The sequence below is a fragment of the Pelobates fuscus genome, chromosome 5 (genome assembly GCF_036172605.1).
Source record: "Pelobates fuscus isolate aPelFus1 chromosome 5, aPelFus1.pri, whole genome shotgun sequence".
Taxonomy (NCBI): Eukaryota; Metazoa; Chordata; class Amphibia; order Anura; family Pelobatidae; genus Pelobates; species Pelobates fuscus.
In genome coordinates, this window is record NC_086321.1 from 353,386,545 (window position 1) to 353,458,633 (window position 72,089).

Below are 72,089 nucleotides of genomic sequence, written 5' to 3' on the forward strand. Positions count from 1 at the left end.
TATTAAGTGTTCTTGCAAAGCAAGACCACTTAATGTTATCTCACATATATATTATTATTATTAAGTGTTCTTGCATAGCAAGACCACTTAATGTTATCTCACATATATATTATTATTATTATTCTTATTATTCTTATTATAGCCAAATTTGCCACCCTAACTCCTCCCACAGTTTTTACACTACATAGACAAAAATATACCAAAACGTGCAGATTGTTCCCGATCGGATTGCTATTACTTTGTGGAACGTTTCGCCGAATGGTTCACGGAATATCGTCGTTCTTGTGGCGAAATTTGTCCCATAGGAATGAATGGCAAAGCTAGAGTGGGAGCTGGCAAAAGCTGAAAAATCAGGTCATGATTTCTAAACTGCCACCACTCCCTCATTTTCTAGCCCACCTACACAAATCTTATATCAAAACGTTCAGCTATCCCTGCTGCCACTAGAAATGTCCACGGCTAAGCCATAGTCCTGATAGTTTTCACAATATGACCATTTGTTTGCAACTCACGCCTTCCATTGACATTCATTGAAACTCCACTCTGCAAAGCTCACATTTGAAGGGCAGTCTCTAAACTGCGACTGTGCCTTTATTGTTAAAATCTCAGAGACATACTATACATCAAAATGTAGGTCTGGGTCTTGTGATTCTCACAATATAAAGCTCTTCACTGTAGGATTTATAGTTTTAAAAATATGACCGTTTGAAGATGGCAACCGCAAAAATACTCTGACCTGTGCCAGGCTGCAGCAGCAAGTGATGTCATAGACAAAGCCTTTTACACCTGCTAATGTTTTTATAACTGTATGTTTTAATGTAAATGTAAAGCACTTTGGGCAACAACATTGCAATTAAATGTGCTATATAAATAAATAATAACAGTTACTCCGCCCACTCCAGTTGTAGACTACTGGTGGAGGCAAGAACACTTCACAATTTCCCCAGAAATTGTAGCTTTTCTAGTTATTATTATTAAGTGTTCTTGCATAACAAGACCACTTACTGTTATCTCACATATATATTATTATTATTATTCTTATTATTCTTATTATAGCCAAATTTGCCACCCTAACTCCTCCCACAGTTTTGACACTACATAGACAAAAATATACCAAAACTTGCAGATTGTTCCCGATCGGATTGCTATTACTTTGTGGAACGTTTCGCCGAATGGTTCACGGAATATCGTCGTTCTTGTGGCGAAATTTGTCCCATAGGAATGAATGGCAAAGCTAGAGTGGGAGCTGGCAAAAGCTGAAAAATCAGGACATGATTTCTAAACTGCCACCACTCCCTCATTTTCAGGCCCACCTACACAAATCTTATATCAAAACGTTCAGCTATCCCTGCTGCCACTAGAAATGTCCACGGCTAAGCCATATTCCTTATAGTTTTCACAATATGACCATTTGTTTGCAACTCACGCCTTCCATTGACATTCATTGAAACTCCACTCTGCAAAGCTCACATTTGAAGGGCAATTTCTAAACTGCGACTGTGCCTTCATTGTTAATATCTCAGAGACATACTATTGTCAGGATCGGGACAGGGATCCAACACGCAGAGTACAAAGAGTGGAAAGGTACGTATACCGGGCCTTAGAATGGCCGGACTAACGTACCGAGAGTAATAAAGAATAGTCAGAGACAAGCCGAGGTCGAGGGAACGAGAAGACAGATAAGCGAGAGACAAGCCGGGTCAAGGGATAACAGAGAAGCAGGGAAGTACAACGAGCCGAGTCAAAACCAATAGAGCAAACTAGAATACCAGAGCACTGAGTGACTAGACAAGCTAGAACCACGACAGGGCAATGAGCTGAAGTGAGAAGTAAGCTTAAATACCCTGGCTCTGGATGGTAATCACGCCTCTGACAAGTACCGATTGGATATCGGACACTTGAGTGACAGGTCGCTCGTGATAGCGTCATGACGTCACGTATTGAGCGTCCTGCTAGAAAAGGACGTGGATTCCTCGCGGCCGGTGTTTAAGTGACTGGATGAACCGCGAGGAACGGAGGAAACAGCTCGCCTGGACGGATAAACCACCAAGTCTCTACCTCCCTTAGAGGTAGAGGCCTCAGGTACCCTGACAGTACCCCCCCTCTCAGATACGCCCACCGGGCGGAATGAACCGGGGCGAGATGGGAAGCGGAGGTGAAATGCTCTGCGAAGGCGAGAAGCATGAACGTCCTCCTGAGGTACCCAACTCCTCTCCTCAGGACCATATCCCCTCCAGTTGACCAGATATTGCAATTTTCCCCTTGAAATTCTGGAGTCAATGATGGAGCTGACCTCGTACTCCTCCCGACCCTCCACCTGAACAGGACGAGGTGAGGGGACCTTAGAGGAGAATTTGTTGCAAATAAGAGGTTTCAACAAGGAGACATGAAAGGAGTTAGGAATGCGTAAGGCAGGTGGCAGAGCAAGGCGATACGCAACCGGATTGATACGAGTGAGAACCCTGTAAGGGCCTATGTAGCGAGGAGCAAATTTCATAGATGGAACTTTTAGGCGAATATTCTTAGTACTCAACCATACCCTATCCCCAGGAACAAAAACAGGAGCCGCTCTTCTATGCTTGTCAGCGTGTTTCTTGAACAGCGAGGAACTATGTAATAGAATTTGCCGAGTCTGATCCCATAATTTCTTCAGGTTGGCGACATGATCATCAACCGACGGTATCCCCTGAGAAGAGGAAACCGAAGGAAAAATCGAAGGATGAAAGCCATAGTTCATGAAGAAAGGGCTAGAGCGAGTTGAATCGCAAACAAGGTTATTGTGTGCGAACTCTGCCCAAGGAATCAGACCGACCCAATCGTCCTGGTGTTCGGAAACAAAGCAACGCAGATACTGTTCGATCTTTTGATTAGTACGTTCAGCAGCTCCGTTAGACTGAGGGTGATAGGCAGAGGAGAAGTTCAATTTGATACCCATTTGAGAACAAAAGGATCTCCAGAAACGTGAGACAAATTGAGAACCTCTATCAGAAACAATCTCCGAAGGAATCCCATGTAGGCGAAAAACCTCTCTCGCAAAAATCTCCGCCAATTCAGGAGAAGTCGGAAGTTTAGGTAATGGCACGAAATGGGCCATCTTAGTAAATCTATCCACCACCGTGAGAATAACAGTCTGTCTCTTGGAAGCAGGCAAATCAACGATAAAGTCTATGGACAAACAGGACCAAGGTTTCTCAGGAATGTCCAAGGGGTGTAACAGGCCACATGGAGATGCATGAGGTAGTTTAGTCTTGGCACAAGTCTCACAAGCTGCGACGAACTCCTCAATATCTTTTCGAAGTGAAGGCCACCAGAAATCCTTGGATATCAGAGAGTATGTCTTGCGAATACCAGGATGACCAGCTATTTTACTTTCGTGAAAGCATTGTAAGAGCTCCAGTTGAAGTTCAGGAGGAACAAAGTTTCTTCCCTCAGGAGTGTTTCCGGGAGCTAGATGTTGTGACTTCAAGATCTGGTCAAGTAGCGGAGAATGAATTTTGAGACTGGTATTAGCAATAATATTGCATTTGGGTACAATGGAGGACAACAGTGGTTCAACTGAGGCAGAGGGTTCATATTGGCGAGATAGCGCATCGGCTTTAGAATTCTTTGACCCAGGTCTGTAAGTCAGAACGTAATTGAAATGGGTAAGAAACAACGACCAACGAGCCTGCCTGGAGGACAGACGCTTGGCCTCTCCGATATAAGACAAGTTTTTGTGGTCTGTCAGAATGGTAACAGGATGTAAAGTACCTTCCAATAAATGTCTCCACTCTTTCAAAGCCTTGATAACCGCTAGTAATTCTCTGTCACCAATGTCATACCTGCTCTCAGTACCGGTCAATTTTTTAGAGAAAAATCCACATGGATGTAATGGTTTATCAATACCCAACCTTTGAGATAGGACAGCACCTAAACCAGTCTCTGATGCGTCTACCTCAAGTAAAAAAGGCAGAGAAGTGTCGGGGTGAACTAAAATTGGAGCGGAAGCGAAAAGCTCCTTGAGAGTTTTGAACGCCAGGAGAGCTTCAGTAGTCCAATTCTTAGTATCAGCCCCCTGTTTGGTCATGTTAGTGATAGGTGCGATAATGGAAGAATAGCCCTTAATAAAGCGCCTATAATAATTAGAAAAACCAATAAATCTCTGTACGGCTTTAAGACCTTTGGGTAAAGGCCACTCTAGGATGGATTGGAGCTTATCCGGATCCATCTTAAATCCCTCCCCAGAGATCACATAGCCGAGAAAGGTTACCTGGGTTTGATCAAAGCTACATTTCTCCAACTTGCAGTACAAGCCATGCTGGAGGAGCTTGTGCAAAACCCTCCTGACTTGCTTGTGATGAATCTCAATGTCACTAGAATGAATGAGTATATCATCTAGGTATACAATGACGCAATCTTGCTGAAATTCCCTAAGAACCTCATTTATCAGATCCTGGAATACAGCTGGTGCATTGCATAACCCAAAAGGCATAACAGTATATTCATAGTGACCATATCGAGTATTGAATGCCGTCATCCACTCATGTCCCTGCTGGATTCTCACCAAGTTATATGCCCCTCTGAGGTCTAACTTGGTGAAAATTGTAGAGCCCTTCAAACGATCGAAGAGTTCGGTAATCAAGGGGATCGGGTAGGCATTTTTAATGGTTATCTTATTTAGGCCTCGATAATCAATACAAGGTCTCAAAGAACCATCCTTCTTTTTAACAAAAAAAAATCCAGCCCCGGCAGGGGAGGAGGACCTTCTAATGAATCCCTTGTCTAAATTTTCGTGAATATACTCCTCTAGAACTGAGTTCTCTTTCGTAGATAACGGGTATACATGACCTCTGGGCGGCATGGTACCAGGGAGTAGGTTAATTTTGCAATCAAAGGACCTGTGTGGGGGTAAGGTATCGGCTTTCTTTTTGTCAAATACAGCCTTTAAATCTAGATACTGAGACGGAATTTGTGTCTCTGTAGGATTGTCAGAGTTAGCCGATGTATTGGTTAAGCCGAGAGGTGAGACTTTCCGCAAGCATTTCTCTTGACAATTCTCTCCCCACGAAACTATCTCCCCTGACTCCCAATTAATAATAGGGTTATGTCTCCTCAACCAGGAGTACCCCAGAACTATGGGAATAGACGGAGAAGAAATGAGCAGTAAGGATATGTCTTCTCTATGTAGGATGCCAACAGTTAAGTTAATCGGTATGGTCTCATGGAAAATAACAGGCTCAAGTAACGGTCTACCATCGATGGCCTCAACGGCCAGTGGTGTCTCTTTTAACTGGGATGGAATAGCATGCTTGGCAGCAAAACCCTGATCTATAAAGCTCTCAGCAGCTCCAGAATCGATTAGTGCCATAGTCTTAACTACTCCCTTCTCCCACTTTAAAGAAACGGGTAACAGAAGCCTGAGCTCTTTGTAGTTGTGAATAGAGGACAAAGTAGAAACACCCAAGGCCTGTCCTCTAGAGGAACTTAGGTGCGAGCGTTTCCCGAACGATTGGAACAATTTAGGCGTAAATGACCCCTGACTCCACAATACATACATAAACCCTCCCTTCTCCTGTACTGTCTCTCCCTCTCTGTGAGATGAGTACTGCCTATCTGCATAGGTTCAGGAATACGTGAGTCCTCGAACTCAGAAATTTGAAAGGTAGGCGCTAGTTTAAAGGAGGGTCTACGGGTCCTATCTCGAGTGTTCTGCCTCTCTCTTAAGCGTTCATCAATACGAGATATAAAAGAAATTAAATCCTCCAAATTTTCAGGGAGTTCTCTAGTAGCAACCTCGTCAAGAATTACATCTGATAACCCATTCAGAAACACATCTATATAAGCCTGTTCGTTCCACTTAATTTCTGCCGCCAAGGACCTGAACTCTAGTGAATAATCCACAAGTGTTCGATTGTCCTGTCTAAGGCGCAACAGTAATCTAGCTGCATTGACCTTTCTACCAGGAGGGTCAAAAGTTCTTCTAAACGCAGCTACAAAGGCATTAAAATTATAGACTAGTGGATTATCATTCTCCCATAAAGGATTGGCCCATCTCAAAGCTTTTTCAATGAGTAGAGTAATAATAAATCCAACCTTCGCTCTATCTGTAGGATAAGAGCGGGGTTGTAATTCGAAATGGATGCTAATCTGGTTTAGAAAGCCACGACACTTCTCCGGTGACCCGCCATAACGTACTGGTGGGGTAATACGGGAAGAAGCACCTACAGTGGCTACCTCTAGACCTGAGACTGCAGGAGAAATAGAAGGAGTACGTGTCTCCTCAGGTGGATTACTAGCACGAGACAAAAGTGCCTGTAGTGCCAAAGCCATCTGATCCATCCTATGCTCCATGGCGTCAAACCTGGGATCCGAAGAACCAAGCTGACTGTTTGTACCTGCAGGATCCATTGGCCCTGTCGTAATGTCAGGATCGGGACAGGGATCCAACACGCAGAGTACAAAGAGTGGAAAGGTACGTATACCGGGCCTTAGAATGGCCGGACTAACGTACCGAGAGTAATAAAGAATAGTCAGAGACAAGCCGAGGTCGAGGGAACGAGAAGACAGATAAGCGAGAGACAAGCCGGGTCAAGGGATAACAGAGAAGCAGGGAAGTACAACGAGCCGAGTCAAAACCAATAGAGCAAACTAGAATACCAGAGCACTGAGTGACTAGACAAGCTAGAACCACGACAGGGCAATGAGCTGAAGTGAGAAGTAAGCTTAAATACCCTGGCTCTGGATGGTAATCACGCCTCTGACAAGTACCGATTGGATATCGGACACTTGAGTGACAGGTCGCTCGTGATAGCGTCATGACGTCACGTATTGAGCGTCCTGCTAGAAAAGGACGTGGATTCCTCGCGGCCGGTGTTTAAGTGACTGGATGAACCGCGAGGAACGGAGGAAACAGCTCGCCTGGACGGATAAACCACCAAGTCTCTACCTCCCTTAGAGGTAGAGGCCTCAGGTACCCTGACAACTATACATCAAAATGTAGGTCTGGGTCTTGTGATTCTCACAATATAAAGCTCTTCACTGTAGGAATTATAGTTTTTAAAATACGACCGTTTGAAGATGGCAACCGCCAAAATACTCTGACCTGTGCAAGGCTGCAGCAGCAAGTGATGTCATAGACAAAGCCTTTTACACCTGCTAATTTTTTTATAACTGTATGTTTTAATGTAACTGTGAAGCACTTTGGGCAACAACATTGCAATTAAATGTGCTATATAAATAAATACTAACAGTTACTCCGCCCACTCTAGTTGTAGACTACTGATGGAGGCAAGAACACTTCACACAATTTCCCCAGAAATTGTAGCTTTTCTAGTTCTTATTATTCTTATTATAGCCAAATTTGCCACCCTAACTCCTCCCACAGTTTTTACACTACATAGACAAAAATATACCAAAACGTGCAGATTGTTCCCGATCGGATTGCTATTACTTTGTGGAACGTTTCGCCGAATGGTTCACGGAATATCGTCGTTCTTCTGGCGAAATTTGTCCCGTAGGAATGAATGGCAAAGCTAGAGTGGGAGCTGTCAAAAGCTGAAAAATCAGGACATGATTTCTAAACTGCCACCACTCCCTCATTTTCAGGCCCACCTACACAAATCTTATATCAAAACGTTCAGCTATCCCTGCTGCCACTAGAAATGTCCACGGCTAAGCCATAGTCCTGATAGTTTTCACAATATGACCATTTGTTTGCAACTCATGCCTTCCATTGACATTCATTGAAACTCTACTCTGCAACGCTCACATTTGAAGGGCATTTTCTAAACTGCGACTGTGCCTTCATTGTTAATATCTCAGAGACATACTATACATCAACATGTAGGTCTGGGTCTTGTGATTCTCACAATATAAAGCTCTTCACTGTAGGATTTATAGTTTTAGAAATATGACCGTTTGAAGATGGCAACCGCAAAAATACTCTGACCTGTGCCAGGCTGCAGCAGCAAGTGATGTCATAGACAAAGCATTTTACACCTGCTCATTTTTTTATAACTGTATGTTTTAATGTAACTGTGAAGCACTTTGGGCAACAACATTGATATTAAATGTGCTATATAAATAAATAATAACAGTTACTCCGCCCACTCCAGTTGTAGACTACTGGTGGAGGCAAGAACACTTCACAATTTCCCCAGAAATTGTAGCTTTTCTAGTTATTCTTATTATAGCCAAATTTACCACCCTAACTCCTCCCACAGTTTTTACACTACATAGACCAAAATTTACCAAAACGTGCAGATTGTTCCCGATCGCGTTGCTATTACTTTGTGGAACGTTTCGCCGAATGGTTCACGGAATATCGTTGTTCTTGTGGCGAAATTTGTCCCATAGGAATGAATGGCAAAGCTAGAGTGGGAGCTGGCAAAAGCTGAAAAATCAGGACATGATTTCTAAACTGCCACCACTCCCTCATTTTCAGGCCCACCTACACAAATCTTATATCAAAACGTTCAGCTATCCCTGCTGCCACTAAAAATGCCCACAGCTAAGCCATATTCATTATAGTTTTCAAGATATGACCATTTGTTTGCAACTCACGCCGTCCATTGACATTCATTGAAACTCCACTCTGCAAAGATCACATTTGAAGGGCAATTTCTAAACTGCGACTGTGCCTTCATTATTAATATCTCAGAGACATACTATGCATCAAAATGTAGGTCTGGGTCTTGTGATTCTCACACTATAAAGCTCTTCGATGTAGAATTTATAGTTTTTAAAATACAACCGTTTGAAGATGGCAACCGCAAAAAAACTCTGGCCTGTGCAAGGCTGCAGCAGCAAGTGATGTCATAGACAGGGCCTGCTAATGTTTTTATAAATGTATGTTTTAATGTAACTGTGAAGCACTTTGGGCAACAACATTGCAATTAAATGTGCTATATAAATAAATAATAACAGTTACTCCGCCCACTCCAGTTGTAGACTACTGGTGGAGGCAAGAACACTTCACAATTTCCCCAGAAATTGTAGCTTTTCTAGTTATTATTATTCTTATTATAGCCAAATTTGCCACCCTAACTCCTCCCACAGTTTTTACACTACATAGCTGAAAATTTACCAAAACGTGCAGATTGCTCCCGATCGGATTGCTATTACTTTGTAGAACATTTCGCCGAATGGTTCACGGAATATCGTCGTTCTTGTGGCAAAATTTGTCCCATAGGAATGAATGGCAAAGCTAGAGTGGGAGCTGGCAAAAGCTGAAAAATCAGGACATGATTTCTAAACTGCCACCACTCCCTCATTTTCAGGCCCACCTACACAAATCTTATATCAAAACGTTCAGCTATCCCTGCTGCCACTAAAAATGTCCACAGCTAAGTCGTATTCCTTATAGTTTTCACAATAGGACCATTTGTTTGCAACTCACGCAGTCCATTGACATTCATTGAAACTCCACTCTGCAAAGCTCACATTTGAAGGGCAATTTCTAAACTGCGACTGTGCCTTCATTGTTAATATCTCAGAGACATACTATACATCAAAATGTAGGTCTGGGTCTTGTGATTCTCACAATATAAAGCTCTTCACTGTAGGATTTATAGTTTTTAAAATACGACCGTTTGAAGATGGCAACCGCCAAAATACTCTGACCTGTGCAAGGCTGCAGCAGCAAGTGATGTCATAGACAAAGCCTTTTGTACACCTGCTAGAGTTTTTATAAATGTATGGTTTAATGTAACTGTGCAACAAAGATGCAATTAAATGTGCTATATAAATGATAACAGTTACTGCGCCCACTCCAGTTGTAGACTACTGGTGGAGGCAAGAACACTTCACACAATTTCCCCAGAAATTGTAGCTTTTCTAGTTATTATTATTATTCTTATTATAGCCAAATTTGCCACCCTAACTCCTCCCACAGTTTTTACACTACATAGACAAAAATATACCAAAACGTGCAGATTGTTCCCGATCGGATTGCTATTACTTTGTGGAACGTTTCGCCGAATGGTTCTCGGAATATCGTCGTTCTTGTGGCAAAATTTTTCCCATAGGAATGAATGGCAAAGCTAGAGTGGGAGCTGGCAAAAGCTGAAAAATCAGGACATGATTTCTAAACTGCCACCACTCCCTCATTTTCAGGCCCACCTACACAAATCTTATATCAAAACGTTCAGCTATCCCTGCTGCCACTAGAAATGTCCACGGCTAAGCCATAGTCCTGATAGTTTTCACAATATGACCATTTGTTTGCAACTCATGCCTTCCATTGACATTCATTGAAACTCTACTCTGCAACGCTCACATTTGAAGGGCATTTTCTAAACTGCGACTGTGCCTTCATTGTTAATATCTCAGAGACATACTATACATCAACATGTAGGTCTGGGTCTTGTGATTCTCACAATATAAAGCTCTTCACTGTAGGATTTATAGTTTTAGAAATATGACCGTTTGAAGATGGCAACCGCAAAAATACTCTGACCTGTGCCAGGCTGCAGCAGCAAGTGATGTCATAGACAAAGCATTTTACACCTGCTCATTTTTTTATAACTGTATGTTTTAATGTAACTGTGAAGCACTTTGGGCAACAACATTGATATTAAATGTGCTATATAAATAAATAATAACAGTTACTCCGCCCACTCCAGTTGTAGACTACTGGTGGAGGCAAGAACACTTCACAATTTCCCCAGAAATTGTAGCTTTTCTAGTTATTCTTATTATAGCCAAATTTACCACCCTAACTCCTCCCACAGTTTTTACACTACATAGACCAAAATTTACCAAAACGTGCAGATTGTTCCCGATCGCGTTGCTATTACTTTGTGGAACGTTTCGCCGAATGGTTCACGGAATATCGTTGTTCTTGTGGCGAAATTTGTCCCATAGGAATGAATGGCAAAGCTAGAGTGGGAGCTGGCAAAAGCTGAAAAATCAGGACATGATTTCTAAACTGCCACCACTCCCTCATTTTCAGGCCCACCTACACAAATCTTATATCAAAACGTTCAGCTATCCCTGCTGCCACTAAAAATGCCCACAGCTAAGCCATATTCATTATAGTTTTCAAGATATGACCATTTGTTTGCAACTCACGCCGTCCATTGACATTCATTGAAACTCCACTCTGCAAAGATCACATTTGAAGGGCAATTTCTAAACTGCGACTGTGCCTTCATTATTAATATCTCAGAGACATACTATGCATCAAAATGTAGGTCTGGGTCTTGTGATTCTCACACTATAAAGCTCTTCGATGTAGAATTTATAGTTTTTAAAATACAACCGTTTGAAGATGGCAACCGCGAAAAAACTCTGGCCTGTGCAAGGCTGCAGCAGCAAGTGATGTCATAGACAGGGCCTGCTAATGTTTTTATAAATGTATGTTTTAATGTAACTGTGAAGCACTTTGGGCAACAACATTGCAATTAAATGTGCTATATAAATAAATAATAACAGTTACTCCGCCCACTCCAGTTGTAGACTACTGGTGGAGGCAAGAACACTTCACAATTTCCCCAGAAATTGTAGCTTTTCTAGTTATTATTATTCTTATTATAGCCAAATTTGCCACCCTAACTCCTCCCACAGTTTTTACACTACATAGCTGAAAATTTACCAAAACGTGCAGATTGCTCCCGATCGGATTGCTATTACTTTGTAGAACATTTCGCCGAATGGTTCACGGAATATCGTCGTTCTTGTGGCAAAATTTGTCCCATAGGAATGAATGGCAAAGCTAGAGTGGGAGCTGGCAAAAGCTGAAAAATCAGGACATGATTTCTAAACTGCCACCACTCCCTCATTTTCAGGCCCACCTACACAAATCTTATATCAAAACGTTCAGCTATCCCTGCTGCCACTAAAAATGTCCACAGCTAAGTCGTATTCCTTATAGTTTTCACAATAGGACCATTTGTTTGCAACTCACGCAGTCCATTGACATTCATTGAAACTCCACTCTGCAAAGCTCACATTTGAAGGGCAATTTCTAAACTGCGACTGTGCCTTCATTGTTAATATCTCAGAGACATACTATACATCAAAATGTAGGTCTGGGTCTTGTGATTCTCACAATATAAAGCTCTTCACTGTAGGATTTATAGTTTTTAAAATACGACCGTTTGAAGATGGCAACCGCCAAAATACTCTGACCTGTGCAAGGCTGCAGCAGCAAGTGATGTCATAGACAAAGCCTTTTGTACACCTGCTAGAGTTTTTATAAATGTATGGTTTAATGTAACTGTGCAACAAAGATGCAATTAAATGTGCTATATAAATGATAACAGTTACTGCGCCCACTCCAGTTGTAGACTACTGGTGGAGGCAAGAACACTTCACACAATTTCCCCAGAAATTGTAGCTTTTCTAGTTATTATTATTATTCTTATTATAGCCAAATTTGCCACCCTAACTCCTCCCACAGTTTTTACACTACATAGACAAAAATATACCAAAACGTGCAGATTGTTCCCGATCGGATTGCTATTACTTTGTGGAACGTTTCGCCGAATGGTTCACGGAATATCGTCGTTCTTCTGGCGAAATTTGTCCCGTAGGAATGAATGGCAAAGCTAGAGTGGGAGCTGTCAAAAGCTGAAAAATCAGGACATGATTTCTAAACTGCCACCACTCCCTCATTTTCAGGCCCACCTACACAAATCTTATATCAAAACGTTCAGCTATCCCTGCTGCCACTAGAAATGTCCACGGCTAAGCCATAGTCCTGATAGTTTTCACAATATGACCATTTGTTTGCAACTCATGCCTTCCATTGACATTCATTGAAACTCTACTCTGCAACGCTCACATTTGAAGGGCATTTTCTAAACTGCGACTGTGCCTTCATTGTTAATATCTCAGAGACATACTATACATCAACATGTAGGTCTGGGTCTTGTGATTCTCACAATATAAAGCTCTTCACTGTAGGATTTATAGTTTTAGAAATATGACCGTTTGAAGATGGCAACCGCAAAAATACTCTGACCTGTGCCAGGCTGCAGCAGCAAGTGATGTCATAGACAAAGCATTTTACACCTGCTCATTTTTTTATAACTGTATGTTTTAATGTAACTGTGAAGCACTTTGGGCAACAACATTGATATTAAATGTGCTATATAAATAAATAATAACAGTTACTCCGCCCACTCCAGTTGTAGACTACTGGTGGAGGCAAGAACACTTCACAATTTCCCCAGAAATTGTAGCTTTTCTAGTTATTCTTATTATAGCCAAATTTACCACCCTAACTCCTCCCACAGTTTTTACACTACATAGACCAAAATTTACCAAAACGTGCAGATTGTTCCCGATCGCGTTGCTATTACTTTGTGGAACGTTTCGCCGAATGGTTCACGGAATATCGTTGTTCTTGTGGCGAAATTTGTCCCATAGGAATGAATGGCAAAGCTAGAGTGGGAGCTGGCAAAAGCTGAAAAATCAGGACATGATTTCTAAACTGCCACCACTCCCTCATTTTCAGGCCCACCTACACAAATCTTATATCAAAACGTTCAGCTATCCCTGCTGCCACTAAAAATGCCCACAGCTAAGCCATATTCATTATAGTTTTCAAGATATGACCATTTGTTTGCAACTCACGCCGTCCATTGACATTCATTGAAACTCCACTCTGCAAAGATCACATTTGAAGGGCAATTTCTAAACTGCGACTGTGCCTTCATTATTAATATCTCAGAGACATACTATGCATCAAAATGTAGGTCTGGGTCTTGTGATTCTCACACTATAAAGCTCTTCGATGTAGAATTTATAGTTTTTAAAATACAACCGTTTGAAGATGGCAACCGCGAAAAAACTCTGGCCTGTGCAAGGCTGCAGCAGCAAGTGATGTCATAGACAGGGCCTGCTAATGTTTTTATAAATGTATGTTTTAATGTAACTGTGAAGCACTTTGGGCAACAACATTGCAATTAAATGTGCTATATAAATAAATAATAACAGTTACTCCGCCCACTCCAGTTGTAGACTACTGGTGGAGGCAAGAACACTTCACAATTTCCCCAGAAATTGTAGCTTTTCTAGTTATTATTATTCTTATTATAGCCAAATTTGCCACCCTAACTCCTCCCACAGTTTTTACACTACATAGCTGAAAATTTACCAAAACGTGCAGATTGCTCCCGATCGGATTGCTATTACTTTGTAGAACATTTCGCCGAATGGTTCACGGAATATCGTCGTTCTTGTGGCAAAATTTGTCCCATAGGAATGAATGGCAAAGCTAGAGTGGGAGCTGGCAAAAGCTGAAAAATCAGGACATGATTTCTAAACTGCCACCACTCCCTCATTTTCAGGCCCACCTACACAAATCTTATATCAAAACGTTCACCTATCCCTGCTGCCACTAAAAATGTCCACAGCTAAGTCGTATTCCTTATAGTTTTCACAATAGGACCATTTGTTTGCAACTCACGCAGTCCATTGACATTCATTGAAACTCCACTCTGCAAAGCTCACATTTGAAGGGCAATTTCTAAACTGCGACTGTGCCTTCATTGTTAATATCTCAGAGACATACTATACATCAAAATGTAGGTCTGGGTCTTGTGATTCTCACAATATAAAGCTCTTCACTGTAGGATTTATAGTTTTTAAAATACGACCGTTTGAAGATGGCAACCGCAAAAATACTCTGACCAGTGCCAGGCTGCAGCAGCAAGTGATGTCATAGACAAAGCCTTTTACACCTGCTAATGTTTTTATAAATGTATGTTTTAATGTAACTGTGAAGCACTTTGGGCAACAACATTGCAATTAAATGTGCTATATAAATAAATAATAACAGTTACTCCGCCCACTCCAGTTGTAGACTACTGGTGGAGGCAAGAACACTTCACAATTTCCCCAGAAATTGTAGCTTTTCTAGTTAAGTGTTCTTGCATAGCAAGACCACTTAATGTTATCTCACATATATATTATTATTATTAAGTGTTCTTGCATAGCAAGACCACTTAATGTTATCTCACATATATATTATTATTATTATTCTTATTATTCTTATTATAGCCAAATTTGCCACCCTAACTCCTCCCACAGTTTTTACACTACATAGCTGAAAATTTACCAAAACGTGCAGATTGCTCCCGATCGGATTGCTATTACTTTGTAGAACATTTCGCCGAATGGTTCACGGAATATCGTCGTTCTTGTGGCAAAATTTGTCCCATAGGAATGAATGGCAAAGCTAGAGTGGGAGCTGGCAAAAGCTGAAAAATCAGGACATGATTTCTAAACTGCCACCACTCCCTCATTTTCAGGCCCATCTACACAAATCTTATATCAAAACGTTCAGCTATCCCTGCTGCCACTAGAAATGTCCACGGCTAAGCCATAGTCCTGATAGTTTTCACAATATGACCATTTGTTTGCAACTCACGCCTTCCATTGACATTCATTGAAACTCCACTCTGCAAAGCTCACATTTGAAGGGCAATTTCGAAACTGCGACTGTGCCTTCATTGTTAATATCTCAGAGACATACTATACATCAAAATGTAGGCCTGGGTCTTGTGATTCTCACAATATAAAGCTCTTCACTGTAGGATTTATAGTTTTTAAAATACGACCGTTTGAAGATGGCAACCGCCAAAATACTCTGACCTGTGCAAGGCTGCAGCAGCAAGTGATGTCATAGACAAAGCCTTTTACACCTGCTAATTTTTTATAACTGTATGTTTTAATGTAACTGTGAAGCACTTTGGGCAACAACATTGCAATTAAATGTGCTATATAAATAAATACTAACAGTTACTCCGCCCACTCTAGTTGTAGACTACTGATGGAGGCAAGAACACTTCACACAATTTCCCCAGAAATTGTAGCTTTTCTAGTTATTATTATTCTTATTATAGCCAAATTTGCCACCCTAACTCCTCCCACAGTTTTTACACTACATAGACAAAAATATACCAAAACGTGCAGATTGTTCCCGATCGGATTGCTATTACTTTGTGGAACGTTTCGCCGAATGGTTCACGGAATATCGTCGTTCTTGTGGCGAAATTTGTCCCATAGGAATGAATGGCAAAGCTAGAGTGGGAGCTGGCAAAAGCTGAAAACTCAGGACATGATTTCTAAACTGCCACCACTCCCTCATTTTCAGGCCCACCTACACAAATCTTATATCAAAACGTTCAGCTATCCCTGCTGCCACTAGAAATGTCCACGGCTAAGCCATAGTCCTGATAGTTTTCACAATATGACCATTTGTTTGCAACTCACACCTTCCATTGACATTCATTGAAACTCTACTCTGCAAAGCTCACATTTGAAGGGCATTTTCTAAACTGCGACTGTGCCTTCATTGTTAATATCTCAGAGACATACTATACATCAAAATGTAGGTCTGGGTCTTGTGATTCTCACAATATAAAGCTCTTCACTGTAGGGTTTATAGTTTTTAAAATACAACCGTTTGACGATGGCAACCGCCAAAAAACTCTGACCTGTGCAAGGCTGCAGCAGCAAGTGATGTCATAGACAAAGCCTTTTGTACACCTGCTAGAGTTTTTATAAATGTATGGTTTAATGTAACTGTGCAACAAAGTTGCAATTAAATGTGCTATATAAATGATAACAGTTACTGCGCCCACTCCAGTTGTAGACTACTGGTGGAGGCAAGAACACTTCACACAATTTCCCCAGAAATTGTAGCTTTTCTAGTTATTATTATTATTCTTATTATAGCCAAATTTGCCACCCTAACTCCTCCCACAGTTTTTACACTACATAGACGAAAATTTACCAAAACGTGCAGATTGTTCCCGATCGGATTGCTATTACTTTGTGGAACGTTTCACCGAATGGTTCACGGAATATCGTCGTTCTTGTGGCGAAATTTGTCCCATAGGAATGAATGGCAAAGCTAGAGTGGGAGCTGGCAAAATCTGAAAAATCAGGACATGATTTCTAAACTGCCACCACTCCCTCATTTTCAGGCCCACCTACACAAATCTTATATCAAAACGTTCAGCTATCCGCGGTGTCACTAAAAATGTCCACGGCTAAGCCACAGTCCGAATAGTTATCACAATATGACCATTTGTTGCAACTCATGCCGTCCATTGACATTCATTGAAACTCCACTCTGCAAAGCTCACATTTGAAGGGCAATTTTTAAACTGCGACTGTGCCTTCCTTGTTAATATCTCAGAGACATACTATACATCAAAATGTAGGTCTGGGTCTTGTGATTCTCACAATATAAAGCTCTTCACTGTAGGATTTATAGTTTTTAAAATACGACCGTTTGAAGATGGCAAACGCAAAAATACTCTGGCCTGTGCAAGGCTGCAGCAGCAAGTGATGTCATAGACAGGGCCTTTTGCACCTGCTAAAGGTTTGTATAACTGTATGTTTTAATGTAACTGAGAAGCACTTTGGGCAACAACGTTGCAATTAAATGTGCTATATAAATAAATAATAACAGTTACTCCGCCCACTCCAATTGTATAGTACTGGTGGAGGCAAGAACACTTCACACAATTTCCCCAGAAATTGTAGCTTTTCTAGTTATTAAGTGTTCTTGCATAGCAAGACCACTTAATGTTATCTCACATATATATTATTATTATTATTCTTATTATAGCCAAATTTGCCACCCTAACTCCTCCCACAGTTTTTACACTACATAGACTAAAATTTACCAAAACGTGCAGATTGTTCCCGATCGCGTTGCTATTACTTTGTGGAACGTTACGCCGAATGGTTCTCGGAATATCGTCGTTCTTGTGGCAAAATTTTTCCCATAGGAATGAATGGCAAAGCTAGAGTGGGAGCTGGCAAAAGCTGAAAAATCAGGACATGATTTCTAAACTGCCACCACTCCCTCATTTTCAGGCCCACCTACACAAATCTTATATCAAAACGTTCAGCTATCCCTGCTGCCACTAGAAATGTCCACGGCTAAGCCATAGTCCTGATAGTTTTCACAATATGACCATTTGTTTGCAACTCACACCTTCCATTGACATTCATTGAAACTCTACTCTGCAAAGCTCACATTTGAAGGGCATTTTCTAAACTGCGACTGTGCCTTCATTGTTAATATCTCAGAGACATACTATACATCAAAATGTAGGTCTGGGTCTTGTGATTCTCACAATATAAAGCTCTTCACTGTAGGATTTATAGTTTTAGAAATATGACCGTTTGAAGATGGCAACCGCAAAAATACTCTGACCTGTGCCAGGCTGCAGCAGCAAGTGATGTCATAGACAAAGCATTTTACACCTGCTCATTTTTTTATAACTGTATGTTTTAATGTAACTGTGAAGCACTTTGGGCAACAACATTGCAATTAAATGTGCTATATAAATGATAACAGTTACTCCGCCCACTCCAGTTGTAGACTACTGGTGGAGGCAAGAACACTTCACAATTTCCCCAGAAATTGTAGCTTTTCTAGTTAAGTGTTCTTGCATAGCAAGACCACTTAATGTTATCTCACATATATATTATTCTTATTATTCTTATTATTCTTATTATAGCCAAATTTGCCACCCTAACTCCTCCCACAGTTTTTACACTACATAGACAAAAATATACCAAAACGTGCAGATTGTTCCCGATCGGATTGCTATTACTTTGTGGAACGTTTCGCCGAATGGTTCACGGAATATCGTCGTTCTTGTGGCGAAATTTGTCCCATAGGAATGAATGGCAAAGCTAGAGTGGGAGCTGGCAAAAGCTGAAAAATCAGGACATGATTTCTAAACTGCCACCACTCCCTCATTTTCAGGCCCACCTACACAAATCTTATATCAAAACGTTCAGCTATCCCTGCTGCCACTAGAAATGTCCACGGCTAAGCCATAGTCCTGATAGTTTTCACAATATGACCATTTGTTTGCAACTCACGCCTTCCATTGACATTCATTGAAACTCCACTCTGCAAAGCTCACATTTGAAGGGCAATTTCGAAACTGCAACTGTGCCTTCATTGTTAATATCTCAGAGACATACTATACATCAAAATGTAGGTCTGGGTCTTGTGATTCTCACAATATAAAGCTCTTCACTGTAGGATTTATAGTTTTTAAAATACGACCGTTTGAATATGGCAACCGCCAAAATACTCTGACCTGTGCAAGGCTGCAGCAGCAAGTGATGTCATAGACAAAGCCTTTTATACCTGCTAATTTTTTTTGACTATGTTTTAATGTAACTGTGAAGCACTTTGGGCAACAACATTGCAATTAAATGTGCTATATAAATAAATACTAACAGTTACTCCGCCCACTTAGTTGTAGACTACTGATGGAGGCAAGAACACTTCACACAATTTCCAGAGAAATTGTAGCTTTTCTAGTTATTATTATTCTTATTATAGCCAAATTTGCCACCCTAACTCCTCCCACAGTTTTTACACTACATAGACAAAAATATACCAAAACGTGCAGATTGTTCCTGATCGCGTTGCTATTACTTTGTGGAACGTTTCGCTGAATGGTTCTCGGAATATCGTCATTCTTGTGGCGAAATTTGTCCCATAGGAATGAATGGCAAAGCTAGAGTGGGAGCTGGCAAAAGCTGAAAAATCAGGACATGATTTCTAAACTGCCACTACTCCCTCATTTTCAAGCCCACCTACACAAATCTTATATCAAAACGTTCAGCTATCCCTGCTGCCAATAAAAATGTCCACGGCTAAGCCATAGTCCTGATTGTTTTCGCAATATGACCATTTGTTTGCAACTCACGCAGTCCATTGACATTCATTGAAACGCCACTCTGCAAAGCTCACATTTGAAGGGCAATTTCTAAACTGCGACTGTGCCTTCCTTGTTAATATCTCAGAGACATACTATACATCAAAATGTAGGTCTGGGTCTTGTGATTCTCACAATATAAAGCTCTTCACTGTAGGATTTATAGTTTTTATAATACGACCGTTTGAAGATGGCAACCGCAAAAATACTCTGACCTGTGCAAGGCTGCAGCAGCAAGTGATGTCATAGACAGGGCCATTTGCACCTGCTAATGTTTTTATAACTGTATGTTTTAATGTAACTGTGCAACAACGTTGCAATTAAATGTGCTATATAAATAAATAATAACAGTTACTCCGCCCACTCCAGTTGTATACTACTGGTGGAGGCAAGAACACTTCACAATTTCCCCAGAAATTGTAGCTTTTCTAGTTATTATTATTATTCTTATTATAGCCAAATTTGCCACCCTAACTCCTCCCACAGTTTTTACACTACATAGACGAAAATTTACCAAAACGTGCAGATTGTTCCCGATCGGATTGCTATTACTTTGTGGAACGTTTCACCGAATGGTTCACGGAATATCGTCGTTCTTGTGGCGAAATTTGTCCCATAGGAATGAATGGCAAAGCTAGAGTGGGAGCTGGCAAAATCTGAAAAATCAGGACATGATTTCTAAACTGCCACCACTCCCTCATTTTCAGACCCACCTACACAAATCTTAGATCAAAACGTTCAGCTATCCGCGGTGTCACTAAAAATGTCCACGGCTAAGTCACAGTCCGAATAGTTATCACAATATGACCATTTGTTGCAACTCATGCCGTCCATTGACATTCATTGAAACTCCACTCTGCAAAGCTCACATTTGAAGGGCAATTTTTAAACTGCGACTGTGCCTTCCTTGTTAATATCTCAGAGACATACTATACATCAAAATGTAGGTCTGGGTCTTGTGATTCTCACATTCTCTTCACTGTAGGATTTATAGTTTTTAAAATACGACCGTTTGAAGATGGCAAACGCAAAAATACTCTGACCTGTGCAAGGCTGCAGCAGCAAGTGATGTCATAGACAGGGCCTTTTGCACCTGCTAAAGGTTTGTATAACTGTATGTTTTAATGTAACTGTGAAGCACTTTGGGCAACAACGTTGCAATTAAATGTGCTATATAAATAAATAATAACAGTTACTCCGCCCACTCCAATTGTATAGTACTGGTGGAGGCAAGAACACTTCACACAATTTCCCCAGAAATTTTAGCTTTTCTAGTTTATCCTGCTGTTTTTAATTGCAATCAACCTTGATTTGCACCAGATTAAGGGACTGTCACTCAACCTAGAACAACATCATTAAGGAAACTTGCATGGATTATACCAAATATCTTGCTATATTAATATACTTAAGGGAACACTCCAATCACCACATAAGCGGGCTACTCCTGGCATTTTAACCACTGTAGTGGTTTTGGTGTTGGGTGTTTTACTTTAATAAGAAGTAAACCTCTAGACATAGCTAACATTTGCAGCTGTTAATGGTCCACTAGATCTAAAACTGACTGGATTTGTCATCTAATGTGATCCAAGCCTTGTAGGAGGTAATCCAGAATATGAATGGTCTTGTTAGCAGCTTGGTCCCTTCTGAGGAATCTTAAAGGAACACTATAGTCACCTAAATTACTTTAGCTAAATAAAGCAGTTTTAGTGTATAGATCATTGCCCTGCAATTTCACTGCTCAATTCACTGTCATTTAGGAGTTAAATCGCTTTGTTTCTGTTTATGCAGCATTAGCCACACCTCCCCTGGCTATGATTAACAGAGCCTGCATGAAAAAAAAAACTGGTTTCACTTTCAAACAGATGTAATTTACCTTAAATAATTGTATCTCAATCTCTAAATTGAACTTTAATCACATACAGGAGGCTCTTGCAGGCTCTAGCAAGCTATTAACATAGCAGGGGATAATAAAATCTTAATTAAACAGAACTTGCAATAAAGAAAGCCTAAATAGGGCTCTCTTTACAGGAAGTGTTTATGGAAGGCGGTGCAAGTCACATGCAGGGAGGTGTGACTAGGGTTCATAAACAAAGGGATTTAACTCCTAAATGGCAGAGGATTGAGCAGTGAGGCTGCAGGGGCATGTTCTATACACCAAAACTGCTTCATTAAGCTAAAGTTCTTCAGGTGACTATAGTGTCCCTTTAACCCCTTAAGGACCAAACTTCTGGAATAAAAGGGAATCATGACATGTCACACATGTCATGTGTCTTTAAGGGGTTAAGTGCCATGAATTCAAGGTTTACCGTGTATTCCACAGAGTTTCTTGCTAGACAAATGTATTGGAAACAAAAGTATTAAAGGTTCAATAAAGTTGTAGTAATTAAAAAAAAAATAAGCTTGATCATATTGTATTCGTTGCGGAGTCCATTTTTTCCATATAAAATTCCGGGTTATAATTTCAGTTTATAAATTATATCATTTCTATTCACCTGACCTACACTGAGCCAGACAACCTCCATGTTAATATACATGTACGAATTTTATATGGAAGAGAGGACACATCAGAAAAACCTAATAAATGCAGATAACCAGCTTGTCTAATCTTTCTTTCTTTCTGAATACTGGAGAAAACATTCAGACCCATTCCTGAAAGTTTTGAGCATAGGGTCATTCTTGTTTTTGCATTTCTGGAATGTAAGATACGGTTTACATGATAAAAGGTTTAAAACAGAATATTGCTGCTGTTGCTAAGGATTGCCCTGGCATATTAACCCCCTGAGAACACATGACGGAAATATTCCGTCTTGATTCCAGAAGTTGTGTCCTTAAGGGGTTAACCGAGTTGGGATAAATGGTGACTTTTCATAGAAATATCCCTATTGTAAATGTATTTAAATATAATTGTAATAAGATCAACAGGGTTATTCGCTAAAGTATGAAATGGATTTTAAGTAAATTACAAATTTTGGCAAGTCAATTATGTTTTTGGATCGGTTATTTTGGGCTACAATATGAAATTGTCACGATTACTATTTGACCCAACATGCAAAACTATGTAATACACAATGAACAAGGATAACGTATACCGGACCATAGAATGGCCGGACTTAACGTAAATAAAGAATAGTCAAAATACTCGCTGAGGTCAGGGACACAGAAAGAGACACAACAAGGAAACAAGCCGAAAGTCCAGGTTACCAGAAATACTGGAAGTCAAAATACAAGCCAAAGTCAAATACCAAAAAGAACTAGAATAGGAACGCACTCTCTGTTAACCAACTAGTGGAAACCACGACAGGGCACTGACCAAATGCTATTTTGAGTTTAAATAACCATGCTAAGGCTATGATTGGTTGTACGTAGCCTTTGACCCCAAAACGTGCGTGTGCGCCGTTTGCGTGACGTGACACGCACGTCAGCGCCATCTTTGTTGATGACGGAGGCGGGGCTACATAGTTGCTTTGGACCGCAACGGCCAGCGAGTATTAGAACGCCGCACCGGTCTGGGATTGCGCCACTAGGGTGCTGAATGGCACGCTGACTTGCCTTAGGTAATTTTTTATTATTTTTAACAGCATAACCGCATTGATCAGATGCAGTCATGCTGCATGGAGGCACAGGGGGACGTGACAGGAATTCACTTTGAATTCCCGATAATACACATTTTGATTAATAACCTTTCAAGTCTGCAGATTGATAATGTTTGCACCCGGGATACGGAAAATACAACAGATAATTGTTGGAAAATAAATTTAACATCTAATTGGTTTTACGAAAAAAACTCAAAAAGCATAAAGGTTTTTAAATACTGGGATGTTTTAGTTTTGATAAAAAGTGATGGATTAATGACAAAAAAAAATCAGACCTTAATGGAGAAATGTCACCTCAACACTAACTTTTAATATAATGATCCTTTCATCAAGTTTTGTTAACCAAAGTATATGTAAAAACAATTTGAAAAATTATATCCCTGCCTTTAGTATATGACAGGATCTGTCAGCCATATACATACACCTTGGGTTAGACAGTGTTTGTATTTGATAATTAATGGGTCTGATGATGTCACTGCACTACGAATCAGAGAGGACCATAGAGACTAAACAGAGGTTTCCAAACACTGTCTGACCCAAGCTTTATGTATATGTCTGAAGGATCCTGTCATATACTAAAGGTAGGAATTAGTTTTTGTTTTTTAACTTTTTTCTAAATATATTTTATTTAACACAGTATCAATTTCCTTCGAAAACTTGAAACGATTATCATATGAAAAAATATTGTACAGGGGACAGTTGTCCATTAAATGCTGCACATGGGTTTCAAAGGACAGTGTGGCTGCAATAAATGTTTGTAGCTAGGAATGAAATAATGCTTTAGGTTTTATCGTATGAAACTGGGAAGATTTCTGTAGTTTAGTTGCTCTGATGGGTTTGTTTGTTTTTCACCTCTCTCCCTTCTTCACCAGCCTAGTCAGAATTCTGTGAATCCGTCTGTAGCCTGGAATGCAAACACATGTTAAGGCACATTTTCAGTTAATACCGTTATGTCTTGTTTCCCAGAGCAAGGAACCTCTTCTAGGAGAGAGTGTTATGAGAAAACTGGACACAGACCTCCCCTCTTGGTCGTATTCGCAGGAAAAGCTATCTTCGTTGTGTCATTTTTACTGTGGGTAACTTCATTACTAAACAGAAATTTGCAAACTGAAATTCGTATTGTTACATTTTAACAAAATTAACCAAGTGCAAGGATATTTTAAATGTTTGATTTGAGAGTTTTGTTTAGAAAACTCAACCTAAGTGTAACGCATTGTCCCTTTAACCTCTGTGGAACTATAATTAGAGAATCTGGGAGAAGGATTCATACTCAGCTGACAATCGAGTATTAATTCGCGTAGCTGTTCATAAATTAGGTTAGCTCTTGGCAATAATCTTGATTCTGAGAAGCTACAAAGTGGAGTTGAAATTTACTGCTGATTCTAATTATTGTGATTAAGACAAAGGACTTTAAACGTTTGTCCAGGAAACGATTAAGATATTGAAATTGCTTAAATCTTGAAGGAGGATATGAACCGAAACTCCTGATTATGTATGACCATATTTAGGAAAATACTTGCTGTAATACAAGATATTTGCCTCTGAATCTTGACTCTTAGGAAATGATATCGCACAGTTCCTCACAGGAAACCCAACAGCACATGCAGTACCTGAACACGTCATTCTGTTACATTCAGACTGACTCCAATTAAGACGTGGGGCATTGGTCAGCAGGGCTGCCATCAGAAATTTTAGGGCCCCTGACACAGCTTAAGATCTGGGCCCCCGGGGCCAGCCCCGAGTCCGCCCACAAGGATGAAGTGTGTGTGTGTGTGTATAGTGGATGCGGTATGTGTGTCATGGATGCAGTGTGTATAGTGGATGCAGTATGTGTGTCATGGATGCAGTGTGTATAGTGGATGCAGTATGTGTGTCATGGATGCAGTGTATATAGTGGATGCAGATTGTACGTTTTGTGTAATGTTTGTATGCATGCATTAGATGCAGAGTGTGTGTATAGTGAATGCAGAGTGTGTGTTTTTGTAGTGGATGTAGTGTGTTTGTAGTGAGTGAAACGTGTGTATAGTGAATGTAGTGTGTGTGTCTGTGTGTGTAGTGCAAAGTGTGTTTAGTGAATGTAGTGTGTGTGTGTAGTACAAAGTGTGTTTAGTGAATGTAGTGCGTGTGTAGTGCAGAGTGTGTTTAGTGAATGTAGTGTTTGTAGTGAGTGCAGAGAGTGTATAGTGAATGTAGTGCAGAGTGTGTTCAGTGAATGTAGTGTGTGTGTAGTGCAAAATGTGTATAGTGAATGTAGTGTGTGTGTGTGTGTGTGTAGAGCAAAATGTGTATAGTGAATGTAGTGTGCGTCTGTAGTGCAAAGTGTGTTTAGTGAATGTAGTGTGTGTGTGTAGTGCAGAGTGTGTTTAGTAAATGTAGTGTTTGTAGTGAGTGCAGAGTGTGTTTAGTGAATGTAGTGTATGTAGTGTATGTGTAGTGCAGAGTGTGTTTAGTAAATGTAGTGCAGAGTGTGTTAGTGAACAGTGCAGGGGGCAGGAGCTGCAGTGGGAGCAGGGGGGTAGGGGATGCAGTGGGAGCAGGGGGGTAGGGGATGCAGTGGGAGCAGGGGGTAGGGGATGCAGTGGGAGCAGGGGGTAGGGGATGCAGTGGGAGAAGGGGGTAGGGGATGCAGTGGGAGCAGGGGGGGTAGGGGGTGCAGTGGGAGCAAGGGGGGGTAGGGGATGCAGTGAGAGCAGGGGGTAGGGGATGCAGTGAGAGCAGGGGGGTAGGAGATGCAGGGGGGTAGGGGGGATAGGGGATGCAGTGGGAGCAGGGGGGTAGGGGATGCAGTGGGAGCAGGGGATGCAGTGGGAGCAAGGGGGTAGGAGATGCAGTGGGAGCAGGGGGGTAGGGGGATAGGGGATGCAGGGGGGATAGGGGATGCAGTGTGAGCAGGGGGGATAGGGGATGCAGTGGGAGCAGGGGGGGTAGGGGATGCAGTGTGAGCAGGGGGGGTAGGGGATGCACTGGGAGCAAGGGGGGGTAAGGGCTCCCAAAACCCTCCCAAACCTTACCTCTCTGGTGGTCCTCTTCTGAAGGAACCTCACAATGCTGACATGCTGCCTGTAAGTCTGCTCAGGGCAGCTCCGCACAGCTCACTCTGCACTGTGACTGGTGATGTCACTTCCTACAGAACAAGCTGCACGGAGCTGCCCTGAGCAGTTACAGGCAGCTCAGTGAGGCTGTGTTTGGAGACAGGCACACTGAGGGGCAGCCTAGTGGGGTCTTTGGGAGGGGCCCTATAGCTGTCCCTCAGTGTGCCCTGCACGGAGGAGATGATTAGTAGCAGCAGGGGCCCGCGGACGGCTGTGCGGGCCCCTTGCTGAGTGCAGGCTGGCTGGGGAGATTAACTCCCCAGCTCAGCCATTACTTACTGCAGCAGTATGTGGGGCTCGGGCCCCCCAGGACCGCCGGGCCCATGACAACTGTTATGGTTGTCATGCCCTGATGGCGGCCCTGTTGGTCAGAATGGAAGAAGCAGGGTTTGTCTAAACATATCTAAAAACCTTTACCAACAAAAAACAAAAACAAATGTGAAGAACAAAAAATATATAAATTAACTTAACTTATTAAAATACAGCACAACATCATCGGGGGCAGCACCTTTAAGGCGATACTAATTCCACCACATTGCGAGTGTTACCAGTAAAAAGTGTCATTTAAAATTGATTTGGACATATTACACTATTTATTTATTTATTTATTTATTATTTTTTTTTTAATTTATTTTTTTTAACCCATTATTTTATTGAACCAGCATACCATGATATCAACACAGCAAAGATCAAATCATTGGGTTTGTGATAAAGACCGTTCTGTTACATGTAAAATGTACCACATCTTGCAAACCGTGAACCGTTTACAGGTACAACTGCAATCATGTTACCAAATTCATGAGAAGAATATAAAAAAATAGTTAACATTAAAAAATAATTCTGAGCTGGTATGAAAGTTTACACTCACAGAAAGGTCTGTGTAATTCTGGGTGAATATTCAAATTGTCACTGGAAACATTTGAATACCTGGTTGTCACTGGAAACCTTGGTCAAGCCTTAAATGAAAAAAAAAAAAGTTTCAAGAGTGCTCCAGCAGTGGAACCGTGCACTCTGTAAGCTGTATAATTGGAGAATGTATTTACTTAAAGGACCACTATAGGCACCCAGACCACTTCAGCTCAATGAAGTGGTCTGGGTGCCAGGTCTCTCTAGTTTTAACCCTGCAGCTGAAAGCATAGCAGTTTCAGATAAACTGCTATGTTTCACTGAGGGTTAATCCAGCCTCTAGTGGCTGTCTCACTGAGTAATGCTTTCCTATGGGCGGCTTGAATGCGTGCGCGGCTCTTGCCAGTTGATGTTAATTCTGGAACTCATTATTATGTTCTACATTTTGCAATTTGGTTTTGCGTGCCCCACAGTTTCCAGTTTTTGAGGCTCCGTCACCCCCTCCTGTCGCCCAAATATAAGCATTTAACAAGAGATAAAATCTTATGAAATGCTCATAAATACGGTGTTGGAATTTCATAGGACAACGTAGGGACTATGTATTTTATCTCTGCTTGACAAAACCTGACAAAAGGAGGAGCTATGGCCGTCAAGAGACAGCTGTGGGAAAAAGGCATTATCGCGTTCATTGAGAGTAACTATGGAGGCCCCCCACGGCACGATGAAAACCCTTAGGAAAATACAACCAGACAGCTTTTACAAACAAATAAAAAGCAAAACACAAACACTGGTTTGCCTGTTAATAAACAAAACCCACGTAAACAAGTTCACGTACTGATCGAAGGTCTACATCCTAATGGCAGCTGAGAATCCAACACAATGAGACAAAGTCTATGTCAAATTGTCACTTGACAGTTAATTTGTTAAAATAAGTTAGAACAATTAGTACAAATCAGTTCCATCATTTGGTGTTAATGACTGATATTAAATGCACAATATTGAGATCCATACGCTGTGTAAGAAGTGGAAGCATGCAATCTACATGTGAAGTTGGAGCATTGTTAAAGCCGTACACAGCCAAAATATAGACTACAGTTAAAACTGTGTATACAACCAGACACAACTGAAACAAAGGTTATGATGCCGGCATAAGGTATTAGAGAAAGTAACTGTAATCATACTGGACCAAAGGTAATCTTTACTCATACAGATACCCTGATTGCTTTAAGATATCGGTATGAACCTTAAACCTTTGGCGCATTGAATACACTTAAATGTCTTTCTGATATACACAAAATATTTGTATTTATTTCACTTATATTTTATACGATATTTGTTTTTTGCACAACAGGATGTTTGTTTTTGTTTTTTTTAGAGGAGGTTTAATAGAACATATGAGCCGCCCCCAAAAGGCAACAGCAGATATTAATTAGTTATTATTAGCACATCTGCACATTTACTTTGTTAATGATCTTTTTGCTGTCGGACTGCTGCTTGTTGCCTCTCTTACTTTGAGATGTTTACATTACATTACAGTATTGTGACAGTCTCGCTTATCGCTACTGGTCATCTATATTTGTCTGGCAATTGTCTATTTTAAGGGGACCTGAAGGAACTGAAAGAAGACAAAAGTGGGCTCAAACAGAAGACCGTCACACCTTGGAGACCGTCACACCTTGGAGACCGTCACACCTTGGAGACCGTCACACCTAGCGGACCGTCACACCTAGCGGACCGTCACACCTAGCGGACCGTCACACCTAGCAGACCGTCACACCTAGCAGACCGTCACACCTAGCAGACCGTCACACCTGGCAGACTGTCACACCTGGCAGACCGTCACACCTGGCAGACCGTCACACCTGGCAGACCGTCACACCTAGCAGACCGTCACATATTTGGCAAGCTCGTTCTTCCAAAGCAAAGAACGTACTGCATTTCCAGCTCACAACATCATCCAAGACACTAGACTATCTTTCTTATGTTTTACTGCAGCTACAAAGATGGCTTGCCAGCGTATGATATATGAACGTACGACAACTGCAATCCACCCAATTAATAAAACAATAAAATAAAACAAAAAGTAAAGTAAAATTAAAATGAAAAAACAAAAGTCTAAGAGTCTAACATTCCTCTCTGTTCATCAACACTGTTACTGCTACACCAGTCCACAATTGTGTTATGATTTTAAATTCCTTATATAATGAAAAAAAAAAAAAACACAACAACAACAACAAAACAAACCATAGCCCCTCAAGAGGTTTTCTGTGCTGGTTTATAGATATGCTTAATCACCATGTTAAATAGATTAAAAACATTTTTTAAATTATCGTGCATTCTGAGAAATTTCTAATTTAAATGTGGTCATTAAAAGTTAGCTTACATATCACCTTTTGCTTTTAAATGCCTACACAATACTGTGTTTTAATTGTGTTGATTGCAATCTTTTACTTTGTGTTTTGGGGGGGGGGGGGGATTCACAGATTGTGGGTTCATAGAAACACCTCATCTGCCAAGTCGTAGCCGTTAAACTATTCAGCTGTTTATTAACCAATTTAAGCTTCTACATTCAGTTGAATTTCATGCTTAATAAATCTTGCTTGTTTTTTTTTTCCATTCAATTATTTCAAACTTAAATGTCAGGAAGATTCAAAACAGAATTGCGTGCGTTAACAAGGTTCCTAAAGGAAACCTTAAGTGCTCAGGGTTTCAGCTTCAGCCATGGGTGTACGATGGTCAGGATGGACAGTATGGAAGAAGTAAGGCCACACAGTCCAACAAGTCCAGGGTTTGTCTTGTAAAGACCCAGCTTGTCCAGTGGGATGAAAAGATCACAGGTGTTCTTCAAAACATCGAGAAGGAGCGGCGGATTGTTCCTCAAGATGTGGATGAGAAGTCGAAGTTGGATGCCCAGAAGATGGTGTGGGGGGAGCTTTTTCTGAGGGACTACTCGATTCTCAGCACTCAATTTGCTAGCAGAGCACTTGCTGTTGCATTCCACCTCCATGAGGAATTTGAGCTCATAGAGATCTCGGCTCAGATTCATGATGAGGGAAAATAAGTACCGTAATATCTGAAGGAGCGCTGACTCCACTTCTCCTGGTCCATCTTCTTGGACACGCCTGTCTTCCCCAACCACAGGATGTTGTCACAAGCAAAATACATGGCTCTGTTCAGATGGCTGACTGTTATACAGAAGCGCAGAACCACATCGGAGAGGTGGATTGCACGTTTGGCAGATTCCAAAGCATCCACAGAGTTCCCAAGATGGAACAATTTCCTTGCTAGGCTCAGGTGGCCCTCCAGTTGTTTTATAGTGGTCACAAGTTCAGCACCGGCTCCATTTTTCTGGAGTGTGTATCCCAGTAAAGTACAGGCATACTAAGCAGCTCGGATAACCCGCTCCTTGGCTTGGCTCTGCCTCGGACATATTATACTATTTATTATTTAATTTTCTTTTAACAGCTGTATCCCCGTTTTTTTTCTTTTTTTTTCTCCCTCTCCCTCTCCCAGAAAGAGAAGAGAAGAAGGAAGTGAAGATGTGAAGGGAAGAGAATGGAAAAGAGGGGGGGGAATATGTCCTCTAAACGAATGCAGGACTCTAAAACCCCAGACAAAACAGAAAATTAAACGAACAACAAGAAAAAAAGATTATTCTCTTTCTTTACACCACAAACCCCCACGGAAGCAGAAGACAGATCCTTCACAGAGATGTCTTCACATCACCCTCAAAATACCACTGACCAAGATCTCTTCAGCATTGTTAATGATATAAAAAAAAAAAATTAAGTTTACGGATCTTAAAAATTAACTCTTAGTCGAAGAATCCAAACCATAGAAGAATAAGAAGAGGCACTCAACCTCCAATTACAAGTTCTAAAAGATTCACATATTGCCTTGGAACTAAAGTTAAACAATTAGAAGAAAAAGATTCAAATTTACAAGATAGATGGCACAGATCCAACTTAAGGTTCACTTTATATATGTCGTGATTAGTTGTTCTGATTGGTTAAATTTTTATGATTGATCTGTGCTGCTAGAGTTTGAGTAAAGAAAGTTAATGCAAAATATGAAGCCTTCTGACATGTTGTAAAATGTATTTACTTTAGAGAGGTTATGGTCTAGAAAGAGTATAACATGTATTTGTCAGGGTCTTACCTGAGTTGGGAGTCTGTAGCGCAGATATGTTGCTCACCCTTGCCGATAGCCACAGGCCAAGGTGGTCAGGTAAGAATTCACCCGGCCTGTGGGTCTGTGCACGGGGGCTGTGCAGGATGAAGTACCAAGTCGCAGGACAGGCAAGGACTGAACCAGCAGGATTGTCAAGGGATAACCGAGGTCAAAGGATGCCAGAGGACATGAGCAATGAGGAGTAGGATGATATTAGATATTGAACATTATGTTACGGTTCTACAATTAAGAGATAATTCATTTTATTTCTCTCTCTTTCTTTCTGGTTTGACTTAAATTTGACATCAGCAGGTCTCCTTCCTACGAGTACCACTAGGTACCGAGATATTAGGTACAGCTATGTTCCCAATGACCTTGGGAATCAACACCTTGATGTCTTTGGTCTTGTACGTGGAGTTAAGATATTTTATTCTATTCGATTTAATAGAATATTGTTGCATGTTGTGTATATGTGTGATTGTATGGGCCATTCTAAAATGTTTTTTCTTATTTAGTTTTTAGTTTACAATTCTGTGTTTATAGTTTTATTTTTTTAATTTTTTTATTCTTTATTTTTCAGTGCTTGGATAAGCTTGTCCAATATTATAAGTATAACATAAGAGACACTTTGTATTATAACATTACATAACAATAGCAGGTTCATAGACATAGTCATCCTATGCTTGCGGGGTTAAGCACATTTCCGAATTTTGTGATACAAATGAGGTTTCATACCCGAGTCTGGTATAGGGCTTATTAAAATGGGTCATGGCCATTCATATCGGATACCCAGGATACGCCAAGTAAGTGGTGTGGAGAGTGTTGGGTTAGAACGTGCCAGCATGGGGGGGTCAAGAATATGTGGACGGTCGGCGGATGTGGGCCCAAAAGGAAAATGGGGGGGGACCTATTGTCCTTCCCCCAGAACCCACCCATGAGCGCGGTTGGGGGCCGTAAATGAAAATGGGGGGCCAATCACAGTGTGATGAGTCAAATTACATAGCATGGGGAAATTCCAAAGAACTTTCCCACGCTGTGTAAAATGACACAGAGCACTCTGATTGATTGGTTATATTTCAAGCCAACCAATCAGAGTGCTGTGACAGGTAAATGTAGAGACTTACCTGTCAGTCTCTTCGTTTACCTGTCAGAGCACGCTAATTGGTTGGCTTGGAATGAACCAATCAGAGTGCTCTAAGTCAAATTGCAGGGCGTGGGAAGCAGGCCCGGACTGGCCATCGGGCACACCGGGCAAATGCCCGGTGGGCCGCGATGGCCGTGGGGCCGAGGCCGGCAGGGGAAGGTCCCAGGACTTCCCCTGCCGGTTTATGCAGGGCCGGCACTATCCGAGCGCCGGCCCCGCTGTATTCAATGTCGGGCCGGTGGGGAGATCAAAGATCTCCCTCACCGGCCCACATGCTATCCAATGCGGCCGCCGGCGGGGAGAGAGGGAGGGAGACAGCCTGCCCGGAGAGAGGACCCGGCGGAGCTCTAACTTGCAGCTCCGCCGGGTTCCTCTCGCGAGATCCGGAGCGTTGCCATGGCAACGACCGGATCTCGCGAGAGTGAGCTCTAGCCCGCAGGCTAGAGTTCACTCACCACGAGGACCACCAGGGAACACTGCCACTCTGCCTCCCAGTCCCAGGAACCAGTCCCCCCCTCCCAGGCTAAAGGTAAGAAGGGAGGGGGGGACATAATGCTTGTTATTTTATTTGTTTACCCCCCCTACACACAAAATCCATTCTAACATTTATACATCACTCACACCCATCACACTCAGCACTCTCACACCCATCTCTCACACCCATCACACTCAGCACTCTCACACCCATCACACTCAGCACTCTCACACCCATCACACTCAGCACTCACACCCATCACACTCAGCACTCACACCCATCTCTCACACCCATCACACTCAGCACTCTCACACCCATCATACTCAGCACTCACACCCATCACACTCAGCACTCTCACACCCAGCACTCTCACACCCATCACCCCCAGCACTCTCACCCCCAGCACTCTCACCCCCAGCACTCTCACCCCCAGCACTCTCACCCACAGCACTCTCACCCACAGCACTCTCACCCACAGCATACACAGCACTCTCACACCCATCACACACAGCACTCTCACACCCATCACACACAGCACTCTCACACCCATCACACACAGCACTCTCACACCCATCACACACAGCACTCTCACACACAGCACTCACACCCATCACACTCAGCACTCACACCCATCACACTCAGCACTCTTACACTCAGCACTCTCACCCACATAACACACTGCACTCTCACACCCATCACACTCAGCACTCACACACCCATCACACGCAGCACTCTCACCCACATCACACACATCACACTCAGCACTCGCACATTCAGCACTCTCACACACAGCACTATCACACTCAGCACTCTCACACCCATCACACACAGCACTCTCACACCCATCACACACAGCACTCTCACATCCATCACACACAGCACTCACACCCATCACACTCAGCACTCACACCCATCACACTCAGCACTCACTCAGCACTCTCACCCACATAACACACAGCACTCTCACAACTATCACACACAGCATTCTCACACACAGCATTCTCACACACAGCACTCTCACACACAGCACTCTCTAACCCATCACACACAGCACTCTCACACCCATCACACAAAGCATTCTCACACACATCACTCTCACACACATCATACACAGCACTCTCACACACAGCACTCTCTAACCCATCACACACAGCACTCTCACACACATCGTACACAGTACTCTTACACACATCACACTCAGCACTCTCACACACAGCACTATCACACTCAGCACTCTCACACCCATCATACACAGCACTATCATACACAGCACTCTCACACACATTACAAACAGCACTCTCACACACCACATTCTTACACACATCACACACAGCATTCTCACACACACCACTTACCGCACCCTCACATACCACTTACCGCACCCTCACACACAGCACCCCTCACACACAGCATCCATCACGCACACATACTGCACACCTCACATACACACAGAACCCCCCCAACACACTGCACCACACACATACACAATAGTTCCAAACACACACATATATATACATACACACACACACACAGCACCCCTCACACATACTGCACCCCTAAACACATTACATTCCAGACACACACTAGATCCCTTACCCAACTCTGGATCATCTACACACATATAAACACTAGATCCCTATATACACTCTGAATCCGTTATAAACACACACTCACTAGATCTCCTACACATTCTGGGTCCTTCAAGCACACACTAGACTCCTATACACATATACACACACACACACACACACACACACACACACACTACACTCTTAACATATACACTCTGAATCCCCTATACACACACACACACACACACACACACTAGATTCCTTGTAAGCAAACACATACTACACCCCTAAACACACACTTTCTACAAACACTACATCACTTATACACACACTCTATAGCCTGTTTGCACACATGCTACATCCCCTTTACATACATTCTCTACAGCCCCTAGCCACATATGCATCACATTACACCACAGGCACAACATGTCTAAAACTAACCTTATTACACAATACCACACCACAATCAGCTCACTCTACACACACGCAATACCACAAGCAGACTCCAAACACATGCACAATACTCTTTCCTGGCATTTTTGTCTCCTGGTATCCAGTTATAGAGACACCAGAGACAAGTTGCAAGGAAACACAGTGCAAGCATGTTATTAAATTTGCTTGCACTGTGCAGAACAAATACAGTTTTTTTTTTCTCATGCTAGAGCTCTTCAGCAGAGCTCTGCGCATGGTCTGCCCTGGAAGAGCATTGAACCAACATGCTCACTTTGAGAGGGGGCGTGCTTGTCATTAGTGATGACAAAACACACCTCCTCTGACCCGCCCTCTTCTTAGTGGGCCGCTGGGATAAAAAAATGCTCGGGCCGAATTTTTCTCCCAGTCCGGCCCTGGTGGGAAGTCTTTATAAGCCTTTCCCCGTCATGCGGAGCTCAGCCTGCGCGGTGCCCTCACTGGGTGAAGATGGATTACTTTTTTAGGGCCTCCACCTGCCGCTCATGGGTAGGGGCCAGGGTGGACAATAGGTCCCCCCCCATTTTCATTTAGGGCCAGGGAGGGGGCCAGGGAGGAGGACAACCGGTCCCCCCACCTTTTCATTTAGAGCCCCATCCTCTGGGGGTCGACACTAGAGTGTTTTTTTTTTTTTAAAGTACAGCCTTTTGGTAGATAGCTCCCTAATACCATGGGAATTAGGGCATTATCTACTAAGTGGCTGCAAGATGCAGCCGCGACACAAATCGGATTGGAATTTCATTCATTCGAATGAAATTCTGATCCGAACAAAGTCCCGAATTGCGTCCTAACATGAATGGAGAAACTGTTTTCCTTCTGTTAGGACGAAATTCTGTAGTTTTGCCGGCGTCCTGTCTAAGTGACAGGACGTTGGGGAATACTGACAGGAAGCATTGCGAGATCACGGAGGAAAGGTGAGAAATGTGGGAAAATTTCTCTGACCACAGGAAACGGAGCCCACTTTGCTCCTCCGCTGGTCAAAGCTACTTTGTCTTATGTTTTAAAGAAAACTAGAGCAGACAGGAAGAAATGAAGAACAGATCCTGACAGAGGGAGAGAGAAGAGGAATCGATTGGGGAAAGGTAAGTTGGGCATGACAGTGCCGCTTTAAAGCTAAACCTGGCTTGCTGCACATAAGAGAAAGCTATCGTCAGATTTTTACCTTGACATAGAAATTTATTGAAGATAGAATTAAATATGTTTGATGGAAAGTAATATAGGAAGCATGTGAAGAGGCCATAACAGTTTTGGGAATTGTTTAAACAAGCCCTTCTCAAATGGGCCAACAGACAGTTAGTTTCAGGTGGTTCTGTCTCTAGGCATAGGCGTGCACAGCCTATTGCATTAGGGTGTGCACCATAAAGCACAAACACAGGCCGCGTGTATATGTATGTATATATATATAGATATATATATACACACACACACATATATACACTGCTGTGTGTGTGTGTGTGTGTGTGTTGTGTGAGGGTGCTGTTAGTGTGATGTGTGTGTGAGGGTGCTGGTAGTGTGCTATGTGCGTGAGGGTGTTTGTGTGTGTTTGTGAGGGTGCTGTTAGTGTACTGTGTGTGAGGGTGCTGTTTGTGTGTGAGTGTGCTGTGTGTGAGAGGGTGCTGTATGTGTGTGGGTGTGCTGTGTGTGAGGGTGCTGTGTGTGTGCGAGGGTGCTGTATGTGTGTGGATGCTGTCTGTAGGGTGTATGTGTGTGGGTGCTGTATGTGTGTGAGGGTGCTGTATGTGTGTAGATGCTGTGTGGGTGCTGTCTGTGTGCTGTATGTGTGTGGGTGCTGTATGTGTGTGAGGGTGCTGTATGTGTGTAGATGCTGTGTGGGTGCTGTCTGTGGGCTGTATGTGTGTGGGTGCTGTATGTGTGTGAGGGTGCTGTATGTGTGTGGGTGCTGTCTTTGTGCTGTATGTGTCTGTGTGCTGTATGTTTGGGTGATTTGTGGGGGTGGAGGTGGGGGCAGATCAGTTAATATCCCCCTCTCTTCTTACCTTATGTAGGGAGGGGGATCCTTTCTGCCTTCCCTGGTGGTCCAGTGGAGAGTGAACTCTAACCTGCGGTGCTAGAGTTCACTCTTGCGAGATATGAGTGTTGCCGTGGCAATGCTCAGATCTCGTGAGAGCAACCCGGCGGAGCTGCTGGCTAAAGCTCCCCGGGTCCTCTCCTGCCTCTCTCACTGCCTGTGGGTCGGTGAGGGGAGGCTTAGAGCAGAGCCGGTGCTCGGATAGCGCCGGCTCTGCATGAGCCGACAGGGGAAATCCTGAGCTCTCCCCTGACGGTTTCAATCCAGAGGCGCGCCGCGGGGATTAGGGTGTGCCCGGCACACCCAGTGCGCACACCTATGTCTCTAGGGATGAAGACTCCCGGATATTTTATGTGACCAGATCTCTAGTGTAGTACCAGTGTAAGCATGTATGACACGCTTAATGGGAAACACAGTCCCAGAGCTACAGGTATGGAAAGATTTGCTTCAAAACTAGTGACTGACCGTTAATGATAAACATTTTAAGAAGGTGGTTTGGTGGTTCAGTAATATAAAGCAATATTTTATCAGCAAAAACAATAACATGAATAGAATATGCTAGGACCTCAAAGGGACACTCCACATGCCTAAAGCACTGTATCTTGCTGAAATGCTTTATGTGTGAAAAGTGTGTCCTTTTTAAAAACATTTTTACAAAAAGTGCAGATTTCAATAGAACTTGGCATTTTTCCATTACCTTGTTACACCACCTGGCTATCAATCAGATAACCGGTCCTGTTACTTCCTGGTAGTTTAGCTCAGAGGCAAGTCATTTTGAAGAGCACTTGCCTTGCAAAGACTTCTCCTTGAGCAGCATTGGGAAATCTGGGATTGGACAGACACAGAAAGTCTGGGCGGGATTAAAAGGGGAGGGCATGCAAAGGCTTCAGACAAGAAATCCACAGCATTTGGTAGCTGTTTTAGTTATACCCTAACTAAAAAAACATAATTAAATGCATGCATGTTTTAATTGGGGTATATCTACTAAATTGTTTTAAAAAATTATATATATATATATATATATATATATTATTGGTGTGCTCCTTTAATTAAAAGGAATACGGCAGTATCATTAAGAATCTTGTGCTAGGTTGAATTAGATGAGAGAAATTAATTAGTCTTGCCTCATCTCTCTGCTCATAACTGTGCTTTGAATTATAAGGATTGCTAGTCTTCAAAAATTTCCAACTTACGTATAGCTACAATTTACAGCCTAAATTTTACAATTTGCTTTTTAATTCAATATAATTTGCTGTTTGGTAAATAAACCCCAACGCAGTCTATGCAGCTAATTCCAAAACACAACTCTGAAAAATGTTGGATCCCACTTAAAACCAATTAATATAATCATTGTTCTGAAAAAATAAAGACTAAACAAATGTCATTAAAGTTGTGCTGAAAAAGCAAGAACGACCGTTCATCTTAAATGCAAATTTGGCTCAGCTCGAAGCAGCTCAATCTGTAAACTAATGAAAACATTAGCAAGCTGAGGTAGACAAGTTGTGTACACAAATGCACTCTAAACAGATATTTGCACCCATGTAAGGCACGTTTCACTCAATTATAAACACTTTTTGCTTCAAGGCTAGCCAGTATTACATTCTTTCACAAAAGACATAATGGTATGAAGAATTAATAAAAAAGAAAAAAAATAACAAAATGATGTCAAAATATTAAGTAATGATAATTCTTCTGCAAGAGTGCATAGATTTGAGCATTAGTGCTTAATCTGCCCTCTGGGGTAGGAAGGACAGAGGTAATTGGAACGTTTAGAATGGCGGATCTGAATAATATTTCTTCATTCTATGAATAGAAGAAAGAACTAAGAGCACAAATCCCCTTACGCTCCACTAGAACGGACACACACACACACATCCGTACAGATCACACAGACAGACAACCAGCTGTTTCAAATAGTTAAGGATTCATCTCATAAGGAAACTGTGCGGCTTCCTGCAGAACAGGATCGTGCAAAAAAGCAAGTAAGTTCAACTTCTAACCTTATATATATTATTTCTTCTTTATCATCTTATAGATGTTTTCGAAGAGGGCACCCAAGTTTACTGAAATGGAGCATGGAGGAATAATAAAACTCTTAGACAAATTGATCATTTTAGAACATATGGTTTGTAGACACAACTATTTTGTTTGCCCCTTTATGCTTGCTATATATTCTTAACCCCCTCATTTTTTTGATATCCTTGTATACTGTATAGGAAAAGAAATGCTATTGTTCTGGTAATTGGTAAAATTATTAGTTCATAGCTGGTTTAATGGTATAACTATCGAAACGACAGGAGAAACAGACAAATATAGTTTAATTGTTTTTGTTTTTTCTTATTGAGGCTGCATATCACTCGTTTTAGTTTCTACTGTAAAATCTCCGGAGACATTTCTAACTTTGTGTTCTTGAAATTAGTTAGAAGAGCTAATAGTCCCGGGACATTAGGGTTTGCGTCTTATACAAAGTCCATATTAATTTAATGTTAAATCATAAAGAACATATGTTTAAATTTACTTCAATGTGTTTTGTTGTTTTTAACTTTTTGTTTTACGTAAAAAAATATATTCAAAAGTGCAGGTATGAATGTAACATGGGGTATACGGAGGACCATCTGGTCCTACATTAAGATGTAGCTGGACACATCCCTTGTACATATAATAAGTTCAGTGTGACATCTTTCCTTTCTGTTCTTATTTTGTACTTAAAAGTCAAATTATGCTTCTCGAACATTATTTCAAGCTCACATTCCATACTACTTGTGATTGAATTCTGGAAATAGGACACAGCGCTGTTGAATTTAAAAGTTAAGGTAAGACTAGCCAAATAGAAATTTGACATTAAATTTGAAATTCACTTTGAATTCTCAGTATAGTGTTTGTTTAATGCTGTATCCTTACAGTGTTTTAACTCATTGGATGCCACATTTGAGATATGCATATGCTATGGTATATGTCTGGTATGCATGTGTGATCATACTGCTCTGTTATTAGGATCACAGATATATAAATGTGAAATTGGATGTGTTTAGCAGCTGTTTTACATCTGTAGTAGTTTCAAGTAACATTTTAACTGCAAGGTTTTCTTATTTTTAGACGTTTTATGACACATCAGTCAATAGGGAAGCTAAAGAGTCATGTTACTATGCATCCTCTACGGTAGCTGTTATTTGCTCGATGTGGGCTTTCAAAATTAATCTCTGGGGTTTCTTCTCTAAACTGGTGTTGCTCTTAGATTTGTACAAAAAATGTACTATAACGTGACCTAAGAAGTGAAGATGTGCTATCACCAAGAGTGTACCTCACTCACTCAAAACGAAATGTATAAAAGAACAACAGATTAGCTGATATAGCTGCAAAAAGCCAAAGGAGCTCAAAAGGTGGGATAGCACATACAATATAACAGGTGCAAGTAAAGATACAACGTGTATAACAGGACGTGATCTGTAACAAATCTAAAGGATAATAAATTATATATAGTGAAGTATGTAATGACAAGTGAAAACAGCACCCACGAGGTAGAGAACTTACAAGAAGTACAGATGGTCTGCGCTCATCTCCCCTTAGGGGTATCTGTATACAGGGAACTCTTCAAGTGGAAATCCTCAAAGGATAGAAATATATACATAGAGTAGTCCTGTTAAAATGTAAAACAATTTTATTGCACTGATTGCACTTACATTCAGGTAGCAATCAGCAAGCACATCTCCACTAGCAAGTGGAAAAGGATGGTAAATGAATCTGTGCAGAAGGTGGAACAGCAGCTGGTCACAAACCACTAAGTGCCAGAAATAATAAATAAACAAATACAAATAAGATAAAATAAATAAGAACAAAAAGTCTTTAGAATACTCAATTGAGTATTCTAAATACTTTTTGTTTTTATTTTATTTAAAATAATAATAAATTAACAAATACAATCATAAAATTAAATTAAAACAAAAAGTCTTTATAATGAGTATTCTGAAGACTTTTTGTTTTTATTTTATTTTATGATTGTATTTGTTAATTTATTATTTTTTTTGGCACTTAGTGGTTTGTGACCAGCTGCTGTTCCACCTTCTGCACAGATTCATTTACCATCCTGTTCCTATGGCTTTTTGCAGCTATATCAGCTAATCTGTTGTTCTTAGATTTGTCACCCATAGAAATCGGTCACCCCAATCTTTCAGAATGCCCAAGGTATCAGCCAAAGATGGCTGCTAAGTGAGGTGCTGCAAGGTGAGTTAAAGCACACAGAGGTTTAGAGGTTGCTCTGCAGCACCAGGAGGTACACAATTTAAGGCTAGGGTGCAGATGTAGGCAACCTTTGGCACTCCAAATATTGTTGACTACATCTCCCATAATGCTCTTATGGCCATTAAGCTGGCAAAGCAGCAGGGGAGATGTCCAAAACACATTGAGCGCCTGGATTGCCTACCCCTAGATTATGGTTATACATGTCTGATTAATGATTCAATAAGCCTACCCCAAAATCTTAATCTTACCCATTAATATTACTGTAACTGTAAGTGTAATGAATCGTAGTCAGTTGCTAAATCTAACCCTAATTTAACCCAGTTTCCAATTGCACCCTAGTGCTGTGTAACCCAGATTTTACTTACACTGCAAGTTCTGGTAAAGCCCTCTTCAATCAGTGTATACGTAGATTCCTGTGAGATCACGTAGACCACCTACCTTCGTTTGCATAGGTGAAAGACGAGAAGGGGTAAATGCCTCTGTCACCACCGATGTACAGGCTGTATTTAAAGGAAAGACATACAACCAGCTTCAGGTGATTTTTCAAGGAATCGAAAGCAAGATTAGAAAAGGAGGACCGAACCTGGATATTGGGTATTGGGAGAGTCTCCTGCAGCAGCTTAGGGCTTACATGGCCAGAGCTAGGTAAAGAACATTTTGCGTGATGGGACTCCACAAAGACACGTTGTATGGCTTGTTAAGTATGCAGTAAAATTGGCAGACTGATTCATATTTATTTATCTTTTTCGTTGATTTTTAGGCTTCGAGAGAGACACCAGGACGTCTTGCGTCAGAAACTCTTCAAACTGAAGCAAGAGCAGGGTGTGGAAAGCGAGCCTCTCTTCCCCATTATAAAACAGAACATTCCTAACGGATAAGAAGTAAGGCAAACGGATTTTATATAATTATAGTGCAATAAGTGTGTTTTCAGGGGCGGACTGAGAACCCTCAGGGCCCCCGGGCAAAATAAATCAAGGGCCCCCTTACAGGCCCCACCCATACTCCGCAGCAAGCGCCACCCATGTCCCGCCTCCATGCACCGCCTCCAGCCACACCCTACACAATCTTTAGACACAAGGAACAAAAGTGCAATAATCCCTTCAAGGCCCCAGTAGAGACTACAATTGAGGGCTAATGGGCCATGGAGGGGGGTCTTTCTAGCAGAGGCTATCTCAGTGTCCTTTAGAGAGTGTGTTAGAAAGAATCCCCTCCAGGCCCTATTAGAGACTACAATGGAGTCTAACAGGCTTGGAAGGGGGTCTTTCTAACAGAGGCCATCTCAGTGTCCCTGCTGGAAACAGTCGCCTCCAGGCCCCAGTAGAGACTACAATTGAGGGCTAATGGGCCATGGAGGGGGGGGGGGGGGAGCATTCTAGCAGAGGCTATCTCAGTGTCCTTTAGAGAGTGTGTTAGAAAGAATTTCCTCCAGGTCCCATTAGAGACTACAATGGAGTCTAATGGGGCCTGGAGGGGGGTCTCTCCAACACTCTGGTTCCTATTCACAATATAGCAACACAACATAGCTGATACCTAGGCCAAGTTGGCTCCTCTTACCTTAATTACTGTTGCTGGCTGGCAGTCTGTGGGCTTGCTGGAAGGCTGTGGGCTTACTGGCTGCGGCTGGCAGGCTGTGGGCTTGCTGGCAGGCTGTGGGCTTGCTGGCTACTGCCGGCAGGCTGTGGGCTTGCTGGCTGCGGCTGGCAGGCTGTGGGCTTGCTGGAAGGCTGTGGGCCTACTGGCTGCAGCTGGCAGGCTGTGGGCTTGCTGGCAGGCTGTGGGCTTACTGGCTACTGCCGGCAGGCTGTGGGCTTGCTGGCTGCGGCTGGCAGGCTGTGGGCTTGCTGGCTGCGGCTGGCAGGCTGTGGCTTGCTGGCTGGCAGGCTGTGGCTTGCTGGCTGCGGTTGGCAGGCTGTGGGGTTGCTGGCTTTAAGCCTAACTGGTGGCCTGTAGACTGGCTGGCTGTCTACTGGCCAGCCTGTGGGCTGGCTGGCCTGTGGGTTGGCTGGCTTGCTGGCTACTGGGGCACTCGTAGATTATTTAAAGAAATAATCCATGCACAATAACCACTACTACTCTGTGTAGTCGTTATGGTGCCAGGAGGGCCGGGCCCCCCTCCCAGAGTAAGTAGTCAAACCGTTTAAGAACAGTTTGACAACTTACCTGGGGTCTGCTGGGATATGAGGCTGTAGTAGGGTATAGGAGCAGTGGTGCAATGTGTAAGGGGTGCAGTCTGTGTGAAAGGTTCAGTGTGTGTGAGGGGGTGTAGTGTGTGAATGTGTAGGGTGTGTGGGGCAATGTGTGTACGAGGGGGCTGTGTATGTGTGTGGCAATGTTAGTATGGGGGGCTGTGTGTGTATGGGTGGGCAGTGTATGTGTGTGTGTGAGGCAATGTGTGTAAATGTGTATGGTGTGTGTGGGGGCAGTGTGTGTGTATGGTGTGTGTGGGGGCAGTGTGTGTGTATGGGGGGCAGTGTGTGAATGTGTATGGTGTGGGGGCAGTGTGTTTATGGGGCTAAAGTTCACTCTCACCACTGCGACCACCAGGAATACCTGGTGGTCACAGTGTTGAGAGTGAACTCTAGCCCGTAGCTCCAGGGCTAGAGTTTACTCTTGCAAGAGCCGTAACGTTGCCGTGGTAACCGCGGCAACGATCTGTGCTCGCGCAAGAAGGACCCAGAGGAGCTGCAGGCTGAGCTCCCGGGTCCTCTCTTCCACCCTCCCCTGCCGGCTTCCCGCACGGTGCCTGCGGACAGGGGAGGGGGCAATTGCCCTCCTCTTACTCCCCCCTCCCACTCTTCTTACCCCCCCTCCCCCTCTTCTTACCCCCTTCTTACTCCCACTCTCTTCTTACCCCCATTCTTACTCTCCCCTCTTCTTACTCCCCCCTCCCCCTCTCCTTACTCCCCCTTCTTACTCTCCCCATCTTCTTACTCCCCCTCCCCCTCTTCTTACTCCCACCTCTTCTTACTCCTCCCTCTTCTTACTCCTCCCTCTTCTTACTCCCCCCTCTTCTTACCCCCTGCCCCCTCTTCTTACCCCACTCCCCCCTCTTCTTACTCCCCCTTCCTCTTTTTACTCCCCCCTCCCCTCTTCTTACCCCCTTTACTCCCCCCCTCTCTTCTTAATCTCCCCTCTTCTTACCCCCTCCCCCCTCTTCTTACTCTCCCCTCCCCCTCTTCTTACTCCCCCCTTCCTCTTTTACTCCCCCTCCCCCTCTTCTTACTCCCCCCTCCCTTCTTACCCCCTCTCTCTCTTCTTACCCCCTCCCTCTTCTTACCCCCCTCACTCTTCTTACCCCCTCCCTCTCTCTTCTTACCCCCCTCCCTCTCTCTTTTTACCCCCCCTACTCCCCTCTCTCTTTTTACCCCCCTCCCTCTCTCTTTTTACCCCCTCCCTCTCTCTTTTTACCCCCCTCCCTCTCTCTTTTAACCCCCTCTCTCTTTTAACCTCCCCTCTCTCTTTTAACCTCCCCTCCCTCTCTCTTTTAACCCCTCCTCTCTCTTTTAACCCCCCTCCCTCTTTTAACCCCCCTCCCTCTCTCTTTTAACCCCCCTCCCTCTTTTAAACCCCCCTCCCTCTTTTAAACCCCCCTCCCTCTCTCTTTAAACCCATCACTTTTAACAACCCCCCCCTCTCTTTTAACCCCCCCTCCCTTTTAACCCCCCTCCCTCTCTCTTTTAACCCCCCTCCCTCTCTCTTTTTACCCCCCTCCCTCTCTCTTTTTACCCCCCTCCCTCTCTCTCTCTTTTAACCCCCCCTCCCTCTCTCTTTTAACCCCCCTCCCTCTCTCTTTTTACCCCCACTCCCTCTCTCTTTTAACCCCCTCCCTCTCTCTTTTAACCCCCCTCCCTCTCTTTTAACCCCCCCTCCCTCTCTCTTTTAACCACCCCTCTCTCTTTTAACCCCCCCTCCCCCTCTCTCTTTTAACTCCCCCCCCCCATCTCCCCTCCCTCCCTCTCTCTTTTTACCCCCTCCCCGTAGCGTGGCCGAGATGCTCTGCGTCCGCGGTGCCGACCGGATTGATAGGAAGGTGCACACACACTGAGTGTGCACCTTCCTGTCAGTCCGGCCGGGTACAGGAAACAGAAACTCCTGTTCCGCGTGGAACAGGAGTTTCTGTTTCCTGTACCCGGCCGGACTGACAGGAAGGTGCACACTCAGTGTGTGTGCACCTTCCTATAACTCCGTCCGGCACCGCAGACGCAGAGCAGCTCGGCCACGCTACGGGGAGGGGAGGTGAGAAGCTGCAGCCGCCTGAGCGCTCTTAAGAGAGCGCTCAGGCGGCTGCAGCATTTAAAGGGGCGGCCGGGCCCCCTGATGGCGGGCCCCCCTCCCGGCCGGGCCCTCGGACCATGTCCGAAGTGCCCGACCGGTCAGTCCGCCCCTGTGTGTTTTCTTGCATTTCCTTTTGCCCTCTTTTACAGGCCTACCCCCTACTTCGGTTTCGGCACACCACACCGACTTAATTCCAATCACAAGGTATTTCACTATACGATATTAACCGACCACAAGTTTAAGGCCGTAAGGCCTGTATTTGTGGGAGGAGTTAGCGTTCCTATATAAACGCTACTCCCCCCCGCCCCCCCCTTCCTACCTTGCCGTACGCACGCTGTTCACCCCACCCACCTCTCCCTCTTATACAATTCATTCGGGGAGACCCTCTTTTACAGGCCTACCCCCTACGTCGGTTCCGGCACACCACACCGACTTAATTCCAATCACAAGGTATTTCACTATACGATAGTAACCGAGCACAAATAATAAATATATATATATATATATATGTGTGTGTGTTAACTGGTTTGTTCTAACACTGAAAATATAACATTTGTAATTGACTATCTCATATACAGTAAACATTTCTTGTCTTCCAAGGCCAGACCAGGGAGATTCTGTCTCAGAGCAACCTGGCTCATCCTCTGCAGCCAATGCCCCAGAGGATTCTAGCAGTGCCCAAGAAGGTGATGGCAAGGGTGAAGGTGGGGAGTCTGTACTCATGGAAGAAGACCTAATCCAGCAGAGCCTCAATGATTATGATGCTGGAAAATACAGCCCCAAGCTGCTGAGTAACCAGGAGCTGCCTTTTGATGCTCATGTAGTAGACTTTGAAGAGGACCAACAAAGACTGGTGCTCTGCAGGCAACAACTACAAGTCACAGGTATTTACTAATTGAATGTAACAACTTTATTTAAATGTTGTTGGTACGTGCTATTAAATGTAAAATGTTGCCATGACTTAATCAATGCTTTAAAGGGACACTGTAACTGCCTCGTCTCATTAAAGTGGTTATAGTGTCTGGAGTTTCCTGCCACTGTCCTTCTGTTTCCGGAAGTCCATCATACTGTGTGCTGTTAGGGCTGATGAGTAAGCCGAAGCCTGAGCAGAAGTGACTGGCTGAGAGTGACAGATGGCAGCTCTTAGCCTATCACAGTCCCCATTGCTGGTATGAATTGGTGTGTCTAGAAGGAAGTGCGTAATCTGTCTTGGCCACAATTCCATTAGGGGTCAGGCTGTGGCGGCCAGTGACCCTCGTTCAGTACTAAACATCATGAACATAGTTTAACACTGAATGGAATGGCCGTTCAGAGGAGACCAACATGATAACCAATTTAATGCTATGAAATAGTTCTAGTGCCCCTTTAATGGTTCAAACAAACAGTATTAGAACTCTGATACATTCTGAGATGTTGTGAATCCAGCTTGGCTCTTAGAGGGATACTATAAGTGCTAAAACAACGTTAGAGTTAGGAATACAAACACTATAGTGATCCCTTAACCCCTTAAGGACACATGACATGTAGTTGTTCTGGTGAGTATAATCGTTTCCTTAAGGCATTTTCATGCAAACACTGCCTTTTCAGTGTTTACTTTTCCCCCTAGGGACACCTCCAAGTGGCCACTCCTCACATGGCCACTGGAGATGCTTCCTGGGGCAGTGCTGCAAAGTAGGCAACACTGTTGTTCAGTGTCTCCACGCTCTGCATGGGGACGCTGAATTTTCCTCCTATAGATGCATCTCTATCAGGAAATGCTGATTGGCCAAAATGGCATTTGCTGATGATGTCACTAAGGAGGCGGATCGGTGCGGGGCCAACGCCGGGACCCATGCGGCCCATGCGGCCCTTCTAAAAGGGGTTAAGGGGGGGGGGGGGCAAGCCACCCAAATGGTGGATTTAAAACTATAGGGTTAGGAAAACATGTTTGTATTCCTGACCCTATAGTCTTCCTTTATCCCCTTAAGGACTGCTGACGGTTCAGGACCGTCATCGGAAAAATCCCCTTTAGGACTAATATGGTCCTGAACTGTCATAACGGTAATAATTACTTACTCGATCGCTGCCGTTCCCCCGCCGGCGATCGGCATTGCTCCCGGTCTGGAAGGGCTGCCTGACAGCCCAGGCAGTCCACCCTCGGCGAATTAGGCCCCCGCAGCCATGTGATCTCGAACGGAGCAGTCACATGGCTGCAATAGACTTCCGTGTATCTGCCTGCAGGGGGACTGCTTGAACTGACAGGCAATTTAAATTTTACGTGCATATTTATGTAATATTTTACATAATTAAGTAATTTTATTGATTGCAATTTGAGGGACCTGCCTGACAACCAAGGCCAAAAGTCCAGAGAATTTAATTTGCTAGCACTGCATTTAACCCTGTAACGTTCCAAGACACCCTAAAACCTGTACATGGGGGTACTGTTTTACTGTTTTTATTGTCTGTGAAAGTGCAGTTTTTTGCATTTTTTCACAGCCAAACTGATATTGTTGTGATACGTTTTACTGTTTGTGTCCAGTGAAGTCTCCTGAGTATAACAGTACCCCTCATATACAGGTTTTATAGTGTTTTTGAAAATTACAGGGTCATATATAAGGGTCACATTTTTTTACATTGAAAGTTCCCAGGTTGGTTATGTTACCTTTGAGAGCATATGGTAGCCCAGGAATAATGATTACACCCATTATGGCATACCATTTGCAAAAGAAGACAACCCAAGGTATTGCAAATGGGGGTATTGAAATATGTTCAGTCTTTTTTAGTAGTCACAAATACTGGCCAGAGTTAGCGTTCATAATAGTTTTTTGCATTTTTACAAGTTGCTGGGCAGCTTTGTTACGCTCTCCACGGGGTCGCCGTTTTGCAGGATGCATGTGGGGTGAGCTTGTGATCAGCCCCACTGTAAGGACACCATGCTCCGCTTCGGGGTTGGTGATCTTTGGCAGAGGTAGACAGTGCGTGGTGTGGCTATCTACGAGCATGGCAGTCATTGTGGGTCCTGCTAGGTCTCCGGCTCTGCTTGCCAGTGTCATGGCTCATGGAGTGGATAGGTGAGTAGTCGCTTGTGGAGTTGCTTGGGGGATTCAGCTAGGTAAGGACTCTTCTAGCTCCTTAGACCCGTGTTTCGGTACCCCGCTGGTTACTCTGGTTGTTGTGGAAGGGACATCCCCTCTGCCGGTTTTAGCGCACATGGTCACCGCCATCTTGGGTGTCGTGCTCGGGCCCTCAATCAGAATGTTGGTGTCTCTGGGGTCCGGCTGCACAGCCCCCGGGTGTGGGCCGGGATCACCCCAACCAGCCCATGGGCAGGATAGTGGGGCAGTGGCAGTCTGCCCCTCTCACTGCTGGTTTAGGCCCCAACTCTGTCGTCGGTGGCCTCACCTCCTGGGGACTGAAGCTCATGGAGCCAGCCTCTCCCTGGATCCGGTGTCTCTGTGGCATCGAAGACCCACGCTGTCGGTCCGTTTTCAGGTTGTTTTCTTTGTTTTTTATGCTTGATTAGGAATGGGTTGCAGGAGCTGAACTCTCTTGCGACCGTCCAGCTCGGCGGTCCGGAACCGCCCCCCATTTTTTTGCATTTTAAACACACAAATATAAATGCTAACTTTGGCCAGTGTTTGTGACTAAGTGGCTACAAGAAAACATACCCCATATGGATACCATGGGTTGTCTACTTTAAAAAATAAAATAAAAAATATATGTACATGTGAGGTGTGATTTACAGATTTATGACCGATAAGTGTTACAATGTCACTATTGATAAATTTTAAAAATATATATTTTGAAACAGCAATTTCCTACTTGTGCTTATAGCCCAATAACTTGCAAAAAAAAGCATGTAAACACTGGGTGTTTTTTTTTTTTTTTTTTACTCAGGACAAAACTTTGAATCTATTTAGCAGTTTCTTTCATTAGCTTTAGTAGTTAAGGGGACACTCCAGTGCCAGGAAAACAATCCGTTTTCCTGGCACTGCAGGTCCCCTCTCCCTCCCAACCCCCAGGGGAAAATTACAGCTTAACACAAACACCACAAAAGTGTTAAAACAGCTCTGGTCCTTAACGTAGAACATGGCCAGAACAGTCCGGTCCTGAAGGGGTTAAGCTAAAGTGTTCCTTTAATTGCTGTTGCAATTTCTCTTGATCCACAACTGGAAATCTCATTTAATTACTTTTCTATAAGAATTGAGCATGCATTAAAATGAACATGCATATTTTAATGTATTATTTCTTTACAGTAGAATGAGTGCTAAGTACAATTACTATTTCTGTCTTTTATTATTATTGCATTATTCAGCTGTAGATTTACAGGAAAGAACCCTGTGCTCAGAGTAAAAACAAAACTCAAATCTTTCTCCAGTTTTTATAAAGAAATACTTCAAAACTATTTGCTGCTTTTCAGCAGTGACCAATAAGCTGTTTGCATGCTGTATTCTGTCCATTAGATGGCAGCATTGCGCTGAAACCATAGACATGGTATAGGGTTTTTCCAAAGACCTTATGAAGAATGTTTGAAGGTGTTACCTGAACTTTGAGGAACAATCTAAAGTAGTGAAACTCGAGCACATGGATAGTGCTCAGGCAGGAGAAAGCACTTTAAAGAGTTACTCTTCACCAGACAACTTTATTTACTCCAAACAAAGTAGCCTTTAGTGCAATTATATGATTACATTTGACGAGATCATTTTGTTTTGAATGATGCAGTTTAATATTCATGTCCTCCTACATTGGAGGTTTAATAAATGTATAGTTAAAAAATTCTCTGGGGTTTATCAAAGTTTAAATCTATAGCCTAATCAACTAGGGTAAATAAAATACCTACATTTGGGGACCGTATTTTTCTGTGAAGCCCCAGGATATACATGTCCATGCCTGCCCTAAATTTAGTGGATGTCTCACTCCTAGAGCGCTCTCTGACCCGTCTTGAGATGTTCAATTTATATTATTCTCCTATAATATAATATTTGCGTATAACATTTTTACGGTAGAGGATGGATATTGGCAGCCAAACCTGATTCGGCAGCTGGATAAGGCATTGAGGAGTTGAGCCAAGAAGCTAATAGGCATTGAGACGTAGAGTAAATGGACAGCTTGGATTATCCCACTCTCAATGATCACCTAGGGAAAATGACCCAGCATATGTGGTGGTGGGCAAACTGACTTGGATTGAAGGAGAGGTTTCTGATAATGTTCTAAATTGCTGGCCATTTGGAGGGCAGCTGTTAAGCTGTACATAGTAGTAGAAATAAATGTAGATAATGGAAAAGTTAAAGTAACTATAATAGTTTGTGATCCTCTAATCATTTAGAAAAATAAAGTTTCAAGCTTGTGTTTTTCTTAATGATCTGTAAATTACAAACTTAACTGCTCAAAGTCATTTAATCACTTTGAATGATATAATGATTTGAAAGACTGTGTGAGTAAGAAGTGAAATACATTTTGTGGGATGCTGCTTTGTGTTTATATTTGTACTGCATAGCATATATTAAATTACAGAAGGAAGTACTGATATTTTTTTCTTTGTTCTCCTCAGGTGATGCCAGTGAGAGCCCTGAAGACATCTTTATCAGGAAAGCGAAAGAAGGTATGGATGGTGATGAGGCCCAGTTCAGTGTGGAGATCCCAGTCACAAGCAAAGCTTACCTATGGGCGGACAAATATAGGCCTCGAAAACCTCGTTTCTTCAATCGTGTCCATACAGGCTTTGAGTGGAACAAATACAACCAAACGCATTATGACTTTGACAACCCTCCCCCCAAAATTGTCCAGGGCTACAAATTCAACATATTTTATCCAGACTTGATTGACAAACGATCTACTCCGGAATATTTCTTGGAGGCTTGCCATGACAACAAGGACTTTGCTATATTACGTTTCCATGCTGGGCCTCCTTATGAAGACATTGCTTTCAAGATTGTCAATCGCGAGTGGGAGTATTCTCACCGACACGGCTTCCGTTGTCAGTTCTCTAATGGTATTTTCCAGCTGTGGTTCCACTTTAAGCGCTACAGATACAGAAGATGAGCCATGACCTGAAATTAGACCATTTCTTTCCTGTTTTTGTATAGAAAATCAAATTTGGAGTTTTAGTGTAAAATAACAAATATGGAAACAAACCAAGACTTTTTAGAAATTCCACCCAAGACCATAATAAATGTTTTTGCCGAATATCCTGGGTGCCCTCACTGGTGGGTGAGATTGTAATACTTTTGTACAAATAAAAATGTTTGTTTGTTTATTGTTAGCCCTGGGGTTAAATGGAAATTATCCAAACACAACTTATTTGCAACTTCTTGTAACCGTATTGGCACCTGAATTAGTCTCTATTGAGATATTGCCCAGAATCCTTAGCTCTATTGTTTACACTCAGCTCATGTGCACGTCCCTCACCTATTACACAGTTTTATATCCAGATTTTGTTTGTCACGTGCCCACTAACTGTAATTTAATTATAGAGCATCACATGGGGGTGGGGGAGAATGGTTAACCTGAGTTATGTGATTTTCAATAATTTATTGAATGGTATAATTTCTAGAGAAGTGGTAGTTAAATGTTAAAAAGAAGAAAATTAATTAGATTTAGCATAGTAAAAAAGAAAACATTTCGATGGATGATGTCCAAATATAAACAATTAACATTTAGCTCATGCCAGTGATTTGTGGAAGGAGAAGGAAAGGGGATTTCTGGATAGTTCTTACAGACTTGTCCATTAGTGAACACATTTCTAGGAAATGTTTAGTAAGCCATAGTTAAATTTTAGCCTCCTATACTTCCCTGGGGCATATATTGTTACATCATGTTTGTTAATCAAACACTCAAAGCACCATAACCACTGCAGTGTTGGTACCCTGCCCCCCATTAGGAGTTAAAACATTTGCAGATGGTTTCAACAACTTATCTGGGGTCTACTGGGTGCCCGCTGACTTCTCCCTGAGTGCCAGAAGCTTTCTGTATTGAGATAATCCTGCCTGCAGGGCTTAACTCATTGTCTGACTGTGATCCACTTACCAGTACTTTCAACCAATGAGGTGGCTCTGTACAGCAGGATTCTGAGGGAGAGCTAATGGGAGGAAGTGGATGCCAGGTAAGTTGTCAAACCATTAGTAAACTGTTTAGGGCTCCCTTGGGCTCCATGTTTACAACTCCCTTGATGCTTTGCATTCCTAAGCATTAGAAAGACAAAGCTTCGTGGAAGCTGGCGTTTTAAAACATCTAAGGATCTATTTTTGGGGCAGCCCTGGTACCATTACTGCTCCAGTCCGCTGGTCTGGAAATAGTGCATAGGAAGGGCAGGTAGAGGACCAAAACAGCAAACACTACAATGTACCTGGTGAGTACTATTGGAACAATAACTCCCAGTCCCTTGAGTAAATTAGTGGAAATGCAATTGCGTGTTGTCCTCTGTTAAAAGCTTCTCAATCCAGATATCAAATGAAGGTTCTCTGCTGTGGTAACAAAGTTCCATGGTAACTTACAAAAGACGTAATAACACACATACCATCACACTTTTAATGAGTGATTTGTGAGTGCAATTCTAAACTATGAGAGTGTTTCTATATCTCTTCTCCTAATGATCTTCAAGCTAAAGTAATTGATCGAAAACTACAATTATTGGACCATGTGTGCTATCTCCTAGAGCAGTGGTTTCCAAACTTTTTTTTGCTTGAGTACCCCTTGTCAGCACATTTCTATAAATTGTACCCCTCAAATTAGCGACATGTTTGTTATTACTCTAGTTGCTGTTATTTCAAATGTATACATGTTTCTCTGTCCGATCTCCCTCTGCTTCTCCTCTGTCCCAGGTCCCCTGATTCTCCAGGCTTCCCCTGCTTCTCACAGTGCAGATACACACTGACACACATGCAGACACACTGACATGTGCATATACAAATATATAAACACTGACACAAAAACAAACACTGAAGCAGATGCCCAGATACACACACTGAAACACATACAGATGTACAGACACACAGAACCAAACCATTACACAAAGATACTAACAAGGACACTCACAAAGATACAGACACACAATGACACTCACATAGATAGATATACACACTGACACACATGTAGATATACAGGCACACAGATACACTGACACACATGCAGATGCACAGACAAACACTAGGCCGGTTCAAGACTATTTTGTGCCGTTGGCAAGACCAGCTACTTGTGCGCCCCCACTTCAAATTAACAAAAATTGCCAACTTTGTGTGTGTTTCTTCTCCCAGCCACTTTGTGTGTCTTCTCTCCCCCCCCCTCCTTAGCCCCTCTGTCTCTTCCACCAAGCCCCTTCGTGTGTCTCTTTCTCTTCCCATGCCCTCTGTGTGTCTCTTTGTGCTCCCCAGCTCCTCTGTGTGTGGGTCTCTTTGTCCCTCCCAGCCCCTCTGCGTGTCTTTGTCTTCCCCAGCCACCATCTCCCTAGCTCTTCTGTCTATTTGTCCCATTGCACCTCCCTATCACCCAACCCCTTTGTGGGTCTCTTTCTCCCCCCACACCCTTTGTTTCTCTCTTCACCCCCAGCCCTTCTGTGTGTCTCATTGTCGTCCCCCAACCCAGAACTCTGTGTGCCTCTCTATGTGTCTCATTAGCCCCCAGGTCCTCCATGTGCCCAATTAACCATTCCCAAGCCCCTCCATGTGTCTCATTAAACCCCCCAGCCCTTCCATCTGTCTCTATAACCCCCATCCCCTCCATGTGTTTAATTGACTTCCCCAAGCCAATCAATGTGTCTCAGTAACCGTGCAGCCCTCCGTGTGTCTCAGTAATCCTCCCCAGCCCCTTCATGAGTCTCAGTAATCCCCCAAGTGTCTCAGTAACTCCCCCATCACCTCCATGTGTCTCAGTAACTCCCCAGCCCTCCATGTGTCTCAGTAACTCCTTATTGGCAAACTTTCAAAATGATTCTTACTTTTGACATTGTACAGTATTTGTACAGAATTGTATAAATGTCACATTTGACAGGCTCTGGAGCCTTTGAACCAAATACATTTCTTTGACACAATTGCTTTGAGAAACTGTGATGAATCGAGGGCTCAGCATAGACTGTCGCCATAACCTGTTTCACAAAAGAAGTTGTTAATAAACACAGCCAGAGTTATGTTAATTCTGAACTCCTTGTACCTTATTTAGGATTCGCATTTGCCAACATCAGCCACTAAACTATTCAATAAACATTGACTCCAGCACAATACAGAGCTGAAAACATTTGCAGTTCTCCAGTACATATTTGCAGGATGAGTTTTAGCAGCGAGACCCGAGCCAAATATTAATTTACTTGGGAACTGTTTGCATTAGACCAACACAAAATTATTGCTACGCTAAAGTGCCAAATGCACATCTCTGCCCATGAGAGTTTAAACTACTGAGTCTTTTACTACATCAGACTTGATGTGATCCTTGACTTTATTTGATGTTATCTTATGTCAGATAATTATATTAAAAGAGAACTATTATCATTTGTAATATAAAATTATTCCTTACTGTTAGAAGAAATAAATGACATGAAATAAAAAAAAAATCCATAGATTTCTACAAATTCTATGTAGAAATTCAAACCACTGTATTTACCTCCATCCCTGGACCTGAGTGCCTGCCTCCATCTTGTCTCACTATTAAATCATTTTGGAGTTCATTTGTCCGCAGTGGCCACTAAAATTCTCCAGGAAAAGAAATAGAGGAAGAGTAATTTTGAATGGTAGAAAAGGAACTTGAGCTACGTCAAGGGGCATGGCACCCACATAATGACATTGAGAAACAGAGGAAGAAACTCCTTCACAATTACTTCAAAATCTTCTTGGAAATGGAAGACAACATTGATGGTTATTTGAAAGATTTTGAGAGGCAAAGCATCCTCCAAGGAAAAGGACTGGGTACTGGGGACTGGCTGATGGGGGAAGAGGCTCAAAAGCTTACAGGGTAATGCCAGACAAGTGTATCATGGACTATTCTGTAGCAAAGGAATATTTATTAGACCGGTATGCTATGACACCTGAGGCCTACTGACAGAGATTTAATGACCTGCAGAAAAGGGAACAGGACTCCACGAAGAATAGATTTAGTAGTCAAACTGGTGGAAAGTGTGCCAGGTTACCATAGTGGAAGAGGTATTACAAGTAATACTTATGGTGCAGTTTTATGTACATTTTCCTCCTGAAATGTCCCCTTGTGGGAGAAGAAGCTGCTTAGTGCGCAAGTATGTGGACAGAAGGAAAGGTACACACACCGTACAGCCATCACCCTGACTACAAGATTAGACACCTCTACCCACCATGATCCCATTGGGTCCCAACCTACACCAACCTTTCAGGGCAGGTTCCTGTCAGCTCTTGGGAGAAGTGCATTACTCACTTGCAACACTTGTAATTAACCATAACACATTAAGACTAATTGCCCACGCTATAACTCTCGTAGTACCTGTGGCTCAAGGAATACTCTGAACAGGCCTTCCAAGTCTGCCCTGTCAGGTCAAATAGTAGTAATACGCTGTTACTCCTGTCAGCAGGATGGGCTCATTAGGAGCACGGAATATTGGTTGGGTAGCAAGGGGGAGCACAGATTGCATAGAAGGTCCAAAGCTAGATCAGATAACAAATCAGAGTCCAAGTCCATGTATGAACTCTCAAGTGTTGCCACCTACTGAAGAGGTGGTTTGGTCAACCGTACATTCCCATGAATCTTGTACAAGCGCCAGAGAGACGCCTCGGACGGGGGGGTGGCTCTTTTTATTAGCTGATACTTTAAGCCAGTGGTAGTCAACCTTTTTCTACCTACCGCCCACTAATGCATCTTTTTGGTTGAAAAAATTTCCTTACCGCCCTCCAGTTTTCGCGCAAATGCAGAATATTTTTAAGAAAGGTACGCACATTTATCTTTTTATTTCTACTTAATGCAGGTTTATAAGGTTTTTAACTTTATAAAGTTTAATGAGAAAACAATAAAGTAAATTGAAATTACCTTTACTAGTGATTAATGAGATCCTTGAGGTTGATGCCCACTTACTATAGTCCACTATAACAGACAGGCACACATACAGACACACATACAAGACACACACACACACACACAAGACACACATACATACACACACACACACACACACGACACACATACAGACACACATACGACACACACACACACACAAGACACACACACACACATACAAGACACACACACACGACACACAGACAGACACACAGACAGGCACACATACAGACACACAGGACACACATACATACACACACAAAGACACAGACAGGCACACACACACAAGACACATACATACAAACAGACAGGCACACATACAAACAGACATACACACACACAAGACACACATACAGACACACATACGACACACACACAGACATACAAGACACACACACACAGGCACACATACACACATACAGACACACAAGACACACATACATACACACACACACACACACAAAGACACAGACAGGCACACATACACACACACACAAGACACATACATACACACACACACAAACAGACATACACACACACACAAGACACACATACAGACACACATACGACACACACACAGACATACAAGACATACACACACACAAGACACACATACAGACACATAAAGACACACAGACAGGCACACATACACACATACAGACACACATACACACACAAAGACACAGACAGGCACACAGACAGGCACACAGACAGGCACACATACACACACACAAGACACATACATACAAACAGACAGGCACACATACAAACAGACACACACAGACACGCACACACACATGCAGACACACAAGACACACATACAATGACACATACATACAAAGACAAGACACACATACATACAGACAGACACACACACAAGACATACAAAGACACACACACACACACACACAAGACATACCTACAAAGACACACACACACACAAACAAACACACACATTATATTTAAGTCACCCTCCTGTTTCCTACCTTTAAGGTGCAGGAGGGTGACTTTCCCTGGGGTCCAGTGGTGGCTCAGGTGGATGGGAGTCAGAGTTCCCACTCTGACTCCCTGGTCTTCCTCCCGCGCAGCTCTCAGTTTTAGCTGGGAGGAGTGACCGGGGAATCACTTCCTCCCAGCTCTGTGATGTCATCACAGGGGGCCCGGTCACGCTGTTAAAGCGCCCAGCGCTGACCGGGCCCCCTTACAATCCGCATCCATCGGGTGGCCCTGACAGCATGGGCCACCCGATGGACACTTTGGAAGGCGGCCCCGGCGGTTTGCCGCGCGGGCCGGAGCCGCAAACGGTCACAGCGGTACCCAGTCGCAACCTGGAAATCCCTACCGCCCACCTGGAATCCTGAAACGCCCACTAGTGGGCGGTAGGGACCAGGTTGACGACCCATGCTTTAAGCCAATCAGTAGTTCCCTTCACAAAATGGCTTAAATTCAACATTAATAGTTGAAGCCTTCATGGTAGGGACCTTCTGGCACCATAATTTATTACAGTGAAGTTGTTATTGTGCCCAGATGTTCCCTTTAAGTAAAGGGAACTAACTATTTTAAGTATTAAGAAAGGCTGGAGAGGTTGGAGAAGTTTATACGAGACAATACATTTCCTTAGGTGGATGTGATTGATTATACAAATACATACAATGTCAACACAATCATCTCTTGACACGTTCATTAACACGACAAGAGAAAACATGGTCATCCATTGCAATATTACCATGTTGATCTAGGGGTAAAAAGAACTACATTGAGGTGTTTTCCCTTATTTTGGGGGGAGTGTGGAATGTTGAACTAGATGTACGTCTCACAGATTTGTTTTGATTTTTTTTTTCAATAATTACTGTGTTTTTTCTGCTATTGACATGTGAGACCTAAGTTAAAAAAAAATCCTGAAAATAAAACAAGAGTTACCGGTAGATTTAGTGTAGAAACACAAATTATGTGACGAGCAGTTATTATCTGATGGAACAATCGATGATTATCTATGCTTTTAGTCTGGTTTCATGGAGACAATGGAATTGTTCCCGCTAGTAAATTTGTTATGATCCTTCTACTGTAATGTCTGCCTTGTTTTTAATTCTAATTTAATGCTTTAAAAAAGTGAATTAGGCTATCGAATGTTAATCTGTTTCCTGAAATCAGTCACTGATTAGTGATGCATAATGTCAGTGCTCTGATAGAATAATCATGCCGCAATTAATGATTGGTCGTAATTGTTTCAGTACTCCCTATTGCCACTACTGTAGGGTTATATGGTATTGGGATAATGGTTGGTGCACATACTTGAAAACCACTATTTTAGTTTAAGAAAGAGAACATTAATACATTGCTTAGTTCTTATCCCATAGACTCGGGGCTATTCCCAAAGAGTTCCAGATGGGCATTTGGATGGAGATAGCATTTTAAAGTCTTCTACAAACCCAGCTAGGGCAAATTTATTTATAGGTATTTTATCACATCAGTCTAATGTATGTATTTTACATTAGAGCAACTTGATCAGGGGTGCCCGAAAGGTAGATCCCCAGATGTTGTAGAACTACAACTCCTAAGATGATTTGCATGCCTTTAGTATGACAAAGCATCATGGGAGTAGTAGTTTTAAAACACTTGGGGATGTACCTTATGGGCACCCCTGAACAAGATCTCTGTCTAGGCTGATAGGTGATAACTAAAAAAAGATTTGCTTGTAGCCTATGGTCAGTGCTGAAATGGCCCGAACTTGTTAAAATATCTCAAGTAAATTGCCCCGTGTAGATGGTCACTATTCAAACATATGTGTTACCTCAATACACACATGTATGGCACATGAAGTCACACATGACTTTCACATACATGTTGACAAGGGGTATGTTTAACTTCTTGCATGAAAAATACAAGCATAACCCAATACGCAAACCTGAGACAGTATAGATAGAGAGAACAGAGCATATTACAGCTCCTTCAAATGGTGAAATTAACAAAGTCAAAACAGGCCAAAGATTACTGAGAACAAACAATTATAATCACAAACACAGTCTCGGGCACAAAATCCACAGCAGGACTTCACGGCAATGATGAGAGGATTTAAAATAGATGCAGCCAGTTCCCCAATGGTCGCCATCACGTTCCTGCGCCGTGCAGTAATGGCACATGGCCAGCGAACAGGAACGCCAGCAGGATGGATTGGGGCAAGTATCATGAAAGAAAGGTATAAAGACCTGGCAGGCCATAGGACAGTAAAAATACATCAATGGTATGCTAGATACTGGAGGGAATTTATTAGGTATGTGGAAATTAGGGGTGCACCAACAGGGTTTAGTTACGTACAATAAGGGCTTAAAATGGGGAGAGCTGTACTTAGGATGTGCATGAACTATATTTTGTCTCTTAACTGTAGTGCAGAGGGCAATATAATCTATGGGAAGCAGGTATGGACACAGAAGAGTGGGGAATGAACAACAGCAGTGGAGGGCAGACAAATGTTTTAAGGTGGTGGGGTTTTGGTACCCATAGCTTGGGAATTTCTAGTTGCCTCTAATCTATTTTTGTTCCCTAGATAGTCTAGGATGCCTGCTAGCCTAGCAAATGTTCTCTTAGTGATTCCTCACTATAGTTAATCTATCAGGAGTAGGAGACCCTCCATATATTACAGATAACACTACTCTAGGCAGATTTTAGGAAGCATACTGTATGATGCTTATAGCATTTCGAATTGCAATGTTGTAACTCCTTATTATATCAATCTTCTTAATGTAGCACAAAAAATGAGGTATGATGTATCTGACAATTGAAAAACTTAATTTGTTTTGAATATTTTTATTGGTTGCGCAAAAGATCTTGAGCAGGCACAATTTAAAGCGATAAATGTGGTATGTGGTTGCCTGCGCAGAGGCATATAAATCAGAATGAACAAGCATTTCTGAGAATTTAATACAACGTGCAGTACGGTAATCGTATATAAAAACAGTATTATAAAGGGCAGGCGTCCGAATGTAATGAATGATCCTATAAGCATTATGGCTGCGGCCAATTAAACGCAAAATTAACGCAAAATAAGCATGTCGTAGATTGAGTGCAATATCATTAGAGCTGTTAGTTTACAAATATATGCCTCAATGAGCATAGTTATATCTATAATTAGGTTGAGGCGTAATGGTTTACGTTGTGCAATGCAATCGTCTGGCCATTTTAATAAGCAACCATAGATGACGTATGCATACTGGAGCTAATGCGGAGAGTCACTCTAGTATGTCAATGTAGCAGTGACGTATACAGCTGTGCGACTAAGCAGTTAACAGTATAGTTTAGCTCCTGTAGGGGCATTTTAGCCATTCTAAGCAGTATAAATATGCAATTACTGCTGGTTACTAAGCAGCTTAAACTGTGTCTAAATGACAGAGTGAGAATATGTTCGCATCAATCATGAATTTAAAAAAGCGTATCTGACAATTGAAAAACTTAATTTGTACCTTTACTACTTTACCTTAAAAAAGTGATTGACAAAAAAGAAAAGAAAAGAAAAGGTGGTGGACAACAACATTTTGTAGTTGGACCCATGCAATACAACACTTTATATTCTGTCTAAATCTTTTCTCTTGTGTAATGTGTAATGTAGCTGAAAAAATGGAGGGTGTGAGTGTTGGACAATGAATTGCGTAAATGTTCATGGAAACCAACAGTAGTGACAAACGTAAGCTTCGCCAAATGTCTTGAATATTTTTGTGATAATGTAGACTTAACAAAATGTGTATTTTATGCCAAATCAAACGCTAACTCAAAATAAAATGAAATTAAATAAAACGCCACTGTTAAATTCTCAAGAATACTATCTCTTCTATTGCTAAACTCAAAAAGCATTAGATTAATGATTCCATGCTCAATTTATCTCTCAGCCACCAAATTGGTGGAAATGTTCCAAATGCACAATTGAGAATTTGTTTTGATGATAGAAGGCAGGAAGTATTCACGGGACATTAATGCATTGCAGCTGAGTTTTAGCTCACAACCTTCCTTGTTTAGTCATTGGATGTATACAAATCTGCAATCCAAGTGTTAAATATATAAAGAAATTAAATCGATTAAATTATGGTGGATGTTCAAGTTCATATACTGTTCCAGAGGCAGGTTATTTTTGAATATATTGTATAGATCTGGCGTTAAGGAGAAACCACACATAGCAGTTTTGTGTGCCTTCTTGTTTGCTGTGTGGACCATTTAAACCTATTTACCGCAAGATTTTCCTGCCTAAAGTTGTGTCACAATTACGTAATACATAGTGCCACCTTGCCCAACGGCACTCTGTATAATTGTAATTTTTTTGCTAACACTCTGTATTAGGACAAAGCATATTCCCATCACATTATCATGACAGGAGATTGCACAGAGACTTTCAGATTGAAACTTTTAATTCTGTCACATTTGGATGTAATAAGAGCAGATTTTCTTTTTAATTTCAGTTTCTGTTTTGAGACATATACTATATTATAGCACTGTATAATCTATGAAAACCGTTAATCATAATGAAATTATGCAAACAAAAAAGTAAAACGTCTGTGACACCTTTAGTTAAAGGACAAAATCTTATACTGTAGGGAAAAGGCTTAGACTCCTTTGAAGCAGCACATACTGAAGTATGTCCTGTCTAGGCCCTTACGCTCTGCTGAAGACCTACGTATATCCTCTGCTCAGGGGAGGGCTGGCAGCCTTTGGCCTGGGGGGCAAATCCAGTCAAGTGGCCCATTGCACCAAGAGGAGAGTAAAAACACCTTTCCCATGTGATTGAAAGGGGATGCGGGGGGAGCAGTCACCTAAACAGACACTCAATGACAAGCACACACACACTTGCTGATTTGGCGCACACTAAAAAACACAAACTCACTGACAGGCACACGCACACACACACAGACATACTGACACACACATACACCCAAACTTTACACTTTTAAAACCAGAAGACAGTGACTGAGTAAAGGGACAGGGCTGTAGTGGGGGGACAGGGGCTGTAGTGGAGGGTATAAACTGTAATTGGGGGGTTTAGGAAATGTAGGGGGGGATAGGGGCTTAAGTAGGTTGATGGCTACAATTTGGGAAAGGGGTTGTGGTGTGGGTGATATGGGTTGCAATTGGGGGAAGAGGAGCTGTAGTGGGGTTGTTATGGGGCTCTAGTGGGAGGCATGGGGCTGAGAAAGGGGGCAGGAGCTGATAGGGGGGAAAAAGGAGCAGGGAAAGGGTGGGACAGAGCCTTACTAAGGGACCAGAGCCTGACTAAGAAACAGGGGATGGCTGAGGAGGGGGACAGGGATTGAGGGGGGGCTGAGGAGGGGGGGGCAGGCCTGAGTAGGGGGACAGGGGCTGAGGAGGAGGGGACAGGGGGCGGAGGAGGGGACAGGGGCTGAGGAGGGGGAGCAGGGCTGAGGAGGGGGAGCAGGGCTGAGGAGGGGGGGCAGAGGAGGGGGAGGGGGGGCAGGCCCAAGGAGGGGGAGTAGGGGCTGAGGAGGGGACAGGGGCTGAGGAGGGGGAGTAGGGGCTGAGGAGGGCACAGGGGCTGAGGAGGGGGGACATGGCTGAGGAGGGGACAGGGGCTGAGGAGGGGACAGGGGCTGAGGAGGGGGGGCAGGGCTGAGGAGGGGACAGGAGCTGAGGAGGAGGGGACAGGAGCTGAGGAGGAGGGGACAGGGGCTGAGGAGGAGGGGACATGGCTGAGGAGGAGGGGACATGGCTGAGGAGGGGACAGGGGCTAAGGAGGGGACAGGGCCTGAGGAGGGGGGGCAGGGCTGAGGAGGGGACAGGGGCTGAGGAGGGGACAGGGGCTGAGGCGGGGACAGGGGCTGAGGAGGGGGGGCAGGGCTGAGGAGGGTGGGCAGGGCTGAGGAAAAAAAAAAAACCTAAAGTGTATTTCTCCCTCCCTGAGTCTTACCTTAGGCCAGGGAGGGGTGGGCAGCAGCCAGCATACAGCAACAGTCAGTGGAGTCGACCGGCCTCTCCTGATGATGTCAGGAGGAAGGGGCGTGGCTTCCTCTGCTCTTCTCCCAGACTCCCCAGCGGTCCTGTGAGAAGAGCAGTGGAAGTCACGCCCCCTGCTCCTGACATCATCAGGAGAGGCCGGCCGACTCCACTGACTGCAGGCTACAGGAAGAGTGAGGTAAGTTGAAAAATCTGAGTCCTCAGCCAGAGGCAGGGGGTTCAGATTTTTCGTTTTTTTGCTGGGTGTGGGCGGCCCTGGGTTTAGGGCAGCCTGGGGGGCAATTGCCTCCCTGCCCCCCTTCCCAGCCCGCCCCTGCCTCTGCTCGTACTCCCACCTCTGATGCTCACCTCCAAGACTTCTGCCTGCACTGTTGCTGTGGAACTTCCTTCCCCGCTCTGTTTGGCTTTACCCTCCAGTTTTTACAAAAAATCATTCAAAACTCACTTCTTCAGTAAAGCATATCAATTAAACTATTAACAGCTTTCCCTCCCCGCACCCTGATTCCTCCATTGCAAATGTCATAAAAAAACAAAAAAACAAAAAAAAAGCCCTCAGTTTTTCAATTTTCTATCCTACCTTTCACTTTTGTATCACTATACCCCACTATATCTACAATGTAAGCTCATCGAGCAGGGTCCTCAACACCTCTCTTCCTGCGCATCCATCTTGTCTGCAGACATCCCAAGTCTCCCGGTAGTTCCGGGAGACTCCCGCATGTTGAATGAGGCTCCCTGACACCCGCAAGTCATACACAGTATCCCGGAAATCACATCAATCTGATGTGTGTGTGATTTCCATTATATTGTGTATGATTTGTGCCCCCTCATACTACTCATTAAACAGGGGCACGGTCGGGTGCCGGCCCTTTAATAGCCGACCGAGCCCCTGTGATATCAGCCACCAGGGAGGAAGTGACAGATACTTCCTCCCTGCTTCACAGACACCTGCCCGCATGGGAGGAGTGGAGGGAGGAGGCAGCAGCATGGAGGCAGGAGGCGCGCAGGGGGAGGTGGGGGCGCGGTGCAGTAGCTTGTGAAGCCACCTCCCTTAAATACATGTTTGCATGTTGGGATGTCTGTGTCTGGTTTAAACTATGTGTCTGTCAGTCCACCCCTTGTACAGAGCTGCGAAATCTTTTGGCTTTTTTGCTTTATAGATAATAATAATAATAATAATAATAATATTGAGCTCATTTTAAGTAGGGCTTTCTGCACACATTATTTTGTATGTCAATTACTTGCTGTTATATATCCCCACTGTATGATTGTATAGTGCTGTACAATAAGATGGCACTATAGAAAACCTAATAATAATCATGCTCCTGACTTGACACTAAATGTACAGTAAAAATAAAATGCATATAAACTCAATACTGACACGTTCAGAAATACTTCTAGTTTCTTTCTTTTTTTGCCAATTGCTTAGTCTCCATTTTTGTTCCTTTCTATGTATTCTAACTTATTTCTTCCTGATGCCACTTGTCATTCAGGCACCCCATGTGTAAAAAAATAAAAATAAAAAAACAGAAAAACTAACAAACCTGAATAACTCTTTCTCCAAGCGCTGCAGCGTCCTGCACCTCGGATTAAGTCATCCTGGTGGCATGCCTCCATTATGACAGGCCAATACAATGCTCCTTACAGAGGAACGATTGGGGAACGTAGGCGCATGCGCGGTCACGATGCACCTATGATCCCTACACAGAGAGTCATTCTATGCAATTATGCTGTGTGGGCGACCGTGATGGCACTGCGCATGCACGCTTGACGTCAAGGTTTCTATGGTATCCCAATGTGTGATTAGATATTCCAATGTAACTGTTCACTTAACCAATGGGAACGGCTGATGGGGTTTATATATGCTGGATGTAATTATATGTGTATACGTGATTAAGGTTTGCACATCTCAAACATGTGGCTTCAATAAATATCGTTTTATTTCCACATCTTGCCGTGATGTCCCTTCTTCACTATTTTTTATGGTGTGTTACGGTATGAGACCGGGGAAGTAATATTCCTCGCTCTCATACCTAGAAGGCTTGAAGACGCCTTTCCATTACTTCTATACAGTTTAATATACGGTTTTGGGGGGGAAAGAGAAGGGTCGGGGGGTGTAGGACAGGGTGGCCTGCATGGCAGGCAACATGTATGTACGTAGCGGGGAATGTGGTGCGACTAAAACAAAGAGACTACCCACTTATCCCCCCAATAACGACAGACAATGCATATTGGATGAAACAGGCCACAGCATTTATTAAAACTTACAGCGGTAGGACACATCCAAATTTTATTCTTTTCCTTTAATTCAAATATAAATAAACACATAAATATATATATATATATAAATACCATAATTAACATATAAATTAACACTCATTGCCCTACAGCCTTCAACTTAAATAACCGTCCTTGCCAACGAACTTAACCAGGTGCCTATGCACCCAAACTTTACCCACTGGTGTCTCGCCTCCCCCCTCGTCCAAACCAAATTCCCATCATCTTAAATGCTCTAACCACCAGCCGGCTCTTAGCTCGGTGGGCACGTCCAATTCGGTAACTTGAAAGTTTACCTTACAGAGCAGGGGAGGTTGAGACCCACCTTGTCCATCTCCTGACATGCCAACTGCTCCCCAACCCTGTTGGCAAGGACACGCTCCCCGCTAGCTGTGACGAAACAAAACAAACAAACAAACAAAATAAATAAATAACTAAATTAGGGTGGGAGGGAAGTTGTTTGCTGGCCAGAATCCAAACAGGCACTGAGGTAAGATGACCCTGCCCCGCTACCAACACATAACCACTCCCCTAAACACATACAGCCAATCACTAGCACCATCCCCACACTCATACATGTGCCCTTGTCCGTTTAGCTGTGCTGACTCCCCAGGGCCTGAACAGCTTCCATAAGAGGAAATTGTTAAAGTGCCTACTGTGTTCCTTTAAAAAAACAATTCTAAAAACATAAACTAAATAAATTGCCCACTTTACTTACGTACATAATTTCTAGTAAAACTATGCATTTCCCAATAATGTTCTTCTTGAAATTACAGTACAAGTTGTGTTTACTAGTATATGTTTGGCATTTTACCGTTTACATCTAAAACTGTATTATACTAGAATTATATCTGTCACTCACAGATAAACTCATGTAGGAAAAAAGGAAATGATTAGCTATTTTTTCTGTACCCTTATCCCACAGTATTGTAGAAAAATAGTAGCTCTTCATTAGGTCAATACATTTTAGTGCGAAGTAGTCTTAAAATAATACCAACTGTAAATTGTGTTTGAATGCCATAATACAAATATATTCAACTGTGTGATATACAAGGTTAATTCTATTTTGCTTGTTGTGAGTGTCATCCTGCTTGAAGAAAGTTGGTTGATTCCGTATGAGTCATTGTTTTAAATCCATATATAGAGAGACATGTAGATTATTACATACAGAACGATATATGGAATCGTTGGAGCTCTGGTTGTGGAATGAGTAGAGTTGGTGGTGGAGTTCTGGTTGTGGAATGAGTAGAGTTGGTGGTGGAGTTCTGGTTGTGGAATGAGTAGAGTTGGTGGTGGACTTCTGGTTGTGGAATGAGTACAATTGCTGGTTGTTATAAGTGTAGACATGGCATGTTTTTTTTAATAACAAGAGTTATGACATTTCAATAATGTATCGCTGATATTATATATCCAATTATAAGATTTACGAAAGACTTACAGTGTTAATGTGTTTCTGTTTATCGTTAATGTGCAGCGAATAAATTATTTAACATGGATCAAAATATATATGAGTGTACCCATTCACTTTTGCATGTTCACTTCACAGAAACCCAATAAGTGAAAAAAACATAGTTTGTTAACGGTTCAACAAGGGCATTTACAAAATATGTTAAGACCATATACATATTTAGCATTGGAATAAAAATTTGATAATTACAATACACTTGTGGAAAAATAAAAAAATAGCAAAAAAAAAATCACTGTACAAGAATGGACCTCACATAAATGAGTAGAGAATATAACATGAACAGACAGGGACTGAAATCACTAAATTGTATTAAAGGTACAGTGCTCTACTAGTATATTAAAAAGAGTATTTCATATTAAAGGGACTCTATAGTCACCAAAACAATTTTAGAAAAATGAATCAATTTGGTGTCTAGATCATACCCCTGCAATCTCACTGCTCAATTATCTGCCATTTAGGAGTTAAATCATTTTGTGTATGCAGCTCTAGTAACACCTCCCTGTATGTGACTTAAACAACATTCCTAAACACTTCCTGTAAAGAGTCATCTAATGTTTATACTTCCTATATTACAAATTCTGTTACATTTAGATTTTCTTACCTCCTGCATGGCTTATAACTTGCTATACCCTGCAAGAGCCTCCTGTGTGATTAAGGGTTAATGTACAGAGCAGGGGATTAAAACTTTGAAGGTAAGTAACATCAGATTGAAATAAAAATGTATTTATTTTTACTACTCTTCACATGTGGATGTAGGGAATCAAAGTCGTGTGGACTAGCTGACAATTAAATTAGTTAAGGTAAAGCTGACTTTTTCTCTAACATTGTGGCATGTTCCCATTCTTCTACATTCACTACATACACCTTTTCTCTGTCCCAGACTGAATAACAGGAGCGTCTGCCTGCTAGTGAAAATGTTAGGAGAGGAGTGGACAAGTGAGTGCTAGAGGACAGTCCTTAGAAAGCGTTGAGCAAGCGCATCATTAGACACATTTATGCCAAGCTCGGGGTGCTGTCTGCATAGTATGCCCTTAGTTGGTCATTCTGCATGATTGGCAGGCAACCTGACATACATTCACACCAGGCTGACCTTCTAATTCCTCGGGCGCTGCTGCAATGGAGAAATACCAGTGAAGGCTCTCCCGTACGCTAATCATATTCCAAGGGAACACTCGGCACCCTATATACGATCTGCAGGAGGCTAAGTGACTGTTGCATACCCTCGGCCTGCCCCCTGAGGAACTAACGCAGGAGACACAGGGCTCAACACTGCAACTCCCCCGCTCTTGGGATCTGGCGAGAGTTTCCCATTTTGTCCGACGACAGCACACCCCTGATCCGTATGCAGCGGTCACAACCTGTGCATGTACCGATCATTACATATTGTTTTGTTTCATTCTTGTATTGCTTTAAAGTTGTTAAGTAAAGCATGTTTAACCCATCAGGGCAGATTTTAACCATTAAAGCGCCTCTAGGTACTGTAGCTTCATTTAGACAAAACCTGCGGTTGGTTCTGTTGCTGTACCAGTGCTGTAGAACTAATTATCTGCTCACTTATGTTACCAAGCTATATCGACGACACCTATTGCTCAGCCTGCACAGTTATTAACCTGCCCTTTACCTGCACCACTTGCCTTCATCTCACAAGGCTAATTAGCTGACCGAGCACATTACTAGCCACAAGAGGCTCTTAGCAGCTCTGTTATTGCACCCTAATCGACCATTAGAAACGGTTTAAGTCAATTCACCTAGCGGGGTCACATTATGCTAAGTTTGCTAAGCTAGTTCATATTAACCAATCCTCACCAGGCATGTGTGTCATACACTTCTCGCTGTTCCTACAGTCAAGGAGTACAGGTATACCCTATTACACATGTTCTAATACACGTTTTGTTTAACACACTGTATTGTCAGTCCGGCATGACCACTCTTGATTTCTCTCTCCCGACATATAGGTCTAAAATGTCACCAATTTCACCTTATCTGCCTGTTTCACTACAGGCTCGTCATACTCGGATGTTAAATGTTATTAAATAAAAAAAAATGTGCCAATATTTCAAATGCCAGATTACTGTCCATCATCTCTATGTCATGATTATGCCTGTCGCTGCTGCTGTGGCAAGACAAGCTTGTGTTATTACATGTGCACAACAAAAAAACAGAATAAAAAAATATATATATTTCTTTCAATCCAGTGATTTAAAGTCCATTTATAGAACCAATTCTTGCTATTAGATGTCTACAGTATACTTTGTTTTGTAGTCTTATGTACATGCAATCCAATGTTCAATGACTGTATTTATGAATTTTTTGATTAAAAAATACAAATAGACCACGTAGCAATCTACTTACACTTTTTAATTTTGACGTTACAGTAATTTTCTTATGTTATTTTCTTTTTCTGTTTGCTAATATTTTCAACAGATTGCTTTTCATTTGCATCTGATTTTAACAATGTATTATCACGATTACTGTTTGTTTTGTTGTTTGATCATGCTTTCATATTCTGGTCCTTGTAATGAGGATGTTTTATTTATTTGTCGTCCTGTGTTAAAATAGAAATATCTCAATAAAGAAATAAAAATATGTTTATTTTCATGCCCTTTTAAGGAACTTTTGTTCGGTTGATTACATTTACCCACTAGTCTTCTAACGAATCAAAAACATTTAGCAAATGAATGGAACAATTCAAACTTAATTGGAGCGTGCAAATGAAACTGCATTTTAATTAAAATACTGAGAGGATGCATACTAGTCAATTTATACTTAAAACATTCTTTTGATCAGGCGAGCTTTTAACAGCTTTACACTCTTTGAAATTAAACTTTAGTTTGTAAGAAAAACAACCAATCAAGGATCTGTCTCAGAATGCTAAAACTGTTATACACTTTGCAGATAAGAATAGAGGAAATTACATTTTAATCAGCCTTTTATTACTACACTAAATACAAGTATTGCATTGTATAGAAAATAAAAATTCCAGGAAATTGTGAAAGAAAACAAAAAACAAACAGCAGGCTATAAGGCTAGACACATAACAAAAAAGTCTGTGCGAAATAAGGAGATAGGTTTCTAGTGCTAGTGATGTGGGTAATCACAGAAGGCAGCTGGAACAGCCCAAACCAGAGATTCTCTTGTCCTAGTCAAAGCCCAGCAACTAGTATTTGGGTGGCAGGAATTGGGGTCAAAGGGAACTGGGGACAATAAGTGTCCCTGGGAGGGGGAGGACCCTAGGAGGGGACATTGTATCTTACCTGTGTTACACCCCCTTGCATGGGGAGAGTATAAAGCCAAGTATGGTCAATAAAGCTGTTGTTGTACTCCTGGAACTGTCTGTCGTCCAGTTACTGGGGGGGGGGGGGGGAATGGGTCTGGTCCTTTATTAATAGTGGAGGTAACCAGCCGGGTTACCCAGGGCCCACTACAATGCCCCAGGAAATCCATTGCAATCGGGTGTGGGAGTGGGGCGGACGGCCGCTGCCTCGCTCTCCGCCCAGGCTAAAGAGATCCACAATGCGGCTGGGGCCCTCCCAGCCCCGTTCACCACCCCCCCCCCTTTGGACCGGTGGGGGTTATCCCGGTCCCCACCAGGCAAGCAACATCTTGGCGGCACGCCAGGGCGACCCAACGCCGACAGTGAATGGCAACCACGCGGACCCGACTAAATGGCCGACAGCGACACGACTACCTCGCAGGCTGCAACAGAACTGAAACAGAGCTTGTAAAACACGCAGCCAGAGCCTTGATCGACCCCGGAATACAAAGGTGGTCAAGAAGGGAAGAAGGCAGAAGGCATTTCTAACGCCCACTAACAATGTAGCAGCAGTCACCAGAAGCAACGGAGCACTCAGCATTTCCTATCACCAACTCCACAGACAAACATGGAGGGAGCACCTGGAGAAATCACCCACCACGCACCACGCAACTCCAGCATACCGCTACCCACACCTGGACACTACAGCCAGCAGAACAACGCAACCGCACTTACTTACCTACTGGGCAGTGTGGGCACAGCGAACCAAGGACACTCTGACAGACAGCGGGTCTGCTGGACTCAGCGGGACTCTTGGGTGCCCAGTGGGAGTTATCCCCAAGCCTGGGAACAGGATGCCTCATAACACCTCTCCCGCAACCAGAACCAACGGTGACAGCAGCTCCTCACGACGAAAGACGGACGCAAAAGACGACACTCTGGCGATGCCTGCAGCAACATGGACGTCTCTGCTATAATTGACACAACCAATGTCACAGTAACTATCAGCTTTATTAGTGTGATCTTTGCAGATGATAACCCAATATGCCACACTCTGCCTGGTGGCACCTTGTTTAAATAATCATTAGCGGGGGGCGGAGCCTGAACGCCGAAGAGAACGGTTGCATGAACAGGTCGCTCCGAATAACAAACGGAGAATAACACTATTATCCCACCCTACGACCCCTTCAAAACCTACTACAGGGTACTTTAACACAATATGGGGAGCAAGGGGAAAAAACTGACACCAAACAAGCCTGCTTCGGGGCTCACAATCGGAGCGATGTGGAGTCAAGCACAAGGCGCCAGCGAAGCCAACATGGCGGCACTGCACGGTGGCTACACTGACTTCTCCGACGACTTGTCTGAAGACATGGAGGAGGAGGTCCAGCTGGCTCCCGCCCTGACACGGAGGGCAAAACAAGGTGACACAGGAGAGGGCTCAGAGCCGGTAACCGCGGCAGCCCTAAAGGCTATGTTAGCTGACCTACGAAAACACATCCACGAGGATGTAATGGCGATACGTGCGGACCTGAGAGGCCTGACAGGCCGCATCACGAAACTGGAGGGA

At 42.8% G+C, this 72,089-nt stretch overlaps 2 protein-coding genes, 1 long non-coding RNA gene and 1 pseudogene across 4 annotated transcripts; 2 read left to right on the forward strand and 2 right to left on the reverse strand.

Annotated features, from left to right (window-relative positions):
• Positions 1–27,626: 27,626 nt before the first annotated feature.
• LOC134610368 (uncharacterized) lies at positions 27,627–29,445 on the reverse strand. 2 transcript variants are annotated; one of them, XR_010090851.1, is made up of 3 exons: positions 29,099–29,445; positions 28,765–28,877; positions 27,627–28,728 (listed from the first exon to the last, which is right to left on the reverse strand). It is a non-coding gene; the product is annotated as an uncharacterized LOC134610368 (long non-coding RNA). The 2 variants fall into 2 exon arrangements; XR_010090852.1 differs by having other exon boundaries at positions 27,627–28,712; positions 28,749–28,877.
• A 374-nt stretch (positions 29,446–29,819) lies between these two features.
• Positions 29,820–31,850, reverse strand: LOC134612278 (peroxisomal membrane protein 11B-like; annotated as a pseudogene).
• Positions 31,851–37,479: 5,629 nt separating this feature from the next.
• LOC134612279 (splicing factor Cactin-like) lies at positions 37,480–42,193 on the forward strand. Its single transcript, XM_063456618.1, has 5 exons — positions 37,480–37,506; positions 40,173–40,235; positions 41,225–41,297; positions 41,768–41,960; positions 42,076–42,193. The coding sequence occupies exons 1-5, from the start codon at positions 37,480–37,482 to the stop codon at positions 42,191–42,193; spliced, it is 474 nt and encodes a 157-aa protein (XP_063312688.1).
• A 4,024-nt stretch (positions 42,194–46,217) lies between these two features.
• On the forward strand, positions 46,218–51,649 carry LOC134610369 (splicing factor Cactin-like). The gene is made up of 2 exons (XM_063453320.1): positions 46,218–46,474; positions 51,121–51,649. The coding sequence occupies exons 1-2, from the start codon at positions 46,312–46,314 to the stop codon at positions 51,609–51,611; spliced, it is 654 nt and encodes a 217-aa protein (XP_063309390.1). The 5' UTR covers positions 46,218–46,311; the 3' UTR covers positions 51,612–51,649.
• Positions 51,650–72,089: the final 20,440 nt, after the last annotated feature.

Coding starts and splice junctions, on each gene's coding strand:
- LOC134612279 (XM_063456618.1), top strand. CDS start 37,480: ATGGGAAACACAGTCCCAGAGCTACAG. Junction 40,236..41,224: donor GTTACTATGCATCCTCTACG/GTAGCTGTTATT, acceptor TGTCACCCATAG/AAATCGGTCACCCCAATCTT. Junction 41,961..42,075: donor GCTTACATGGCCAGAGCTAG/GTAAAGAACATT, acceptor GTTGATTTTTAG/GCTTCGAGAGAGACACCAGG.
- LOC134610369 (XM_063453320.1), top strand. CDS start 46,312: ATGGAAGAAGACCTAATCCAGCAGAGCCTCAATGATTATGATGCTGGA. Junction 46,475..51,120: donor GCAACAACTACAAGTCACAG/GTATTTACTAAT, acceptor TGTTCTCCTCAG/GTGATGCCAGTGAGAGCCCT.